Source organism: Strongylocentrotus purpuratus, unplaced genomic scaffold, assembly GCF_000002235.5.
Source record: "Strongylocentrotus purpuratus isolate Spur 01 unplaced genomic scaffold, Spur_5.0 spur5_contig_811, whole genome shotgun sequence".
Lineage (NCBI taxonomy): Eukaryota > Metazoa > Echinodermata > Echinoidea > Camarodonta > Strongylocentrotidae > Strongylocentrotus > Strongylocentrotus purpuratus.
In genome coordinates, this window is record NW_022145515.1 from 380,001 (window position 1) to 446,053 (window position 66,053).

Sequence of the window (66,053 nt, forward strand, 5' to 3'; positions counted from 1 at the left end):
ATTCTAAGGTTTTCTTGTATTTCTAGAATCATTATTAGTACCCTTTCAGAATTCATGCAGTGTAATACAGTGTATAAAGACCACCCAAGGGAGACAAGAAAAGTGGTCTTTATAGGTAGGTGGTTTTTGTAGACATGTGCCTACGAGAAACCATTTTCAAGGGAAACATAAAAATGTGGTTTTTGTAGACAGGTGGTCACTAAAGCAGGGTTGACTGTACAATCATCTTCTTTAGTACTGAATGGAGATTATCTCCTTGTTTCTCACACTTTGAATATGAGAGTCTGCATTGTTGCAAACGTGATCATTATCCTTCCTTCCTTTTATATTTGCTTGGCTTGCCGTCTCTCAGCTATACCAAGTCCGAGCTGGACATATCCTACATCACCAGCAGGATCATCGTCATGTCGTTTCCGGCCGAGGGCTTGGAGTCCACCTACAAGAACGGTATCGACGATGTCCGTAGCTTCTTAGAAACCAGACATAGTGGGCACTATCACGTCTTCAATCTATCGCAGAGGACCTACAGACCTGCCAAGTTTGAAAATAGAGTAAGTTCTGAAAAGGAATGTTATCAAAGCAAGTTTAGATATTGCCCACTACCATACAAATTCCTTGTTGCCATATTCATAATTGTTTTGGGTAAAAAATTTGTTTAAATGTGATCACCTTTTCTCTTTTAAAATTTGTATAACTTTTTCTTTCAGAGACAATTTTTGTTTGAAGTTTTTGGCTAACTAGTAAGAATATTTGTTTCGACACCCCTCCCTTCTGCATTTCAAACTATGGTTTTGGGTTGCGGCTTTCCAGCCAAGAGAACATGCAACGTGGTTCTTCTCTATCAATTGTGTAAGAACAATTATCTCATACCCTGCATTTGTCATAATTTACCTGTCTCCACATTATTTTGAGGTGAAATCTGTTTGAATTTTTGTCTCCTTTGTTTTGTTTAAATTCGACCCCTCTCTGTTTTTGCTTTGAAGGTTTCAGATTGTGGCTTCCCTGCCAAAAGACCACCCAACTTGGTTCTCCTGTATCATGTGTGTAGGAATATGTATCTATGGATGCAGAGGGACCCCAAGAACGTGTGTGTGATACACTGTATGGTGAGTAGTCCACACAGGAGCTCTTTCTAATAAGCCAGTTCATAGTTGCAGTCTGAGCATGAGCAGATAAAGGTCATTGCAGACCAAATTATGAATTACACAGAGAAAAAATACTGGATATGTGCTCATGAAAGTTATGTAATCATTATTCATTTATGCACAAGCCGTGCCGTGCGCTCCATGATACACAGATGGAAGTATTCTTTGAAAAGGGGGAACAAAGGCTATTTATGTAGCACATCCATCGATGTAGGAGTGATTATTTCAAAATGTACAAAGTGGGACCTCTTCATGTTTTGAAGATCTGTGGATATTCATGGTTATTTGGGATATGTGCTAACCGTGAACTGGTCTATTGGTTACCACTTCAATAGAAAGACCACCTTAAAATATAGATCACATTTTATTTCCCTTCAATTACTGAAATATGTTTCTCACTGAAAAAACTATTTGCCAGGACTATCATGTATCGGTAGCACTAGATTGTCTTTTTTCTACTTTTATCAATAAGAGGTTTACAATTTTGTAGATTTCAAACAGTGTTGTTTCAAAGTCTATGCAAAGACATAGTAGGAAGACACAAAGTTATTTTTCGTAAGCAGTAATTGTCTTGATTTGTTTGCCTCAGATATTTCAAGTGCATTTCTGAAATGATACTGTGACCCTGTCGTCACGAAGAGTCGCTACAAATCCAAATTGATGTCGAGTTCTCCCAATCTATCGCATACATCTGATTGCCTAGCTATTTTATACAGGATATAGAGAGTTGTTATGGGTGGTAGGAAAATCAAGTTGAGAATCATTTGATTTGGATCTATGGCCTTTCCTTGTAGAACACGGTTCACGTCAGCATTTCACGCTGCTTTCGATTCTAAGGATCAATGACTTAAATTTCTAAATGCTCTATTTCAATCTCAAATCTTTAAATAAATGATACATATCATTTGTCGAAAGGCAAACGCTGTGTTAGATCACACAAATGCATGGCTGGTACCTCATGTGTTCAGGCGACAATAGCGCTGTCATCAATGTATACAAGTTAACATGTATTTGAATGATTTAATCTGATTTTGTTTTGGCAGGATGGCAAGGCATCTTCAGCTACGATAGTCTCTTCCTTCCTGACGTTTTGTCGTCTCTTCAGTACCGTTGATGTCAGCCTCTACATGTTCTCCGTCAAGCGAGGGCCTCCTGGGATAACACAGTCTCAGAAAAGGTAGGTTCTTTATTACTAGGCAATTTTATGTGGAGAGAAAACAACAACAGATTTTCCCAGCAAGAAACATTTTTACAAATTACAAAATGTACATGTAATAATAATGATAATATAGAGTATTTCTAATGTGCCAACTCCACACGACTAATGTGTTTGAGGCTCAATGGAGAAGAAAAACAAAAAGTACACAAAAATGCGCACCACAAAAAATGAATAACAACAATGTGAAAGTAAATCTACTGGAAAGCCACTTTGAACAAATGAGTTTTGAGGGCATGTTTAAAGCAATCTACATTTGAAATATAACATATGTCTTGTGGCAATTGATTCCATAGGTAAGGTCCAGCATGTGCAAATGACCTAATACCAGTTGATGAATACCTAACACCAATTCTATGCTCTCCCCCCAGGTACATGGAGTATATCAGTGGCATGCTATCTCCTACAGCCTCCATCATGCCCCATCAGAGAGTACTACTCATTAAAAGCCTGAGATTAACTCCAGTACCACTCTACAATAAGATGAGGTGAGAATTATAGTTCCTTCTTCCAATCTCATTGTTTGCTTGGAATTATTGAATCCCCAGACTGTCAAATTGTTTGGCTGATATCATTCTGTACACACATATCTCAAGGAGTCTGTTAGATATTCTTCAAGTCTGTTGAAAGGAGTTAACACCAACAAGAAACAATGAAAATATATTTAACTATTCTAACTGAAATTCGGTTAAGGATATTTTGAATAAAGAGCCTGTTGCTAATGTCAACAAAACAATTGCCCTATTGATGTCCATGATGCACTGTTCATTGATTCATTTAAGAGTACCGGTAGATTAAAGGCACATATTTTCTCCTGTATCGTTCCTAACTGTACTTGTGGCCATATTATATGATATAATGTAGTATATTGTAATTGTAATGTCATTCTTTGTAAAGTAATTTAGTATTGTAGAATTGATTTCAAGTAATTTTACATATGTATAATATTACTTCATATATACATATTATTGTATCTAATGTAAAGCCCACTGAAATGTATTATGTAATGCGCTATATAAATGTAACTGAAAAGATGATTGGTACTACAAAATCAGAAAATAGTGTTGAAAAGAGCTATACTAAAGCTTTTTCGTCTTGCACTCATCAGAGTAAAACGCAAGAATGAATCAAAAAGCCGAAATCGATCAATATAAACAGAAACTAAAAGGAACAAGACACAAATAGTGATTATAATAATGATTATTGTTGAGAAGGGAAAATTAGCAAGTTGTCCATTTTGAGCCAGACTGTGTATGAGAATATTTCACTCTTGCATATTTAAAGTGCAAATCAACCTTTGGCCCACATTAATTTGGAATAGTTCGTTCGAAACTTTGACTATTATCAGGACATGTTTAGCCCTCTTTCTTTAAAGTGATGATTTCACCAAAGAGTTTAGTTGATAAAGCATGATGACTTCATCTGATATATTTTGGTTGTGTACAGGAGTGGTTGCCGTCCATTTTGTGAAGTGTTCCATGACGAGGAGAGGATTCTGTCCACGTCTCAAGAGTATGAAAGAATGAGGTACAGTGGCACAATATTCCTTGAGAAACTTTTATAGACTTATCAAACTAGTAGTCCCAATGTTTACTACTTTTATGATACATATCTTTAGGAGTGGAGAGAAGATGTGATGTCATTTACAACATAAAACTTTCATCTTTTAACGATGAAAATCAAGTTTGTCATAACTCTTTGAACTTCCCCCATAAGAACATTCTTGATTCACTTTGCCTAATTTTTTTTTTTATTAGTTATGAAATGAATTCCTTTTAATTTGATTTGGGAATTAGGTCATGGGAAAGCGAGAAGTCAAACAAGTTATAAAGTGATATTTGTGTTTTTTTTTGTTTTTTTTTTGGTGCCAGGTTACCCTTTAAAGGATGTTTATGTTTATATTTCATTCTTGGATTTCTCAAATAAATTTGATTATGAGTATTAAAATTTACCTTCAAATCATTATTTATAATGGAAAATAGCAACAAAGTCATGTAAAGTATTCCACTACAAAAGGGTATAACCCGCGCCCTTATCATCTTCTTCCCTTTGTAGGGGTTTTGAGGTCGAGGATGCCAGTGCTTTCATCGATCTAAATATCCCTGTGTGTGGTGATGTAATGGTTGTAGTTTATCATGCCCGGTCAACCTTTGGTGGAAAAGTACAAGGAAAGGTTTGTAATCAATCTGGACTTTTCATCTGGCTGCAAAAACTGCTTTTGTTTTGTTTCTTGATGAAGGTACACTATATATGCACAATGTACCTTGGCTTTTGGACCATCTCTTGCTGCTATGGTACACCACTGATACTGCATGCATTGTCCATCTTTGCAGACTATGAATGCAATCAGTAAAGCTTTTTACCATTGCCAGCTTGTTGGTACCGCAAATTGTATCCTTTTGTATGTCTGTAATTCCCTGTTAACTTTCAAGTACTGTAGGGGTCTCTTTCCTAATGCAGAGGTAACAAAATAACAAATGTTCCCTGCTTCAGAGATGCCAACCAGTATGATTTTATTGTATTTAGTATGATAATAATAAGAGTGAAATAGGATGATATGATATCCCCTCTTGAAATGAAAAAAAAAAAGATTAAAAAAACCATTAAAAATGCAGAATTGCATAGAAACATGTACAAGTAAACCTTGCAACCCCGAAAAAAACCTCTGCTTTACAGTTTTCTCATTAGATGTTAATGAAAAAGCAAACATTTTACTTGACCGTTCTTACCAGTAAAACATTTTTCTGAAATTTTACCGGCCCAGGGCCAACAGGCCAGTTATAGTGTTGAGTTTTCTGCTATTCAGTCTTGTTTTTCATGTCAAGAGGTTGGCATCTCTGCTGCTTTGCCTTAGCTGATATTTAAGAATAGATGGTGATTGCAGTGCCAGTGGAGCACCTAATTAGTATGAATTGAGAGGCCTTGTCACTGTCTATGTACAATGAACACCCTCGTATTACTGTTTGATATACCATCTTGATGTCATACTTTATTTGTTGTCTTACTTCAGGTGACCGGTCTGAAAATGTTCCAGTTTCAGTTCAATACTGGATTTATAGAACCAGGAACCAAAGAGATCTCTTTCAATAGGTAAGTCCTTTCTTTATTGTGATCCTGCCAACGTTGTACACTACTGAAGTACCTGTACCTAATCTGTTGCTAATGTCACCTGTACTTTGTGTGATCACCACCAACGAAAATTGGATGTATATTTGTGATGGACATGCATTTACAAAGGTCACATAGGTAAAAAAGGAATGTCCTCATGACTATGACATCATGGTTGCTATATTTGAAAATCGGCAGATTGCTTCTTACCGTCAACTCTGCGTATTAAGCTTGCCATAGAGAAAATATAGGAAAATAGTTGTTTTAGTAAGAGGCAAGTGGTCTTAAACAGAAGGTTGAGTTCTGGGGAGAGGTGAACAATGATTTGTGAGCGTTATTATTGTTATTATGCAAGTGTGGAAGAACATCAGATAAAAAATGTTCCCTGAAAAGCATGGCTCTTCAAATGCTTTCATATTCTAAATATGACAAGTAACATCTTAAAAATGAGGGCTGATTTTTATGCCACATATTAGTGTAGTCCCATATACAACTTTCTGTGTACAGTGCTTGTAACTTTACCAAGAGTGGGCCAAATTTCTTATCATTTTGATGATTCCAGAACCTTGCAGTACACACCAATACTTATATTCTACATGATCAACTTTCTCTGATCGATTCCACACTGCATGACCAGAACTCAACATTGGACCTTTGTTTTTCTTCCTCTCTGTATAATCACCAGGTACGAGCTGGACTTCTTTGAACTGGACAAGTTTGCCGAGCACTTCCATGCCAGTCTGGATGTGGTGGTGTCGGAGAAGGATAGACCGTCCCAGAAACCTCCCCCCTGGACCACGTTCGAGACCAAGCGACTGACCCCCAAGTACTGCTTCTCTGGCCAGGAGGAGTGGGACAGTGTGACCGCCCAGTTTGGTAAGACGCCCAAGTCAGGATTCAATTCAGAAATGTTCAGAGTATTTTATTTGGTTTTCAACTTAGGTGAATTACTTAACCAAGCTCGGTACTCTATTGATGCTTTTGGCTAAGTATTTTAACCTGAGTTTGAGACAGCTCCCTAGCAGACTTAAGCCAGTTATTTTGGAGGCATTCTTACACAGTCATCACGATTTTGGTGATGTCCTATTGGTGTATTATGTAAGGGATGGTGGAGCTTAGAACAACAAGATCAGTGTTGTCCTGGGTTTTTCACATGTCCCAATATCAAATGTTTATGCCTTCTGAAGACCATGATGTGACTAGTTAAACATTATGGACAGATACGAGGCTCACATTCATGTCACAAATGTTTTCTTTTTACACATGTGAAAGAACTCGATGTGATTTTAGTTATTTTTGCTGGTTATTAGTTTATTTCTTCTAATGGCTGATGTGAATGGATTGTTCTGTTTCAAAATTAATGCAGTGAGTTTGCTTACAGTACTTTTTGATGGAAGAAATTTAAATTTTCCTTTTTCTTGTTTACTTATGTTTGTCGTTTGTTATGTGATTTCTGTTGAGTATCCTATTCCTCTTTTCTCTCTTCAAATTTTCCTTTTCCTATCTATTCATTTAAATTAATTGTTGATTTTTGCATTTCATGTGATAACCTGTACATTGTTCCTCCCCTCCCCCCTTCATTTAAGTGTACCTCAGTCTTTATATCATTCCCTTTTTCTGTCTCTATCGAATATAAATACAACAATTGTTAAAATTCTAGTTGTGGTTGAATATATGTTTTGATTTGAATAAATATATGAGATGAGGTTTCTGACAGTTGGTCCTGACACTGTCTTCTTGTTGCTAATGCAGGTCAGATGGATGCGAAGGCACAGAGAAGGTTAGAGAAGGAACGATCAGAGCAGCAACCTTCAGAGAGTAAACCCACCGCTCCTCGGCAGACAACCCCTCCTCCAAAGCCAGCTGCACCCAGAGAAGCCCCTGCAGAGGCCAAGAAGCCCTTCTTTCAGACGTTGGATTGGCAAGAGGGTGGTCCTCCACAGACGGAAGGCCACGTGAGGCTCCCAACCCAGGAACACGAGACCCTGATTGACGATGACGATGATAGTGATGATGACGACTTCAACAGTTTTCAAGCGCAACGGTTGAGTGAGATGAGCCAGAACAGTACGGTTAGCCAAAGTCAGCAGAGTCAGGGACAAGGAAGTGGTAATGACGCTAACTTCTTTCAGTCAGATATCAATGAAACATCTCAGAGCAGTACCAACCAAGAGGATCTCTTCGCCGATTTCTCTTCCGCAATGTCACAATCGGAACAAACGACCGATCTATTGAACATAGGTGGTGAGAGCACACCTGCATCCCAGCCAGCAGCGGAGCCTGATCTCATGGCCCCACCTCCAAGGGACCCTACCAATTTTGATTTACTAGTTGACTCAACCGCTGAACTGAACATGGGGACGTCTCCCGCTGGAAATGGCCAGTCGAAAGATACTTTTGATCCATTCATGCAAGCCAAACCATCTCAACCCTCCGCGCCAAAGCAAACCAAAGCCCAAGAGAAGCCATTTGACAATGTCAAGTTTGATCCGTTTGCTTCGCAGCCGACCAGTCAACAAGGAACACCAAAGGCCACACCCAAGCAGGAGAGCAAACCAAGCAGTGCGGGGGCAAAGAACAATTTGTTTGACCCGTTTGCATCTTTTGGCCAGTCCTCCCCCAGTATGTCTGGGACTAGCAGTCAGTCATCTCCTGCCAGCGCCAGCAAGCCCTTATTTGATCCGTTCGGGGCACAGCCAAGGTCAACTCCTTCGCCGACACCCGCTTCGACGAGTAACCTGAGTGCTCCACAGGGAGGCATGACAAGGCAGACGCATAGCAGTGACAACCTCCTCGGTGACTTGGGCAGCTTCAGTCAAAATGGTGGCCCTACTCTGAAACAGGTTTGTCTTTTCAGACACATTGCATTGAATGATGATGTTTTTGTATCGTGCTGGTGTCTGCAAACTCAGGCACCCGAGATGCTTGCTATATGATTTAATGCACAGGAGTTGAACTCCCTAGTTGTTCTGGTTATGATGATTAGATTTAAAACATTGTCAACTGGTTTCCCAAATATTCTTTGGTACTTTATCCGTCAATAGTCAATTCACTTCTTGATGGTTAGTTCTTCAAACTGTAGAGATATGTCTTGTTTATATTTGCTCTTTCCATTCTTTGTTTGATACATTCTTTCACTTGTTCTCTTTTTCTCTGCAGAGCAACAGTGGACCAGACCTAATGGCAGGCTGGAACCAAGGTGGTCCCCGATCCACTCCCATGCAGTCTGGCTCCAACAGAACTCCCCAGCACTCCAGCACTCGCCCTACCCCACCTCCTGCCAAGGTGGATCCTTTCGCCAACTTTGGAAACTTCTCCTCTCCCCAAAGCACTGCAGGGGGGCCGATGGGAGGCAGCCCGGCGATGGGAGGAGGGGGCCAACCCAGTCCGCAGAGGCAGAGGCAGAGCCCTGGTTTCGGTGCGGGTAGGCAACAACCGATGATGTCCTCACAGGCCCAGTCCCCGTCCCATAGACCGTTCCAGCCCCAGAGCCAGACGATGCCTCAGAAGACGGCAACCCCTCCTCCTCCCGCTCAGGCGGCCAAGCCTAACTACTTTGCCGGCGGGTTTGCATCTAGTAGTGTCATTGGAGGTAGAGAAGAAAGAGGCAAGAGAGATGGAGGTGAGTTTAAGAAGATAACATCTACTGTGTATACTCCAAACCATTTGAGATGTGGTACCAGTCTTAAATAGACTTCTTGAGATATAGATGTAGAGCGTCTTAGCAAGCCATGTCTTTGTTTTTTGTGCAGTATTCATTACAAATGAAGCAATGCTAAGCAAATGATGCGTACAAAGCTCAAAACCATTTGAGATGTTCTTAGGACAGGCTTAAATGGACAACTTGAGATATAGATGTAGAGCGTCTTAGCAAGTTGTGTCTTTTATTTTTTTTGTGTGTGGAAGTTTCATGACGAGTAAAGCAATTGCAAGCCAATGATGCGTACGAAGCTCAAAACCATTTGGGATATCGTTAGGACAGGCTTAAATGGACTTCTTGAGATATAGATGTAGAGCGTCTTAGCAAGTCATGTCTTTTATTTTTTTGTGTGTGTGGAAGTTTCATGACGAGTAAAGCAATTGCAAGCCAATGAAACGTACAAAGCTCCAAACCATTTGGGATGTGGTTATGACAGGCTTAAAGGGATTGGGTATCTTTGTCTCAGATTCTGAAAAAAAATCCTTGATTTAGCTCATGCTGCAATGATAATCACAAACCTTTAGGTCAGTCAGGAACCCCATGACTTTTACAAGCCGATCTGAATATCAAGATATTTATGATTGGAAATCGAAATTTAAAAATTTGTTTTTCTAACAGTTATTATTACACTACAGTCTTATTTGGAAAATGAGTATGGTAAAACCGGTCCCTCAAAGATTTCTATTTTTTTAAAGGCACTTCATGATCATTTTGAAGCGCAATTTTTTTAGGGAGTCAATATTACATCATATCACAGACACAGTTAAAACGTAGGGCCATGCATTTCAGATTTAACATTGTTAAACAATGCCTTTAAATAGACTTCTTGAGATATAGATGTACATGTAGAGCGTCTTAGAAAGTCATGTCTTTGATTTGTTGTGTGTTCAAGATTCATTACGAGTAAAGCAATTGAAGCCAATGATGCGTACAAAGCTCATAACCATCGGGGATGTGGTTGTGACAGGCTTGAATAGACTTTGTGGGATAGATGTAGAGCATCTTAGCAAGTCATGTCTTTGATTTTGTTGTGTCTTAGCAAGTGGTGTCTTTGATTTTGTGTGTGTGTGTCCAGGATTCATGACGAGTAAAGCAGCCAAGCAGGCAGATTTCAGCAACCTCCTCTCAGACCAACAGAAGTTCCAGGCCTCTGCCAAGAGCCATGAAACCAAGACAATTAACGACATGAAGAGAAAAGAAATAGAAGCCACAACAGATCCAAACGTCCTCAAGGTAATATTTTAGCAATTTCTTGGGGATGTTTCACAAAGATTCGAAGTCAAACTTAACTCTAGGTTAGACTTAAAATAATGGAAAGCCATTAGCATCCTTAAAAATATTTTGTAACAGTTATTTTAAAAGGCATAAAATGTTGATTCAAATCACTCATATTTTCTATTATCATGGGAGATTTCATGTTCATGAAAAGGCTAATATACTTGAATTTTTTGCTTTTTAATACATATCATTATAAGGCTCTCCATAATATTTAAGTCCAACTAAGAGTTAAGTTTGACTTAGAATCTTTGTGAAACACCCCACTGATCCCCATTTCAAAAGCTTTTCATCAATAACAAGTAACGATAACTGTTGTAAGCAACTGAAAGCATGTAATCTGCTTGGCTGAGAGCAAACTTGTCAAGAAAAATTTAGCTTTTGTTATTGATAGCAAGTTTTATTATAATAATAATAATATTTAATTTTGATAAAGCGCTTAATACAAATGTCTCTAACCGCTTTACAAATATACTAATTACCCCGGTCATTGGATTCAGCGCTTGCCCGCACACACTGTGTGCACAATCTCCACTCCCTGGGGAGCATTCTAGCCGTGCGTTACTTGACGCTCACAAGCTGTTATGAAACAGGGCCCTGGTACATCATACATGCCAACCGTTCAGATTAAAGAGGAACATTCCTCTTTTTGGGAGAAGATAATTATCATTTTAATGCAGGTGTTCCTCTTCCTGTACAAATTTGTCTGTAGTATTGAATAGGAGAGTTAGGATTGTTCCTCTTTTTTTTGAAAATAGCTTAATTTGTACAGATTTCTGATTTTCAAATGTTGGCATGTATGGAATGTTAGATAGATAGATAGATAAATGGTTTATTCAAATCAAATCAAACATGTAAACAATAAATGTTCATTAATTCCATGCTTCGTAGCTAAAAACTAAATTGCGCAATGGATTACAGAATTAATTATATTATTGTATGTTGTATTAGCACATGATAAGTAGCCTAATGGTACACATTTACCAGAGCTTAACTGAAAACTCTCCTGCAGAACATTGGTAGTAGGACACCAATTTTGTCACAAGCTTATATAAATAATAAATAATAATAATAATAATAAGTCCACTCCAAATTTTATTAAGTTAAACCGAAAATGGAAATTCTTTTTGCCCAATTGATCGTGAGCCCGGCAGCCACTGAGTAGCGCCAGATCGACGTTGCTCTATCCCTTATTGTTGAACGGCAAACAAGGTAGCAGCAACTCCCGTCTTTTAACGTCTTTTGGTATGACGCGGCCGAGGTTCGAACCCACGACCTCCCGGTTGTGAGGCGGACGCTCTACTGACTGAGCCAACACACCGGTAACACTCCTGTTACCAAGCTTTTTTCAGAAATGTTGTAATTGTGGATTTGGAAAATATGCTGAAATGTTATTGATATTCTTCACGAGGTGTGGGATCTTAGATTGTTTGTAGCTGGTATCTTTGCGGGATTAAAAGAACAACAACTACAATAGTGTTCTTCTAGGTTCAAATGATTTTGTATGATCGAATCATGCCCAGAAAGCTTCCTATATTATGAATATGCATGTTGAGTATTCACGCTTTTGTCATTCATGAATATTCAAAAGCGTTCCTGTCACTGATATTTATGTTTCGTGTTTGTGTGGGAAAATTGACTACTCTGTCATTACGATGTTTGACTCTTGACCTCAGGTGAGAGACTGGACACAAGGCAAGGAGAATAACATCCGGGCTCTGATCTGCTCCATGCACCAAGTATTATGGGATGGAGAGGACAGATGGAAGCCTGTCGGCATGCATCAACTCGTAGAGCACAATCAGGTAGACTATCAAGCTTGAATGATGAATTTTTTATAACAATAATGAAGACAAGTGTTGTTTTACAGAGCCCCTTTATATCTAGTTACAATTAACTGCAATGAAATTATGATTCTGCACTTTTTTCACTCCATTTGTAGCCAGTCACCAGTTTACAAGGCATTCCAACTCAACCAAACCAACACTCAAAAGTGAATTCACTGATTGAACTGCTCTATGGTGTACTGATTATCATATATATCAATCTCTATTCACTTCCAATCCTGCAATTTACAGTTCATAATCTTGACACTATCAACATTTTCAAGCAATTTACAGACTTGTGCACACAAAAAAGTGTAATCCATTTTACTTTTATACTTCAATTCCAATGCTAGGCATGTTTGAATACCCCCTTTCTTTAAAAGGGTAGGATGTATAAAATGTTTGTTATTTTTGTGTGTTGTTTCTACTTGTGGTGTTGGTATATTGTATTGGCATTTGATTTTATATTAATTGTGAAATATTAAGTTATTGTTAGTTTCATTTCATTCATTTTTATTAAAAGTCAAGACAAATACATCTTGGAATCGTTTCACAAAGACTAAGGTCGACTTTAAGTTGGACTATTTAAGTTGAACTATGGCAGGCCATTCATGCCACTGGATAATATATTATCAAAAAATGTAAATTCTGTAGATTTGTGACCATAATAATAATAATAATAATAATAATGTTTTATTTACCCAGGGTAGCCACTTCAGTTATGAAACTGCTCTTCCAGCGGGCCCTGCATAACATAATATGTTATTACTACCCTTCTCCAATCTAATATGCTGAGCGCCTAGCTAGAAGGCAGAAGGTCCCATTGTTATAAGTCTTTGGTATGACGACCTCCCGTTCATGAGGCGGGCCCTCTAACCACTGAGCCACCATGTCAGGTTGATTTGTACGTCCCTTGAGAAACCAATGCTAGGGATGGTTAGAGGAACTAGTGGCATGAACGGCCTGCCTAGTTAAGTCCAACTTGAAGTCGATCTTAGATTTGTGAAACACTCCCCCAAAAAATGAAAGTCTTTAAAACCGTGACCGTATTCTTTGTTTGTTTGTAGGTGAAGAAGTGGTACAGGAAGGCGGTGCTCTCTGCCCACCCCGACAAGCAGGTGGGAACACCAAACGAGGAGCTTGCCAAGCTGATCTTCATGGAACTCAGTGACGCATGGTCAGCCTTTGAAGAATCCGGTGCACAAGCTCTCTTCTAAGGGATGTTCCATCGGTATTAAGGCCCCCTTGATTTAACTGCCATTAGGTTTTTATATTTCGTCTGTGGAGTGGGGTGGACTATGAGAGGATGTGGAGTAACACCATTCATTGGACTCTTCAGGTCCCCGTCTTACAAAGAGTTGATATCAATCGCAAATTGTTTGAGAGAGATATCAATCGCAACTATGTACATAAGAGATAGGAGACTGCAAAATTGCGATTGATTGGAGGACTTGCGATTGATTTGTAAGATGGGGCTCAGATCTGCGCAAAACCCAGTAGACCCTCTGTCCTTTAAACCTAAACCTTTGGTTTTGTGACTGAAATGTCAATCTCATTAACGGGTATCATCCTGAATCTATGGATTTGCCAGAAGGTTCAAAAGACCAAAACATGTGGTCGCATGGACCTTTGTTCTTGAGAACTGTTGGTCTTCTGAACCTTCAGACGTGTTGTCAGAAGGTCCTCAAGATCAGAAACTTCTTTCTTGCAAATCTACAGTCTCCTTGACCTTCTGTCTCAAGAACTACCAACCTGCCAGATCCCAAAGACCAAAACCTGTAGTCTCAAGAACCGTTGGACTTTAGAACCTTCAGCTTTGTCCATAAAAAAAGTCTCTGTTCATGAAATGTTGCCATCGCAATGTTTTTTGAGGCGTTTCCCCTTGTCATGCCTTCGTGGGGCTTCAGGGGTGGTAGTTGGGGATTTCCGTAGACTGGTGAGGTTGTAAAGTCATGTAAATCCACGTACATTAGGGTTTAATAATGTGTGTGATCATCTCTCTCAGAACCATATTAATATATCATCAAAATGGAAGTGAAATATGTTTCAAGTTATTCAAGCTGAAATTATTTTGTATTTGTTTGTAATAATAAGATGAAAGAGATAGCTGAGTTCTGTTTTCAGACCGCAAATGCCTTCAAAGTGCATGATTATTGCTCTTATTCTTATCTATGACATTTCTAGTACCCTTTTAGAACCTAAAATTGCTATGAAGGTAATTTTAGACACCAAAATGTGTGAAATTTAGCCAATACGAGCATACCAATTCAGCTCCACTTTAAAAAAACATGGTGACCGTTAATTAATTATTTAATTAAAAATAACAATACATGGGCCGGCTGGTTGCGCGTAATATAAGCAACACGAAAATGCCAACAAAAAAGCCAACATCGGCATTGGCTGAAATACGACGTAAACTTTAATCATATTTTTAACGTTTTTTTTCAAATTTTTCAAAATACCTAATATTTGTGGTGGTACACAAGTATTAGAAATCGTTATATTTTAGCCATCTCTGAACCGATTTTGATCAAACAAAGATGATTTTGTCATTTAAATATGATGTTTTTTCAAATTTGACACTCAGTTTTTCATTATCTCACAAACAAATTATTTTTGTAGCGCCCTCTGCAACAGAACTCAACTTTCCCTTTAACGTTGAAGACATAGGATTAGTACTATTTTCAAATAGTCATCGCTTTTGGCTATGATTTGAATAGACGTGATAGTTGATTTAGACTAATTTCGGGTAAGCACTTGTGATTTTGTTGCTGATATTTTGAGTAGTATATGTACAAGCAGCTATGTAATGCTAGAATATTGCTGTTCATTTTTGGTCTCAATCTTATTCACAGAGAGAGAGAGTGACCCCCCCCCCCCCCTATAGGCAATGTGACTCCATCGTTGGACCTGTTCTACAGTACAACCGTAAGGTTCTTATGTATGCATGAGCGGCTATTGCAATAGTTCACCCCTCATGGTACTGCTTGCCCAAGCACTGGCTTTACTCTAGGTGCAAGAACCAAGATTTGTGATTATTGATGACACCATTCAATGCAGTGCAGACTTCTCTCTGGAGAGTGAAGATGCAAGTCTTAGAGATATCTCTGGTTGGACTTTTTGAAAAGGGTTTTATGAAAAGTTTTCGAATGATTTGGTCTTTGAGAAGAGCTGGAATGGGCGAAGGAGTGGACAGACAGGGCACTTGGTGTGCCAAAGACACATGTAGGAAAGATAAAGGGAAAGAAGAGTAGAGGAAGGAGAAGCCTACTCTGGATGGAAATCCTGCAGAAGTGGAGAGGAGTAAGAGACCAGTAAGTAATGTTGATGAAGGTCGTCTAAAACATTGTTGTGGATCAACATGATCACCATAGTTTACAGATATGGCACCTACATAAAGAAAGAGAGAGAGAGAGAGAGAGAGAGAGAGAGAGAGAGAGAGAGAGAGAGATCAGGTCCAGATCATCATCAAGCTTGTTTTTATCTTGAATTCTGTGCCCCTATTTAAAAAGACATCATTTGCATTTCCTTTTATAATCATAGAAGTCCAGTATTTTCTTGCATTCCTGTCAGTTCCTTGGTTATTTCCTACAATCTTTTTGAATCATTTTTGATAGTCACTATATCCAACTCTACCCACGTACGTTTGTGCTCAGTGGCCTTGTGAATGAGTAAAATTGTGTCTAATTTATGCAATAATCAGTTATCTTATTTATCGACAAATACATGTAATTGATATTCAGTGTTTTAGTTACATTAACTTTTAAGATTGAATTTTAACATCATTTTTAATTCAGTTGGGTTGATTATGTATGAGAACATTGGTTCAGTGATGGTTTTGTCCCCTCTTTGAAAATGAATGGTTAAATATGAATTCCCCAGGAAATATATCCCCTATTAAAAGTCTGTGACTAGGCATAATGCAATGTGTTGGGTATACGATATGATATGAATGGTTAAGGATTAGCTGTAAGTACACATGACTTTTCAGCAGTTTGCAGTTTATTGATTGGATTGTTTTAATTGTTTTAAACTTGGTTGAGATATGTTTTGTCTGAAAATAAAAAGTGGTGCAGTTGTTTAGCATAACAGTATTGGAGAAGTGAATATTACCTGTGGATTGTAGCCCTTATATTTGACCCAAACATATTAATCTCATTTCTCATATTCAGCAATGTTTTGTGCTAAAGTGCTGATCCTTAATTATGTTTTTGTGGAATATTAAACATTTAAGCTTAAACCCTCCTACCCCCAACCCTGCAGTATATGCCAATTACTCCAAGTTCTAAATTTAGCTTGTATTTGCATAATTATCATTATCAGTTATTTATAATATACTCATTTATTGATATTGTGACGTCTAACATTCAATCAATAATTTTGATGGTTGCGAAATACAAAGTATTCAAACTCTTTTCGAAACAATCATAAAATTAACTTCCATGTAGCTAAACCCTTGTACTTAGCCTGTTTAAGTTTCCATGCTTCACATGCAGTACAGAATAAAGCTTGTTCAGACATGATACAGCAAAACTGCAGTGTGTTTTTATGACGAAAAGTGTAATACTCCTCACGTTTCTGTATCTTGTTACACAGAGCTCAATGAATACGCACAGGACCTGTGTTGAGCGCAGTTGCCATTCATCTACACGTTAAAAAAAGACGTTCACCGCATTATATCAGAACGAGTCTTGAAAGGAAAATCATTCATGCGATTCCGTTCAGTCACATTCCAGTTTCTTTTTTTCTTTTGTAAAGGTTTGATACATGTATATTGACATGTGCAGAAAGTATACATGTATCTCTTGCCTACAAAATAACCATCATTGATTTTGAAAGAGTATGTGGGTAGTTTATTTGTATGTATATTAGTACTATTTAGAATTGATTTTTATGAAATAATAATATGGATTTTTGCTGAATGACTGGAAACTTTTTTTTTATTGCATATGATATCAAAAACAACATAAAGGAAGTAAAGTTGTATTACATGTGTTCAGGTGAATGCTGCATGTACGTGCAAAGTGTATTAATATGAGAGAGAGAGAGAGATTTAACCTTTTGGAGGATTGTTTCAAGTATGTGAGGGAAAAAATGTATAAACAAATAGTATTTTCAATCGTACATTCTATTTACCAGCTTTTGTGAATTTCATTCCCGAAATATGTGTGACACTGGAAATTATTTATGCTTATATCTACTCTAAGAGAGATTTGTATTATCGTCTGATGTCTCTGAAGAAAGTATGTTATTGTGCCAGCGTAAATGCTGGTATTTATTTAAATCTTTTGTACCAACAGAGAACCTATGGAACCACAATGACACGTACATGAACATTGCAACATTTTAAAAGCATAACTTATTGTAGTGTAGTTTACCAAATGATTATGGTTGTTACTTATCCGTATCCATATGTTTTTTTTAGTTGTAATATGGACTTAGAAATTTTGCAATTTTGTAACAGTACAAGTATTTGTTTTAGAATGATGCAATTTGCTTACCAAATGTCCTCATTTTAACATTATGGGTTTTTTTATTTCATGCACATGTTGATTGAGGTTATCTAAATCATTCGATCTCGTAGTAATTCATTGTAAGGGCAACAGTTTTGGTGAGAGTTACAATGTCACAGACATTAACAATGAACTAACATTAATAAAAACGCTAACATTTACATTTATCAATAATTATGACTTGAATTTTGATTATTCAAACCTACAAACATTCAAGTTATAATGAAATGTATACATTTAGTTGATATTAACGATATTATTAATTCAACTTACTCTTTCATGTTCATTTTGCAATCGCAGGTTTGTGTTCGAACTGCTATACATTGATCATATGTGAGAGTTAGTGATTATGAATATACATTTATCAACAGAAGCTTATTGACTGTCCACCTCTACATATAAGATTTTGTGTATGTTCAAATCTTCATTGTGAAGGGCTCGTGACATCAAAATGTTGTACCAGCTTCAAAAACAAGAGAGCTAATTGGAAATGATCCGATTATGTTGAATACATGTATTGTAGCAGGTGAATATGTTTCCCTTTCATCCTCGTCGGAAGAATCCTGGTAAAAGTTGAATTTGATGGACCTTTCACCAGTTATTGCCCCCGCTATTTGATGTTTGCAGAGCCCTTTTCCTGAACATGTACAATGCATTACCTACATTCTATGAAAATGGATATGTGTAAGAAAATGCAGTCATTTAAGACGATTTTTGCGAGGTGAAAGAATTATTAACCTCTTGTGTGTCATTAGGTTTATACTAATCTTAGCTTTTAATATCTCGAAAAATTCTTTGAAAAAAGAAGGTTATTTAAAGACAAGTGTAAAGTTATTTTCAACAATATTTCACAAGATTTGCATATGGCATGGATGGGGTTTAACAATAATTGTTAAGTGATCACAGTTTCACCTGAAATACATCTACTTTGCACTTCCATTTCAGCTAGAGTTTCAAGGTGGTTTTGTAGATGCCAGAATTAAGAAAAAGAAACAAAACCTAAGAGGAATTCTCAGGAGGGGAGATCTTGCACCTCTAGTTCTAATATTGTTGATATATGTAAAGTCATGGAATTGAAGTCAGTTGTTGATAGATTTAACGCATACATATAAATATATATATAGATATGATGAATATTGACCCCGATGTCGAAGCTGTGATTATGAAATAAAGTGTCATATATGAAAACAAGTCCCTAGTTTATGGTGTATTTATGTTACAGATGTATGTGTCATTTCATAATCTTGTTCTCATGTTATCTCCAGAACCATTCAGAAAGAGCGATTGTCTCATATTAGTAATGATTTTTTTTTTTTTTTTAATGTAGGCCTAATGTAAGATTTGAAAGAAATGCAAAATGAAACAAAAGATTCAGAATGTCTATACATGTTAATATATTTTTATTTACACTGCATTTGTTTCATTTATTTACAGAAATAAGCATGATTTTATATGACTTTTCCCCTTGAAATTACCTCTTCTGCTGCTACACCATCTGACTGCATGAAATTCAGGAAATTATAACAGGTAGACTGACAAGGAATGGGGATGATTGGGGCTCTAATAACAAAACAAAAAAAATTTGTACTGTAACTGATAGGCTTGTGTACATAGTTTGAAATACATATTGACATGGAAGTTATAGTCTAAATTCTAAAAGCAAAAGTAATTGCATTCAGTTGGTGTTGCCATTAATAATGAGGAGGCATCAAAGAGATGCCTGGTTCCAAAATTCACTTGAGATATACAGCCTACCTATGGAATTATTTGGCCATATCAATGAGTTTCATGAGTTATGTCTTTTTGGTAAATACCATTTTTAAACTAGAAAATATAAGAGAATACCAAATGTAGTCTCCTTCAAAATCCCATCATCTTTATCACATTATCTCATGCAGTCTCTTAGAGCATGCGACACAAACCAGGGTTCACTTTCATTGGGGCTAATTAAAATGGCAGAGAATTTTGTCTAATAAATAGCAGGTGTCGATTATTTACGGTAACTGTGAGTCCCGTTTCATTTTCTAAGGCTTGTACATAATCCTATCATTTTTACGAAGAAGGCACTGTATAGCATGAGCATAGAATTTGTTTTACTCATTAATTTCTCAGAATAAGGCCATGTCATTTTTAATATCACGAAATAGAATCTGCTAATCAATTGGAACACCTTACACTTTAATTCCCTTTAGATGTTTCCAGGGTAGGTCTGATTTTTGTACAATATGAAAGAATAGGATTCTACACGCAGTATGGCCTTGTTTATAGGGCAAGCAATATGTGATGCATTACACAAATAAACACTGTATATGATAAGAAATCTGGCAACATCTATAAGCACTACTTTCATAGTTTGTAAAACGGTATAATGTATAGTCCTAATTATAATGTGGTCCATGTTACCTGCAGGGGGTTGCCAGCAACTTGGACACAAGGCAATGATCTCCAAAACATAGCTGCTGCAAGATTAATAAGATGAGGACAGTGTGCTTCATTTTTATGCAGTTTACAAACCACAGATTCATGACTTACCATGGGGCTATTATTTCCCCTACTTCTGTTTACTCCCCTAAACACTGCCTTCTCATACCTGCCAATTAACCTTTCAAAGCAAGAAACTAGGAGTCTCTCAAGGCAAAATTAGAAATACAGTCAGTCCATTTTGTATACTTTTCTCATAGAGTATTTCAGAAAATCAGAGGAATCTAGGGTTCAAAACCATAGCTTGAAGGCCCCCAAAAAGAATAGTTTCTCCAAAATAGGAATTGTTGGCGGCTATGTACATGTAGATTAATGAGGCCATTATTTCTGCTATGTCTGTTTATCCCCAATAACATTCACCAAATGGTTTACTGTGTTGGGTCAGAATGAGGCTTTAGGAGATTGTCAAAGCCTGTAGTTGCTGAGAGAGTGACTGGAGCTGTCTCTTTAGGTGAACAGGTTCGGTGAAGAAGTAGACAAAGCTGACGCTGCTCAGACAACAAGAAAAATCGTTCACTGCGTCTGGTCTGAACGAGGCATTAGGATATTGTCAAAGCCTGTAGTTGCTGAGAGAGTGACTGGAGCTGTCTCTTCAGCTGAACAGGTTCGGTGAAGAAGTAGACAAAGAGCTGATGCTGTTCAGACAGCAAAAAAAGTTGTTCAATGTGTCGGGTCTGAACGAGGCATTAGGAGATTGTCAAAGCTTGTAGTTGCTGAGAGAGTGACTGGAGCTGTCTCTTCAGCTGAACCGGCTCGGTGAAGAAGTAGACAAAGAGCTGGCGCTGCTCAGACAACAAAAAGATCGTTCACTGCGTCGGGTCTGAACGAGGCTTTAGGAGATTGTCAAAGCTTGTAGCTGCTGAGAGAGTGACTGGAGCTGTCTCTTCAGCTGAACCGGTTCAGTGAAGAAGTAGACAAAGAGCTGGCGCTGCTCAGACAACAAGAAAAATCATTCACTGCGTCTGGTCTGAACGAGGCTTTAGGAGATTGTCAAAGCCTGTAGTTGCTGAGAGAGTGACTGGAGCTGTCTCTTCAGCTGAACCGGTTCGGTGAAGAAGTAGACAAAGAGCTGGCGCTGTTCAGACAACAAGGGATCACTCTTCAGGGTCTGTGTGTGAGAAAGAGAGAGAGAGAAAGAGAGGAATGAGAGGGAAAGAAGGGTTTGAATAAAGGCAGTGCATCCATTTGCACCTTTCTGCTGGGAATACAATGATATGCTTGTGTGTAGGCAAACAAGGGATCTATATCTTTACAGACCCTGTCCGAATTGAAAAATGAAATCGATGAAATTATACATCAACTGAAAGCTTATAAGACAAAGATTACAATCTCATTATTATATGCTATTTTAGTGTCTGTCATTAGTGTGTCAGAGGAGTACAGCTTTCTGAAAACTCGAAATCTCAAGCTTTGAAAATCAGAATTTGTCTACTTAAAAACTAGCTATTGACTTGATGACATCATCTTATTTTGACTTTGCATTAATAAAGCATAGCTCGTTTATGTTAATTAGTTAAATTAATTTATACAAGCCGATTGGGTCCATTTTTTATGTTGTTACCATATCTCCAGCAGATTTGACCCCTGTTGACCTGTAATTTGGAGGGGTGCACCACGGTGGCGGAAAATGAGGCTTTAATTTGCTTTTGTGTAATACTGGAAAGGAAAATATTCTTTATTCCTTTACATATTTGTTTCCTAACTTCATACAGCTTTACATTAATTAATATAAAATGTTCTTTTCATTGGATTGGGTCTTCAATTTCAATCACAGGGACTAAGGGCTGATATCGTACCCGAGGGGAGAGATTTATTATAGGAGAATCTTGCTCTAACTCCCAGTACTGTGATCAATTTAATGAGTCAGAATTGAGCAAACAGAGACATTTTCAATAAACCGTGTCTATTCCATGAACCAGAAATGGCATGGTGATGTAGTAGCTACTCGGATAGTAGTATAATAATATTGTAGATTCAAACCCAAAATTAAGTCCCACTGGTTCTCCAATATACAGATTGCACAAGACAATCTAAATTCTGAGACGTACCACAAAACTCACTCTTGACACAATGCACTTACCTTCAGTTTATTGTTGTAATCTCCCATCAGGTCCATCATGCCTTGCGTGAGGTCCTCTAGCATCCTCTCCAGTTGGGCGATTCCATCTAGTATGGCAGGGGGTGTCAGCACAGGCTGGCCGTCCTTCGTGGTCGAGCCGGCGTAGACCATGTTCTCGCACTGGGTCAGGTTCCTCTCCCTGTAAGAAAAAACAGTGGTACCGTACTTGATGAACTTTGTTTTGATGAAATGAGATGACAAGTTTGCAAAGTAAACCTTTATCCAAGAGTTCTTTTCACTCCAGTTCACATCATCAAAAGAGACTTCTAAAAGAGAAATATGGAGGGTACATTCTATCCAGGTGTCGACAGGAGAATTTTTTTTTTTTCTTTTTCTTTTTGTTTGGACTTGGTAAAGGAAAATTTGTCTGTCATCTTTAGTTTTAAAAACAACATTGGAATATTACTATTATCTGTGACAAGTTCACAAGAACAAATCGGTGCCTTCAAATGCACCTCGCAGTAAAATAAAGGCCCTTCCTTGAGTGGGTGTTTGAACACAGACCCGGCTTGCTGCCTACAGAGTCTGCAAAAAAAAAATAGGGGTGCGTCTTATACAGGGAGATTTACGGTATATCCTGTAACTAACTCTCACGTTTGACAGTACACCAAATGGCCAAGTGTTCATGCATTTTATCTAAAGTTGACTCTCTTGACACAGGTCTAAAAAATGGACAAGGAGAATTTCCTAGAATGCTGCAAGTGCCAAAACGGCAGCTGCCATAGTCAGGGTATAATAATAGAGCCAAGAGCACGATGCCAATAACACCATCATCACTATGGTTATAAAAAAAATTCCAACATAAATTTCCTGAAATACTTTGAGTCAGTTTACTTACAAGGCAGCAAGTTGACCTTCCTGGCTATCCCAAGCAAGGCGCAGGTTGTCTCTCAATGACGATAGTCTATTCACAAATACTCTGCTATCCTCCAGCAGGCCAGAGTATGTCAGAAACAGCTGCTGCTCCTGCTTTCCACCAAGGCCTGTGAGGATCGGGTGAAAATGTAAAGCAAAGCAAGATGAGAACGGAATTCAACAGAAAACTGCATGTTATTGTTGTTAGTCTCGTCCATAGCTTAATGACAGTTAGCTTGAAATAGGGCCAAGTCCTTCACATCCAACATAAAAGTTTTAAAAATCAAATTCATGCAACTTTAAAGTGACAGTTGCACGCTTTCCATACTTATAGGATACCTTTGGTAGTTCCTATTGCACTATTTTTGTGATCTACAACATTTACCGGTACTTTGATTATATAGTCAAGAAAGATTACCGAGAGTCCTTTTCAGGACTCCTTAATCCTCCCTCTCTCTCTCACATGGTGCACCCGCAAGCCTAACTATATATACTTATTTAGTATTTCAGAACTCAACTTCTTTTCTACTTCCCTTTCAAGCCTAATTTGTAATTAATACTTATTCCCTGTTCTAAAGTAACAATCCTACCATTTTTTTTATGAGAGGAAATATTTTGTTTATGTTAATACGCCGTTTGTAATGAATTCAGTTCATGCACTTTTTATTGCAAAATCATTTGTAATTCAGCTCATTTGTAGACAGAGGATCTTTCTATACAGGTGGTCACTACAGCAGGTTTGACTGTATTTGAGGACATCATACCAATCATCTCATGTAGTCTGTTGACCGTTTGATCTCTGCTGTCCACTGTACTTCTTGTTTCAGTATTGATGTTCAGGTCAGGATCTGAGAGGAATCCCTGGGGAAAAAAAGAAGAATAATTGTGTCACTTATTCTGGCATAGACAAATTCTTTTTCAACTTAGGTGTCGACTGAGGCAAAAACTTGTCACGGCCAGGAGCCCCACATAAGGATGATCCCTTGAGTGCGTAGATCATAGGACCACTAATAATACAGAAGATCATAGCTATGCCCTAAACAGAGCTCAGTCTTGCCAACCGTAATTTTCCTACAGGTATAATCATGTAATCCTGTACTGCCAGTTCATGTTTGGGTAGCCGGTGACTAAGCCGGCTAACTTACCCACTAGGCTCAGTGTTAATTGAGAGCTGATTTGATGAGATAACCACCTGTCAGTGACCATGCAGGGAGGTCTAATCCCTCTTCGCCAAACTAGTGCCGACAGGCTTTAAACAGTCTACCTACTCACCATTGATCTGTGATGCATGGTGAGGTCCTGTTGTAGGAGCTTGGTGGATGCCGTCATGAGTCTGTGTGTAGCTCTGTGATGATGTGCTTCCACCTCATAGGCCATGTCCAGAAACTCCTTGCGTGCTCTCTGGACAGACAGCAATTCAATCAGCTGCAATGCAAAAAATAGGAATGATGATGAGAATGATTATCAAAGTACTAACTACTTTTCAGGTTGTTTTAGAACATTTGTGTAGATAAAGAGACAGTTTCTGTGCATTTTCTTTTTTGGACATCTTTAATTTGTTTATAGAGCTATGTTATTTTTTTGCCATTAATTTCCACTCTTGTACATTTTCAGTGGCAATGATGTGAATCTACACACTACATCAAGTGCAGAGGAAATATTATGTGCCAAGCACTGACAAATTGTTGTCAACTTTTACATTTTTAGAAGTTTGCAATGAAGGGAAATAGATATAGAGGAAGACCAGGTCAAGGTAAGTCTTTATCTCACACACTGGGCAAGTATCAGAATCACAGAAACATATTAGTAGAGGTGCAGAAGTGAGAGCAAGACACCCTCTCACACTAAGCCTGGTGGAAATCATCAAAATTGATGGCTAGCGCCAACAAACCCAACAACAACAACGACAACAACCAGGGCTAAAAAAAACAAGAGAAAACAATGAAGATGGCAGATTTACAAGTACCTTGTAATTATGAGTGTTTGGTATAAGTCTTCTTTACATAACAAGGTTCTAATGTCATATCCATCTATCACTTTTGACAATGGATTTCAAGATGTAATGTATACTCAAATTTATTCAAATTTAAAATTTATTTTCAACTTATTCTAATTTCCAAAGTATTCTGAAGCAGACTACCGGGGTACATATTTCATATGTACATCTACCTTTTCTTGTTTTGATGTGAAGTAGTCCTGCCTTGCGACCTTGAGATTATAGTCCCCTGATAGTATGTGAGTAGCTTGCAGAGAAGCGTTGACCTCTAGCAGACGAGGGATCTCGCTCTCCCAGATTTGGACGGCCTGGTTGAGGGCAGCATTCTTCTGCCGTTCGCACTGCTCCAACTTCTCACTGAGCGTTGGCAAGGAAAAAATAAGAGAAATTGTTTATAATTTTTCCTTTAGTAAACCAGTAATGACATTCTAGCAGTGTGACTGTATTATCAACTAATCCACTAATGATAGTAATAATAATAAATCTGGGGGGTGCTTCACAAAGATCCTAAGTCAAACCTAACTTTAGGTTGGACTTAAACATTATGGAGAGGCATTTGTAGCCTTAAATAAATCATATTCAAAAGCGAAAATTCAAGTATCTTAGACTTTTCATAAATTCCACATCAAGAACATGAAATCTCCTAGAAAATATGAATAACTTGAATCAACATTTTATGCCATTTAAAATAACTTTTACAAAAGATTTTCATAGATGCTAACGGCTTTTCATAATTGTTAAGTCCAACTTATAGATAAGTTCAACTTAGGATCTTTGTGAAAGACTCCCCAGGATTTATTAGCACTACATACGAAAAGTATCTATAACCACTTTACAGATATATTATTTTTACCCTGGTTATGGGATTCATTCACGTACATAGTGTGCACCATCTCCATTTACAGCTCGGGGCTTGATATTACCTGGGGCCCAAGTGGCAAGTGCCATTGATTACATAAGTTCCTGTCGAGCTTGCCTTGGCTGGCAAGTGGCAACCCAATTAAAGAGATATGGGAAATGAGAGCCCTGTCAACTACAGAATATTTGCCCTTTGGTAGAACAGTGAAACCTGCCTATAAAGACCACCACAGGGAGACAAGACAAGTGGTCTTTGTAGGCAGGTGGTCTTATGTACAGGTTCGTTTAACACATGTTTCAAAGAGAAACCATTTTCAAGGGAAACAAAGAATGTGGTCTTTGTAGACAGGTGGTCTTTCTAATCAGGTGGTCCCTCAAGCAGGTATGACTGTATACTATCATAAACTTGTTACCTGAGACTGTGAACATCTCGTGGATAAAGTTGGTGAGAGATTGAATCTAGCCTCTTCTCTGCTAGCCTGTGTGCCGCAGTCACTCTGCTCTCTTCGAGGAGTGCTTTCATGTATCCTCTCTGACTGGCTGGGTACCTGTAAACATTCAAATTAGGACGCAGTTAAAGAGAAACTTGGGGCATGTGAACGACAATGTAACATGAAATTAGTCTTAGTTAAAGATAAAGACCAGTTCTGGTCATGCGATTGTATTGTGAAAGAAACGTTGTGTAATCAATCAGAAAAGGTTGATCATCTAGCATATAAGTATTGGTGTGTACTGCAAGGTTCTGGAATCATCAAAATGATAAGAAATTTGGTCCAATCTTCGTAAAGTTACAAGCACTGTACACAGAAAGATGTATATAGGACTACGCAGACGTGCGCGACACGTGCGTATTATTTATTTGGTCCCAATAGATAAACTAATTTACTAAATCATCAATTAGTAGACGGTTTCCCAGCAAAATTTTTATCACGTATTAGTCAAAACATATTCTTTGGTAATAAGAGCTTCCATTTCATTTTTTGAGAGGGCCGGGGCCCGTTTCCAAAACTGGTCTTTACCTTTAAGCTTCTTTTTCACCAGCATACCTACACAACATTTTGCTTTTTTTTTGCGAGACTTACAGTACAAAACAAGGGAAACGCTCTCGGCGGTCTCGCCTGCATTACGCAATTCGATATGATGAAAAATTGAGGTTGGGACATTATTTATAGGCAGTAAGGCAGGGTGGCCCATTAGCAGGCCCCCAAAATTGAAATCCTCTGTACATTGTACATAATCAGCATTTTGAAGTGAATATTTACAAAGAATCATCAGAAGAATTATTTACTATTAAATGTACCACGCTCGATAACTTGAATGAAATATGAACAAATTAATTTTAAAAATTATTAATTCTCATATTAAGTTGTGAAAACATAATCCAAGTCTACTGACCTTTGACCTCGTGACCTGGAATGTCATATGATTTGTGATACTTGATAACCCTTAAGTTTCATGGACTTTGAACAATCAATTTTGAAAATATGCTAAAAAAATCTTGATGTTGATGCCACAACAAAGTCTAAGTTTGTTGACCTAAAATGACCTTTGACCTTTAGTAAGTGACCTGAACTACTACTCACATGAATGGGGATACTTGATAAACCTAGTCTAAGTTTCATTGACTTACAACTTAAACTTTCAAAATTATATCAAAAACTCAAAAACTTAACCTTAGGTTAAGTTTTTGATGATGATGCCACAACATAGTCCAAGTCTTTTGACCTAAAATGACCTTTGACCTTTAGTAAGTGACCTGAAATTCTACTCACATGATTGGGGATACTTGATAAACCTAGTCCAAGTTTCATTGACTAAGAACTTATGCTTTCAAAATTATATCAAAAATTCAAAAACTTAACCTTTGGTTAAGTCTTTGATGCTGACGCCGACGCCGCCGTCACCGGAAAAGCATGTATGTATGTCTCGCTTTTTTGCTACGCAGGCGAAACAAAAATGATGAGGCTACCCTGGTATCATATGACTAATTAAACAATTAGAAACTAAGTACATTTCTCAGATATGGGGTTTATGTTCTATTCCTTTTTATACTACAAAGAAGATATTTCATACTTATTATAGACCTAAATTTTACCTCACTTTTTTCTTCTTTTACTGTTGTGTGATAGACAGGGGAGGGGGAAGCACATTTACATATTGAATGGCAGTAGATTCAGTCAATAAAGAGATTTCAATGTTGCCACTTGCCTATTTCAAACAGGGTAACCTCATTAATCAGAAGGAAAAAAAAGCCCCAATATCTTTCTTACTGATTGTTTAAAGGCCATCTGTACTAGTTGGCTAGGAGGATTTAGAACACCAGGAAGGTCACTGACAGGTGGCTATCTCATCAACTCAGCTCTCAATTAACATAAGAAAAAGAGGATCATGGGGGACCAATGGTCACCGACTAGGCATTGTTTCTATATAGAGGGAGCAAGTAGCTACAAGTAGTACAGAAAGGCAACATGTGACTTACAGTGTCTTTAGCCTTGCAAGCTCCTCACAGTCGGCCTCGGTCACATGACACTGCTCTCCTCGTATGACCAGAGATCCAGGTTCACTGACCTCTAGAAGCTCGTAGCGTGACCCTTCATTATGACCTGCTAATTGTGCTATGCCCTGTAAACAAAACCCCAAAAATAACAAAATTTATTTATTTTTCAATGAGGATGTTGATAACTGGGGCATATACATGTACCGCACATCTAAAAAATTTAGCCTGAATTGTTGTCAGAAGTAAACGGGAAACTCTACATGTATACATGCACACGGTCTACCAACCTTTCAAAACAAAAATTAGGAATCCCTCAAGGCAAAAATTAGGAATACAGTCATTTTTGTATACTTTTTACACAGAAGTTTTGACAAAAGAGAGGAATCTAGATACCATAACATTAGTCTGAGGGCCGAAAAGTAGGAATATTTCCTCCAAAATAGGAATAGTTGGCAGCTACATGTATGCATACACTGGATGTTTGGGCAAACTAGATTATTATAAAATTACATCTTGCTGAGTAAAAAGCACAACATGAACTGCCACAGATCAGTCACATTGCATGACCATAACCTTGACAACAGTGTAATTGATAACCATTTCTGGGTCAAACATATCTTGTAAATCCCCCAAGACAATATTTTTGGCATTTTGTGGCATTAAGCTTTTTCAAATCTAGCCTGCTCAATACACACACGTATAGTGAAAGTTTCTTTTACACCAAACTTATATGGTGGTATCAAATCTACAGACATTTAGTTTCAGACTCCAAATGATGATGATTTTCTGATGTGAAAGAAGACCTCACATCATTATACAACTCGTTGTGCAAAATTCCCTGCATACAAAAAAGACAATTTCCAATCTACATTTCGATCCACATGTGAAATGCACCGACACAAATTTACCTCAAAGAACTGTCTCTTTGTGAACTGCTTGAGGGCCTGGGTATAGCTCTCCTCTGATTGGTGGAATGCTTGCAATGGCTGCTGGGACATGAATGGTGCATGCTGGGTATCGAGGCTCTTGGCTGACAGGGCCACCAGCTCAGTAATGGTCTTGTTCAGATCATCCAGTGAAGTGTTGACCTATAATCGGTTTACATTTAAAAATAAAATTCTTTACTGTCATGATGGATTTTATGTGATTACTACATGATTAAGACAATATAAGACAATAAAATCACAAAAATAAAATAGACATGCTTGAATAATGATAAAGAGTTCTGGAGGCTTTTGTTATGGGCTGTATGTTTTTACATAGAAGTGGGCCATTAAAGTTTGGGTTGACATGTTGTTGTACTTTAGGTTCAGATTTGGGACTACAGACAACATGGATTAGGTCAATATAAGAAAATGTCTGCGAAAATTGAAACTGAATTATCATCTGGAAATAGAAGCCATTCAACAATACCAGTACCATGTTAATTGAAGTAATTTCGTTCTCGTGAACAAATTTGTAGATATCTTGATACTTCAAGAGCCTCAAAGTAAATTTGATTTTTGATCTTTTTGAATAAACAGTTTGTAAGGATACCTTAAAGTTGTCTTCTTGGCTATTCTCCAGCATGTTCTTATACTGACTCTCAGTATGGGATTCCACAGGAGTGAGCTTGGTCAGCTGGTGAGTCAAGGATGTATGATGAAGGCTGGTGAAAGAAATGAAGAATAAATCAATATCAATGTAATTTCATTAGCAAATTCAGTGATGTATTCTTTGTTCCCCATGCATCCCTATTCAAAGTTTGCATAATATGCAAATGAACAAAATGATAAAACCATGTGTGGATTATGGCCATTGAAACAGTCATGCTATTATATTAAACTTACCCTCTATCTCTAGGCCTGCCTTCATCAGCTTGAGATTGCCAAATAATCTGCTCTTTCATGAATCCCAATCATCAAATAAGCAGTTAATTTGCGTCTTCATCAGCCCGCAGTTGCAATTAGTGGGATATTTGGTCGAGAAAATATCCCGAGAAATCTTGGTCTTAATTTCCAAAATATATCCAGAGTCTGAAAATAGCAGGTTATTTTGCAAACTTAAGCTGATGAACACAGACCTTCTGAGAAATACTTTAATACGACTTCATGTCCTTGTGCCGCTAATCACATGTAATCACCTGTATGGTTAAGTTTACATGGCATCATCTGTTTGGAGCCAAAAGGGCGTTAACTCATATCATTTAAACAAAGAGTAAACACAATTCAGGGCCCTGTTTCATAAATTTTTTTATCAGTAACAAGTTACAATACCTGTTATAAGCTACTGAAATCATGACATTTCATTGGCTGAGAGCATTTTTTATATAATTTTAGACATTTGTTATTGATATCAAGTTTTATGAAACAGGGGTGGTATTCTGAACATTGTTGTAAGTTTTGTGTTATCTTTTGTTGTATCTCCCAGAGATAACACAGCGCTAATATTGTTGTAAGTTGGTATTCTGAACATCATTTTATCCCTGTGTTATCTCTTGAAGGACCGCCTCTATCTTATCTTTGACCACTGTTGACATGCCCATTTGTATGGACCCTACCAATCAAAATCTGTTTTATATAAGCATGATAAGTAGGTCAACCAATAGAAACACTTTATGCCATATCTGAAGATGCGCCTAGCGCATACTAATCTTGGGCGTAATTAGTTATTTGAGCGCTTACTACGCGCGTCATCATTTGCGCTGTGGCATGTGGATCATGAAGACAAATCACGCTTTCACTATATTGGTTAAGATGAGAGCATTAAAATCATCATATCCTAGCATTTAATTTCTCAGAAAGTTCTCATCTGTGATGTTTCCGGTCAACACATAATCTTCTTCTAACTCGTCAATTGGCACAAAGTTGGTTCTGTGCAAGAAATATTGGCGCCGTTATATCACCACGAAAGATACAACAACCCCCTACTTGTTGTAAATATTGTTGTAAATACCAGAGATTAGATTAGAGATAACACAGGGTTCAGAATACCACCCCAGGACCCTGGTTCCAAACAGAAGATATATTATAAATACAGCAAACAAAACAGCTTAATAAAATATGTAATACAGTGGTTACATACAGTCATCGTCTTCTTCAACATCCTACAATGTAGCTACCAGTCATCAAATTCGCAATATATGCCCATCTTTTCTGATTCCAATAGGATTAAACTAATATCCCATGGAGATTACCTTAATTTGTTCCTCAGCTGAAGAAGGCTTTTCCTGTTTTTCTGAGCTCTATGTAGCTCCTCCTCCATCGCCTCTATATCATCCCTAAAAATCACACAAACAGACAAACAAAAAACAAGACAAAATTAAAATCACACACTTGACATTGATAATTTGATATTGATATTAGAGTTATGTGTAAAATGTAAAAACAAATAATTTTGTTTTTTTAATTTACATGTAGACCTGTGTCTTTATTAATCTTCTTATGGAAAAATTGATATATTTGTTTTCCTCTACATGTATCTAAATACACATCTTTTTCCTTTAAATTTTACAAATGTTTTGTTTTACATTCTTGGAAAAACTATTAATTCAACTGAAGGTCTTTGATTACTGAGTCAAAATGTTGAACGATATTTATAATAAGCTTTGCATGTCTCCTAGCTCTGTATGAATTCTAACCCCATATTTAGTCAAGTAATGAGTTTCTAGTCAAAGTGACACACATTAATGATCCTTCATGTAATCCTGTATTGAATGCAATCTTTTACAATAATTGAGTTTAAAAGAAATGCAGAAAATTAGGCTACATGTACATGTATCATTGTACAGAATTATGCACCGATTCTCAGAAAATGAACATACTTTAGCTTCTCCGGAGAGAGATCATCTTCGTCTCCTGTATTTGAGCTCCTCAAGGCTGTGTTCAGTTTCTCCCCTTCCAGTACTCCATCCCCAGAAGATTCCAAAGTATGAAACCTACATGTACATTGTTCAAGGAAAACAATATCGATGGACATTAAATATGGAAAATCAAAGTGATGTCTCAGGAATTGAACAAAACACCCATAAGAGTTCTTTCAAAAGAGCTTTAATAACCCCACGGCACTACTTCTAGCTACTTGCGCCCTCTATACATATACCTGTAGCAAAAAATGCCTAATCGGTGCCTGTTGGTCCCCCATGATCCCCTTTTCTTATGTTAATTGAGAGCTGATTTGATAAGATAACCACCTGTCAGTGAACTTGCAGGGACGTCTAATCCCTCCTGGTCAAACTAGTACAGATGGGCTTCAAAGGATAACTTACAAATCACTTACAGACTAAATGATTTGCAACATTTTACCTCCCCCCCCCCCTTTTTTTTTCCCCATGCCAGTTTTTATGGTGGCAATACTTAGCTTATATCTCCAGGGGGGTGTTTCACAAACATTCTAAGTTGAACTTATCTCTAAGTTGGACTTAAAAATTATGGAAAGCCGTTAGCATCTTTGAAAATATTTTATAAAAGTTATTTTGAAAGGCATAAAATGTTGATTCAAATCATTCATATTTTCTATCATCAAGGAAATTTCATGCTCTTGATGTGGAATTTATAAAAAAAAGTCTAAAATACTTGAATTTCTGCTTTTGAATATATTTCATTTTAAGGCTCCAATGGCTGTCCATAATTTTTAAGTCCAACTTAGTGTTAAGTTCTACTTAGGATCTTTGTGAAACACCCCCCTGACCTTCATTCATTATTTACTCTGCTATTTCCTGTTTGGACAGTACATTGGCTGGTCCTACATTGTCAATGAACCAATCCAAGAAGGGTGCTACGGCGTCATTCTCAAACAACCAATCAAACGCCTCTGCTTGCAGTTCATGGGCTTCTGGGTAATCAAGGCGCTTCAACGTCTCTTTAAGCTTCTTTCCGTTATTCATTCTGCATATAAGATTCAGTTCAGCTCATGACTCGATCGCGTATAGATTAGAAGTAAATAAAGCTGTTACATTCTGTGGAAAAATGAATACAAAATGCATTAAGTGTTGTTCATTTGATATTCTATGAAAATAAACCCTTAGGCCTAGATCTATATTATTCTTAGTAAAAATATGATTTGTCTAATGTTTTAGGCATCAGCACATTATTAAAATGATGAAAATTCAACATTCCGAACGTTAAAACACATGTTTTAAACTATTCAGTTTACACATTTGAGAGTTTATCTCGAAATTACCAGCAGTCATTATACCAGTAGTATATTGGGCTATGGGTCTGAAAACTAGAGAATACACTTTTGACTACAGCTTGCCTTAAATAATTGCCGGTCGTGGCATGTGGAAGATTACCCAACCCTTTGAGGGTTTTACAATGAATAAATAATCAGTTTAGTAAACTGGAAAAGCAACACAGGGGTTCTAGATTATAAACATGGCATATTTTCAAAAGATGATCAAATAGGCCTATAGAAAACAATAACTCCCTGGCCCTGTTTTTATTCTGTGTAGACTAGATCTACTAGACTCTATAGGCCTAGATCTAGAAAGACCAAAGCTGGAGGATTTCTTGTCCTTTTTTGCCAGCATGCATCTACGTCTACGTCTATGCTGGTATAAAAAGTTATGACAGATCACAGACTCGACAGAGATATGACGGGGTCGGAAGCATCATCATAACTACAGTACTAGTAGACCCTATCACTATAATTAGTCAGGAATCAGGATAGTTAGGAGGGATGTAGACAGAAATAACCGTCTGATATGGGTCATTTCTTTAATAAAACTGACATTTGTTGACATAGATGCAATCTCAGCGGAACCACCGTCGATTTCGGTGAAGCTTTCGGTCTAGGCCTAGCTCTACTGTAGGACTAGGAGGGATTTTGTCTTTGATCTTGGCAAAGAAAGAAAGAGGGCTTTGTGAAACACGTAGCGGACAGGTGAAGTAGCTAGCTTACGCTGATTTAGTCAAAAAGTAAAACTTATGACGGTCTAGATAGGCCCTAACAAATTTGGACCTATAGTCAAGGCCAAGGGCAAGGGCAATGACTGACATTCACAATTTATTCATGTTTGTTTACATGCGATAATTGCACTGCACTGCACGTCTCTCAATTCTGATTCAGTCTGTCACTTTTGTTAGAATAAACTACGATTTAACACGATTTTATAACAATTAATTGACAAGGTTAGGCTTACTAGAGTTAGACTACGAGTACAACACTTACTGACACAGAGAATTAGGCGATGGAATACAGCTACGTTGCCTAAGTAAGTAGCTACTGACTGTAGTGTATGCGGAATAGTTACGGGATCGGCCGGACGACACAGTACAGAGACCGAAGGAGCGTGGGGCTGGAGCACGGTCAGCAAGCAAGCATGTATCTGCCGCCAGTATTTTGAATTCGCTAGCTAACTAGCTCGCGGCGCGCAGATTTTAAGAAACGTAGGATAGACAAACTCCTATTCGTTTTCTCACGTACGGCGTTGTTCCTACCGGTAGTCTAAAAATGCAGTCAATAAGTGATTTACTATTCAATAGTGCAGCTATCGGCTGAATTAGAAAGATCAGTTAATGAGGATGATGAAAATCATTCAACGTAAAAATGCAGATTAAAATAAAACAACTGAAATTGTGGAGTCTGTTTTTATAGACCTATTTGAATTTTGATGTTCACATTTTTGGTGATAAGAGTAGGCTTTTTCCCCTGAAATGGGTCACGGTGCGACCCCCTGCATGATGGGTCACATTCCTCAACATCTGAAAATTCCCAAGAAACTATTTTCAGACTTCCAGTACAATTTAAAATGTTCATGCTCCAACCCCCCCCCCGAAAAAAGTAAGAGTTATAGAATAGATTGAATGATGATAATCGATGTAAAGCAAAGGTAAACTCGGCTTTGCTCGGCCATTTTGAAAGAGGTAACTAAAAGGCACTGAAAAATTCTGACAAACAAGAATATGACGATTGATTTTTGGGCAACCCGTTGCTATATGCCTATGAATGAACAGAATTAAGTGGACTCTTCTGTTTCTTTTTAATGTTATTTCATCATCAATATTCAGTTATCGCGTCGATCGAGTAAGAGGACATATTTTTTTATTTTTGTGGGGGTCCTAAAATTTGAAATTTTGACCCAATCACATTCCGTTCTGTTGGGGGGGGGGGGTAAGGTCATCTTTTTTAGGTCATCTATAAGGATTTTTTTAAATTTTTTTTTAAATTTTAATATTTTTTTTATTAAAAAAAAAAAGGAAAATCAAAAGGTGGTGGGGGGTTTCCACGAAAACATACACATAACATACACATACAAAAACTCAAGGGGGCTTTTAACCCCCTCCCCCCTGCTTACGCGGTTGCTCCCACCTATGTGTTGCGTTTTTGCGCCCCTCTGTCCCCCTTCAGATAACTGTATCTAACAATCTAGAATTTTTCGAGACGACGCCCCCAATATTTAAACGTCTTTGGTTTGCATTATGAGACTAATGTCCTTATCCATCCTACGGTTAGATTATCCGGGTCGGTCTCGTGCGTGTGCGCGCGTTGCGCGTGAGAGCTGATCTAAGAAAAACGAACACATCCAAAATATGGCCGCGAAGATTCAAACGTCAACCCAATCGACAAGCTGAATAATGTGAAATTTGGCGTTGGATTTCTCCATGACTAACGAAGATTGAAATCAAAATAATGTCGGCATTTAAGAAGAAGAATGTAAGTATTTGATTTAAGTTCATATGGATACATTTTTCATTACATGGCCGTTCTGTAATCGCAGTCTTATTTTTTACTGCATTGTCGATAACAGAATGAATAACTAACAACTAAAGCTGCATGAAGTTCAGCGGGGTCTGATAGCTCTCCATCCCCGGACTCTGGGGGAGAGTGCTCGGCGGGTTACTCATGTCTGCCTTTTTTTTCCTGTGTGCACTTTTTTCATTGTGAGATAAGAATCAGTGTGATTGTGATGTTTGTTGTTAAGATCTTGATCTAAACTGATACTATAGTGATACATCATCCGGCACTAATTCAGAATCATATCCATACTTTTAAAATTAAGTGTGTGGATGATTTGTGAACGAGTATGATTCATAGACATTGCAATTTGGAAGCGTGTTCACTGATCAGTACTGTAGACTTCTTAAAGTTCGATCTATTCAGTGATCACATAACATTAGACCTAGAGTCTACTCTATTTTTCTTTTACTTACGAGGAAGTCAAATAATGTTTCTTACGTTATACGTACCTGTTTCATGTCCATTTGCTTATCATTTTTTTGAAGTATTTCTCCCCAAAACGAAGAACACTTTCAGTTTCTCACAGGTTTCTCGGCAAACACCTGCACAGTACAATTGCATACTGTAACCTTTATAACGTATCGACGAGAGGTGCGGCCGCAACTGAAGTTAGCGACTGTAATCTCATTAAATTCATGTGAGTAATTCATCATTACGATCGCTAACTTCATGCACGCGCATGCCCGCACCCCACCGTTGGGTACGGTATGTAATTGTTTTGTGCAGCAGTTTGTCGTGAATCCCGTGAAAAAGTGTATAGTATAAGTCTAGATCTATTATAAGTTTTTGTTTATAGGAAAAATACTAAAAAAAAAAAAAAAACAGGTAAGAAGCATAACGATTTTAAATCAAATCATGACCATTATTTGAACAATTGATGAAGATTTAGTTTTTGGTATGTTTTAGTTATACGATAGCCAATCAGAAGGGTCCTTGTAGGCGCCAATTTAGGAAAAAGAGGCTGAGACCGGATAAGTTCTACGTGTTGCACACAATTAGTAACAGTATTTACTATACAAGAGATCGGCAAATTGCATTGCATAAATTTCCCTCACTAACCTGTACAACACAATTTGGTCTCTGTATAGAGGCAGTCGGTGGAGTCAGATGTAGAGCAGGGCAGCGTTTCACAAAACCGTCATGAGTATATTTTTGCCGACAACCCATTTAGGCCATTGATTGAGAGTTTGATTAGATTTATTGGTTTCTGCATCTTTTTTTCTTTTTTTTCATCATACATTTTCATGAACATAATATGATTTGAAACAATATTTTAAGTGTATATAATTTTATACAGATAATAAACGAAATTAAACAAATATATTGAATGCATAATTCTACGTGTGTATTGAATGTAATAGTGTTTCAATGCCACAATGGGATGTCGGTGAACTTGTACTATTAATGACAGTTTCGTAAAACAATGCGATGGTCTCCCATAAAGTCCCATATTGGCTGTGCCTCTCTTCTAATCTTATACCATGACATGAGTTTATGAGTTGGAACTTTTGACCTAGTGAAGAAGTGTGGTGTGAAGTTGTGAACAATTGAATTGTTTAAAAAAAGTTGGGCTAGTGACAAATTGGCTCTCTGATCTGCCTACATCATGTAAAAAAACTGCTTGTAGTGATCCAGAGTTCCAGACTTTATTCTCATCTTTGGTATGATTTATCTTAGATTTCAGTTCCAGAAACATACCGCTCTATACATGGCTTTAAAACATTTGTCCAGACATACACTTAGACTTTGTTGATACTTATATAATTTGTTAAATCATTATACTGTCAGTATGTCAAATATTACTAATTTGTCTAATTTCTTGTTTTCACAGGTTTTTGTCAACCCTTTCTACCAAGACGGTGTTGGCAGGTAAATATACTAATAAAAGGAGCATCGCAATTATGAAGTGTAAAATTATATTTATAATTATTGTATAGTTGTAAAAGTTTGATTTCCCCAAAGTGATTTGTATGTACTGCATTGTTAGTATTTCACCTGCTATCTTATATTAATTTTACTTACCGTATGGTTTTTGTCCTAAACTTGTTCTGTTGTTCAGTTCTCAATCATTCCAAACCTTAATGTTTGTATCAGGCTTGGTTTGTATAATTTGTAACTGCACTTTCTAGCGTTCTATACTATGTACATGTAACTGTATGACTCAACAACTGCCGGCTTTCTCTTGAAATTGCTATGGAAAAGAAGGAAATAAATTTTTATTATAAACAGTCATGTGATGGCTCCGTGTTAGGGCAATGGTCTCATTACCGGGAGGTCCTGGATTCCAAACCAGGTTGATGCAGTCGTGCCCTTTGGTAAGGCGTTAATCCTCATTACTAAGTTTAAAGTCCCCCAGAGAGGACTTAAAGTCGTCAGTCCCCTTGCTTGCATACAAGGATATACATGCTTTCTTAACAGTAGGGTAAAAACAAACCATCATACAACTTCAAAATCGTCTTTGGTATTAATGAGAGTGTTAAACAATCTTTGTTCTTGATACAGGCGGACTGGCATTGTAGTGAAAAAAGATGTGAGGAAAGACAGCGATGGCTTTGAAGTCTTTGATGACTACTGGTCAGAGAGCGGTAAGTATGTACCTCATGTTCCGAGCAATTCCTAAACACAATTTATTTCTCGCGAACCCCCAATGTCAGTTCTTTTTATTCCAATCACATTGCATCATTAGATATATCGGTAGGCTACAAAATTGATAACAATTTTTTTTTTTAATGCAAAGCCAATTCTCCTCCCCATGAAAAACTAGTGCCCAAATTGCATGGGGACCATATTAAGATGGAACTCTCTGCTCACTATTTAAAGAAAATTGACAGAGTTTTCTTAGAGATCTATATAAGCATTTTTATGATTTAATATGAAATAATACAAATTTAGATTCATGTATGAGGTATTTTACAGGCAGTAGTGTATTCCATTCATATTAGATGTGCTGCAAGCAGTTTCAGTAAATAAATCAGTGCAAAACAAGATGGCACAGGAAGCGTATTAACCATGCTACAGTATCTCAGTAGTACTAACTTAACAGGAAATTATATGATGAAAAATGAATAATATAATTTCTTGTGACGGTTGTATTACTTAGTAGTACATTTCTGTGTATTCATTACTCATGAAAGATTTTTTTATCCATTTTCTGCAGAGAATGATGCTACCATGCACACTACATTAGCAGCAGAGAAGGAAAATAAAGACGGTACTATGAAAAAGGTAATTATTTTGTAAAACTGTTGTTTTGGTTGAGGCGTGGAAGTATTGTCCATTTTCTTATCATAAAAATTGCCCATTTTGTACCGTTTTTGTGAGAAATTAAATGAATATATCGAAGCATAGTAACAAAACAGACAGACCAAACATTCTTTGTCTTGCTCTCATCTTAGCTGAAGCTAAAGGAACGAATCTTGTAAAAAATGAAAATGCTCTTTGATTCATTGCAAGGAAAGTATAGGTAAAGCAAGACATTAAATGACAACAGGCTGTAGCAGTGCTATCTCGAATGACATAAGAGTCCTCACAGTATAGGGTCAGTGAGCTCAATGTAAGTTGTGCTTCGATTTTGAAATAAATATATGTCATATGGAACACTTTAAGCACTATAATCTCACTGTAACCAAATGAGCAGTACTCAAAGCAGTGATGCTGTCCTTAGAACATAGAAAATATCTCTGAAGTAAGGATGTACATTGTAAGTAAGTCTAGTTGTTGACTTCTTGTCGACATACACAATGAATGACCAAGGTTCTGATATTGATATAAAATCTGATCAATACTTCTGTTGGAAAAAAAAAAGTTATGCACAGATAATGGCTTGCAATGATTATATAAAAACTCCAATGAATACTCAGCAACAGTGAGCATTACCTAGCACTTTGTTTTTCACTTGCAGCGATCGCTGAGGTCTATGCCATCGTTCACCCCTCAAGAAGCAAGCTCAGATCGAGAGGCAAGCAAGGTTGAACTGCCACAGGACGTCTCACAAGCTGCAGAGAATGCTTCAGCTCTTGAGGCTGATATCACTGGCAGCATCATCAAGGGACCAGCCCCCGGCCTGGAACCCTCGTCAGCCTTGAGTAAATTCAAGACCAGGCAGAGGTAGGTCCCTCATGGTATTTACCAGAGACCCATTTCGCAAAGCCTTTTTTCAATGACAAATGACAAAAATTCAGTGACAAATCTGCTGATAACCAATCAGAAGCAATGATTTCAGTAGCTTATAACAAAGACTGTCATTTGTCACTGATGACAAGTTTTGTGAAACAGGTCCCAGAAGTTCTCTATGGACCAAGTATTGTGAAATTTGCCACTGTTGGATGAGGAGAGGCATGTGTAACGCATGACTAGTCTAAGTGGAAAAAGGCCCAGCACTAGAAAGACCATTTCAGTTATACATGTAGACAAATGTCGTTTCTATTTTTTATGAAACCTCTACCGAGTGCAAATCAACTGACAAACACAAACACAAAATCTTCCCTTTCTTCCAATGCAAGTGAAACGAGTATCAACATAAGAAATAATAAGTGATTTTGAAACCGCACCAAAATCTTCAACTATAGGTTCTCATTCTTTTCATAAATGTAGTGATCAGGTAATATTATGTTATCCACCATTTTCTTTTCTCAGAGTAGAAGTATATTTTCAAAAGCAATTTCATTTCATACATTATACATTGCAGGCTAAGTTTTTCAGAGGCCACCACTTCCGAAGAGAGCCAAACCAGTGAAGGTGAAGATAGTGTCGGGGATGAAAGAGAGAGCCAGGAGAGTGGATCATCCTCTGAAGGAACTGTCAAAGCCCCTTCCAGCCAGTCGGAACTCAGTCAAGAAGAAGGGGATGGACAGACAGAGACTGAAGAGGATGATGCAAGCGGGCCTGTCGAACAGTGAGTATTGAGAATATTTGGAATTCAATCCAGAGCTTTGGCAGAACATTAATCCTATGAAGAAAAAATGAGGTCTGCCCCCTACCCCTTTACGTTTAGTGTGTTCTGCTTTTGACTTAAAATTAAAGGGGGAATTAGCAAAGAAAATAAGGTAAATAAAATGTCCATTTAAAATAGAATATTAGGAATTCTAAAATCATAAATACCATCATAACTAGTGGAGAATTTTAAGGAACTCATTCCACTGCCACCATCCATATAAATATATGTGTAACCTGTAGCAGGGTGACTGCTCCTCAGAGCTATGAACCCATCACAAGTAACCCTAATTAAAGGACCAATTTCCATGGAGATCTGTCCTTTTAAAATTTACCCTTTAAAAACTATATGGGGAGTAATTAGGGCATCCACATGCATGGGATAGTTGCCAGAGGGTAGTTAGCCCTTCCACAACAGGATTTATTAAAGAGCTTAATTGATCATATCTCGCTCTTCAAATTGGCAACAAAAATGTATTTTTGTGTGTTACTACATTTTTGTAATATCACTGTAAAGAGGAGGCGCGATAGCTCAGTTGGTAGAGCAGTGGTATCATAACCCGGTGACCCGGGTTCGAAACCAAGTCGATGCACTAGTGCCCTTTGGTAAGGCATTAATCCTCATTACCAGGTTCCTCAAGTCGTCGGTCGTCTGGTTGCTTACTTACAAGCATTTATGCTTTCCTAGCAGCCAGGTAAAATAACCACCAACACAAATACATGGGTAGGATCCTTGCTGAAAAGTTGGAAAAAGTGACAAATTTTGATCGAAAAACAATGATTTTAGACCTCTCTATGTGTTGCCAATGATTTTTGGAGCTTATTTCCTTTTTGAAATTCCAAGCATTAAAGGTAATATAGTCATGCAAGGATGCAACAACATTTTTGATGAGATCGGTTCTGAGACATTTTTGCCCTTTCTTCTCGTGCATCTGGGGAGTGTTTCTCAAAGATTCTAAGTAGAAATTAACTCTAAGTTGGACTTAAATATTATGGAAAGCCATTAGCATCTTTGAAATATTTGGTAAAAATATTTTTGAAAGGCATAAAATGTTTATTCAAATCATTCATATTTTCTATCATTAAGGAGATTTCATATTCTTGTTGTGGAATTTATAAAATGTCTAAAATACTTGAATTTCTGCTTTTGAGTATATTTCATTTTAAGGCTCCAATGGCTGTCCATAATTTTTAAGTCAAACTTAGTGTTAAGTTCTACTTAGGATCTTTGTGAAACACCCCCCTGGTATATTTTTGTAGGGCTCTGAATCAAAAGTAATTGAACCAAACCACACAATGCGGAAGGATTATCGTGAAAGGTTTAGGGGATAGTTTTTTTAAGGGTGAAAGTCAATTGAGCAGTTGTCCCAGAATCTTGTTACCCCTTAAGCTCATAGACTTATTATTTATCACATGCTAACAAATCAAGATCATGCCTTTGAAATCATGTTTAGGATTTTAAATGAGCTTACAGCGTAGACATGGTTTAGGATGAAAGGTGTCAGTGAATAAGTTTTGTAATTTCATTATCTTTTTCCTTATTGCAGTGATGACCAGCAGAGTAGCCAGACAACCAGTGAACCATCATCACCTCAAGAAGAGGTACCTGAGCCTCAGGCCGAAACCACTTCATCAAGCGAACAGGGTACTACTGCACAGACCAGAGGGAGCAAGAGGCGATCAACCCGGCCTGATGGTGACCTAAGTGGCCCAGTCCCCAGGGAGACGAGAAGCAGAAAGAGTATATCTCAGTCAAAGAACTTTGTAGAAAATGAAGAAATGGATGAAAGAGAAGTAGGGAGAGAAGCAGTGAAAGCAGTAGAAACAAGAGGCAGGAGAAGCACTCGACAATCAAATGCAAGTGTGCTAAATGAAAACGAGCTTCAGAAGGATAACGAGAAGTCAGCAAAGAAAGGTGCTGATACAAGACGTAGAAAAAGTACTCGACAGTCAAAAGCGAATGAAGGAAAAGTTGATAAAGATGCCGTGAATGACAAAGAGATTGACACAAATATTAAAAACAGTTCCAGACGGAGCAGAAGTATAAAGCCTTCAAACGTGAGCGTAAATAAAGGAAATGATATTGAAATAGATTTAGAGAAACAAGAAGAGAAAGCTGGAGGTACGAGACGCAGGAAAAGTACTCGTCAGTCAAAAGTTAATGATGCCGTGGATGACATAGAGATTGACACAAATACGCAAAACGGTTCCAGACGAAGCAGAAGTTTAAAACCTTCAAACATGAGCATAAATAAAGGAAGTGATACTGAGATGGAGTTAGAGAAGCAGGAAGAGAGAGCTGGAGGTACAAGACGCAGCAAAAGTACTCGTCAGTCAAACGTATCAATAAAAGACGTGCAAGAAGACATAGTCGGAGATAAGGAAACAGATGATGTAACATCAAATCTCAGAAAGAGTCCTCATCAGTCAAGCAGATTAGAAAGGGAGATCAAGAGAATCCACGATAGAAGTATCCGTCGGTCAAAGGGAGTGGAAGATCTTAAAGACGATGTCGAGAAAGAAACAGAAGTGGTCAAGTCAAGACGTAAAAGTAAACAGCAATCAAATGCCCCTCCTGGAAAAGGGGTTGAAGAAGAGAAGGGTGGAGAAGAGGAGGATGAAGGACCGGAAGATGAGGTAGCTCCAGAGACAGATGCAGAAACTGCTGGAGAGATAGAAGGAGAGAAGGTTGAAGGAACCAAGGAAGAGGAAGTTTTAGAGACAGAAACAGAAGATGAGATTGTTACAGAAACAGAAGAAGAAGAAGGAGAAAGAAATATTGAAGAACCAGAATCGGAGGAGGCAGTGGACACAGAAGAGGAGAACGTTGGAAAGGCTATTAAGCAAAAGGACAAAACTGTTCTGGCATCAAAATCTGATGTTGTTGAAGATGAAGATGATGATGACACAGAGAAAGTCTTCTTTTCTTTAAGAGCAAGTTTTGCAGTTCCATCAGTTCTTGAGGCGGAAGATGAATTTGAATTTGCTGATGCCGATTCGCAAGAATATGGCCTATTGGATGACACACAGAAAGGAAATCGCAAAAAATCAGGGAGAACAAATAGAAAAACTATTGCAAAAGGAGGTAAGAAAAATGATAAGGAAATGGTACAAAAAGAAAAGCCAGAAAAGTTACCGAAATCCACAAGGAGACCGACCCAGAAGGATAAACAGGAGAGCAAAATGGGGAAAGTACAGAAGAAAAAGGCAAGTAAAAGAGGATCGGAAATCGGCAGGAATGATGATCAAAAGAAATTAAAGGAAAGTCCTGAAGAGAGTATAAGTGGAGATGGGCATGACTCCAAACTAGTGATGGGAGGCAAGAAGAACAGAGGAAAGAAGTCTAACCAACAGAAAAAACAATTACAAAGGAGCCAAAGGTCTTCTGAGAGCACATCCCAGGCTAGCTCTTCCGATGCAGATGCTGGCTCACAGGTCGATGATGACCAAGCTGCTGCTGTGGATCTTCCACAAAAGAATCAGAGAAAACCACGACAAAAGAAACCCTCCAATCAGAAGGCTAGCTCTTCTGATGCAGATGCTGGCTCACAGGTCGATGATGACCAAGCTGCTGGTGTTGATCTTCCACAAAAGAATCAGAGAAAACGACGACAAAAGAAACCCTCCGATCATCCCTCAGAGGCCACCAACAGTTCTAAGACAGCCAGTGACGAAACCCTAGGGGTCGATGAGGATGGATCCTCGACAGGCAAGGCTGGGTCTAGCTCCAGTGCGTTCAGGTCACGTCGGAGCAGTGTCCACTTTACCACCAAGGACATGATCTCTGTCGGTGGAGACATTAGCATCCATCAAGTCTCGAGCGCTGAGGACAAATCTTCAGACAACCAGAAGGTTCCACCTACTACAGCTACTCTCTCAAAGGACCACAAGAAGTCCAGAAGATCGTCTAAGGGGAGATCAAGCGGCGGCCGTGCCAAGACGCGGGACGAGGCGAAAGAGGATGAGACCAGAAACGTGGAAGAACATCTGAGTGGTCAGTCATCGCATGAAAGCACAGCAGAGAGTGATCGAGAGACAGCTGATCAAGGACAAAGTAGGAGAGGAAGGAAGAAGGGAAACCGAAAGAAACCGTCAAAGCGGCAGTCTTCGGATGCAACCTCCACAACCTCTGAAGGTTCTCGTAAGTCTTGGCATGGTGAAACAAAAAAACAAATATTTAATTTTTTTGTGGGCCATTTTTTAACTTCACTAGTTTTGGCCAGGAAATGTTTTACTTTATAGTATTAAATATAGTGTTGTTGTGAAAATTGAAAGTTACACTCTTGAAGTCTGGTAATGAATTTTGATGTGGGAAGAATTTTGCTTTGAATTAACCTTGAAATTTGATCATACAGTAGATGAAAAATAGAAGTTTGTGTAGGATAGCTACACTGAAACAGGACATTCATCATATCCTTGAACTGTCTATTGAAAGAAAGAAATTGTAAGGGTTTTCCACTGAGGATGGGGAAAGCAGGATAACCAGACTTTGTGATGTCATTGAAAGAAGAGCATCACACTATACAAGTGGTGTTGGATATACAGAGGATTATTGTTTATAGAAACTAGACTTGAACAGGAACCAATAGGGAACAGTGTGTGAAGAGGATCGTTCTCATTAAAAGGAGAGTGGCCTGTAAAACACAATAGGGTGGGATCAAGGATTATCTGTCTACTGTCATCTAGACTTTCTAATTGTTCAACAATTATCCTCCTACCCCCTCATAACAGTTATCAGACATCTACAACATGGCGATCGTCAAAATAGCATCCTTTAGCAATCAATAACAAAGTGACAGCTAGCTTCAGTCTAGCTGTACATGTCTGGGGAAGGCATTTGACCTTCGACTTTGAAACTGTCAATAATTTTTGGATGTGTAATTAAATCATTTCTTATGATGAATGACCTAATTATGACAAATGATTTCCTTCTTGTAGTCAAAACTGATGAGGAAGATGGGGTCAGACGGACGAAACGTCACAGAGCACCCCCTCGAGAGTACTGGCACGACAGTATCCAACATAGTAAGTCATTATTGTCTAGTGGGACTAGACTTGAACCTGACACAATAGGGAACAGTAAGGGAAGGGTATCCTTCTCATTTAAGGAGAGTAGCCTGTGAAACATAATGAGTGGGATCTAGGATCATCAGCATTCTTCTGTCACCTAGACTTTCTAATTGTTCAACAATTGTCTTCCTACCCCCTATTATTGATTTTGTAATTATGCAACAGTGCACCTTGCCCCTTTCAAACTGAGTGTAATCTTTTAACAATTAATGTTGTTCCCATTTACCATGTACATGTTAATCTCTATGTACAGACTGCTCAAGGAAGGTGAGAACAGCTTTATTTATTGGCAGGTGGTTTTATTTAAAGATTAATTATCAGGATAGATTCGACTTCAAAACTCTGTTTGGTATAGACAGTGGTCCTTGTATACATGTTATTAGTACAGCAGTCTTCAATGTTTATTTTTATAATCTTTTGCTTACAGCTGAGGATCATACTGATACTACCCAAGTCTCGGTTGATCACCATGATGCAAACCAAAATCAATCCGACCAGTCCATTGACCAGTCCACTGACCAGCCCACTGACCAGTCCCCCAAGGGTCCAACCCCCCCTGGCAAGTCCCCAAGCACGTCCAGCAGTGGAGCAAGGTCAATAACGTCCACAGGGTCTATCCTGAAAGTCAGCAGGAACTGGGATAAGAGACCCAAGAACAAGAAGAATAAATATTCCATCCTCTACACAGAGAAGCCACTCCGGAAGGCTTATATCAGTAAGTGTTTAATCGTATCCAAAAACAAACACTGTAGCTTCTTTCACAAGGTTTATTCTTTGGAACAACCGAACACTTTCAAATTTAAAAATGTTTATAATTTTTTTTTTTTTAACCCAATGCATACAAATTATCATTCACGCTGCATACACTGTAGCTCAAAGCTAGTAAGCAATGGGCTAGGAATACACCATCGCTATTGTTGTAATATCCACACATTTTGTTATCCTTTTTTCAACTAAAGAAAACTGGCAGCTAGCTTCAGGCTACCAGTACATGTCTCAGGAAAATATGGCCTTAGACGGGGAAATCATTCTTGAATGTTACATTAACTAGGGATGCCAGTTTTCAGGCAATAGCCTGAATTCAGGCCCATGTGAGTTATTTTCAGACCATACTTAAGGCTTTTTGTGTATAAAAAGCTCATTCTAGGTAATTTTTAGGCCCTTCTGTTCAATTCTAACTGGCATCCCTGATTTACTTATTTCCAATGATAAATGACCTAATTTTGACACTGATTTCCCTCCTATAGTCAAACCTGATGAGGAAGATGGAGTCAGACGGACGAGACGACAGAGAGTGCGCCCTCTAGAGTACTGGCGTAACGAACGTCCACTCTACGAACGTCGGAAGTCAGGGGGCTTGCTCTGGCTGGTATCATCTCTCCCGGAGCACCAGAGGAGAGAGTGTCTGTGAGGTCTATGAGGCAACCAGCTAAACGTAAGTGTTACTAGGAAGGAGACTTGTGTAGTCCTTTGCAAGGGTTCACTGTTAAAAGTTAAACCTGTCTTTGTGGTCACCTTTCTGTAATATATATCTCTCTGCAGTGTTAATTTACCAGTATATTGTTTCTCTAAAAGATGGAATACATGCTGTAGAACAGGGAAAAAAATGAAATAAAATAAAGATTTAAATGTTAAACATTTAATGAAAGTTGCAGTATTTTAAGGGGGAGGGGGGTCAATTTATCACCTCTCTTTAAGACCAGTAAAGTCTGCCAACCCACCATCAATGTAGTCTACCCTGATACCAAATATGGATGATATAACATGAATCTTAAAGGCATCGTTTAACAATGTTAAATCTGAGATTAATGGCCCCTTAGGAAAACTCAAAATTTGATTTTGATTTTGATTTTCATCTTGATAATCAGACAGACGATCGGCTTGTAAAATTCATGGGGTTCCTGACTGACCTAAAGGTTAACAATTATCATTGCACAATGAGCTAAATCCAGGATTTTGTTCAGAATCTGAGAAAAAGTTACCCAATCCCTTTAAATATTTTATTTTCAGCCAAAGGTCACCTGCCAGTGACGCCCTCTCACATCTCAATCCATGCGTCACCTCCCGTAGGGACCAGTAAAGTCTGCCAACCCACCATCAATGTAGTCAACCCTGACACCAAGCAAGAAGTCGCTATTGGTGAGTATACAAATAATACACAGTATTGAGGGCATTAGTAAGAATTACCCACACGAGGTACCTTTGGAACAGTCTAACTTGAAGGTACCGAGTGTGGGTAATTTTACTAATTCCCAAACAAAATGCTGTTTATTATTTGTTTTATAAGATTATGTTTTATTTGTTTTATAAAATGATGTTTTATAACATGATTTTGATAATGACCGGTCATTATTCAAATTACGCATTAGGCAAAATAAATGCCTGGTCACGTGTATGCTCTCAACCAATCATTTGATTAGGATCCATGTCATCATCTTACAATTCTTCATATTTCAGTAGTGTTGTAAATTTCCAAGTTTGATTAAAAGGCAGTGCGTAGGTAGTGCTCTAGTAGACAGGCATCGATTATCATTTGCTTAATCCTTCCTCTGCTTATAATGCTTGTTAGGAAAACCTATAATGCTGTAAGCTTTCATGTCAAGGCTCTCCTATCTTTTGACACTGAATATTTATAATTCAGCCATCGGTTATTCCACAAAATAAAAGAAATTGCAAAAACAGATGTACAGTATGATTCATTCGTGACAATTCATGTACTGTGTTTCAGCTAGGAATATTAAACTTCAATGTCCAATCTGTATGCCAAGCTTCATGATATTGTTTGTATATATGATACACTTTGAAGCTGAGAACTGTTTCCCCCTATTCATCAGAAGATGCTCCATCTTATAAAGAGTTGATATCAATTGCAACTATGTACATAAAAGATAGGAGACTGCAATCTTGCAATTGATTGGAGGACTTGCAACTCTTTGTAAGATAGGGCCCAGGGTGGTGTTTCACAAAGACTAACATAGGCTTTAAGTTGGACTTAAGTATGGCAGGCCGTTCATGCCACTGTTTTTCTCACCATTTACTGGCATTTGTCTCTCAAGGAACATACAAATCATGGTCACAAATCTACAGAATTTATGTATTTTGATAATTCATTATTGAAGGAAAAAATATTATTTAAAGATCATAATGGTGAGAGTAAATAGTGGCATGAATGGCCTGCCACAGTTAAGTCCAACTTAAAGTCGATCTTAATCTTTGAGAAACACTCCCCAGGTCTCATAATTTTTATCGCTCCTTGTCTGAGGGGCCTGACTGCCTCCTCCAACTATTCATTTCTCTCAAGTTTTCTCTCATCACCCTTTTTTGCATGTGAATTCAAGACAAAACGTAGCCTCTGTGTTCTTGTGCAGTCAAAGAATAATCCATGATACATTTCTTTGTACCTATTAGATGCTGTGGCTACATCCAAGATGCTCAAGTTCACTGGTCCCAGTGGCTTGCCTGCTAAACCAGATGATGCTATCACCATCTCAAAGGCTCTTTCACAGAAAGCCTTTGCAGCAGGTAAACCAGGGCCCTCTTTATTGTTATCTACAACAAATGTCACATTTCTATTTCAATTTTGCTCACAGCAACTCAAATTCAATATTTCAGTAGCTTATTATAACAATTATTGTTATTTGTTATTGATAATAACTTAATGAGCTTCATGAAATGGGTCTAATTTCTACTTTTACTTGTTATTATGTTAACTTTAACTATTTTTTACCATTCCATTATTGTTCATAGTTCTGATATCAGATGGAAATAGTAACATACTGATCTTGTGTTCCTACATAAATATTGGAATGAATTAAATTAATAAATGAAATATGTACTTATATTTTCCTGTTTTGTGGAGGGGAATTCTTTTAGGCCCTTTATGTCATCCCTGTATTCTTAGCGAAACACTATTTAAGAATGTAAAAACAAACAAGCTAATCAAGCAATAAAACATTACAAACATGAATTATTTCAAATGAAAAATGAAAAGGTTATTGTATGTATAGGTCTGTTTTTGGTTAATTTACCTACTTGTGTAAGTGTGGTGAACAAAGATACATTTTAATCTTTTATTTTCCATTCAGGCATTCTGACTATCCGGCCTTTTGGGGAGAAAGGATCCCAGCTTGTACGACGTGACACGATGATATTCTATGTTGTTCGAGGCAAAGTTGCCATGACCCTTCACGAGACGAGCCAGATATTACAGAGTGGAGACTGGTTCTTTGTTCCTAAAGGTGAATATTTATCCTTGTTCGCATTGTGCGCTTTTTACAAGCCTTGCATAGACATTAGGCAGCAAACTGCTTAAAGCCCCACTACACTACTTGTAGCTACTTGCTCCCTCTTTATAGAAAACAATGCCTAAGCGGTGCCCGTTGGTCCCCCATGATCGTCTTTTTCTTATGTTAGTTGAGAGCTGAGTTGATGAGATAACCACCTGTCAGTGACCATGCTGGGTGGTCTAATCCCTCCTGGTTATACTAGTACAGATGGGCTTTAGGGGAAAAAATGCTCTAAAAGACAGAAGAAAAATCAGAGAAGCAAACTGGTGAAAGTTTTGAACGAAATATGACACAAACAAAGTAATCTGTAATCACTTTATGTGTTTTACTAGATGGATTTTCAAGGCTATAGTATACGCTCAACCTGTAAATAACTAGAGCTGCTTTTTTTTTTTATTATATGCTAGAAATTATTTGTATTTGCTATAAAAATCACCATCCTTATTACCCTTGAGTGGTTCTTATACACAGGTAAGGTTTACTGTATTTTGATGGTTTTGTTTGTTTGTTCTTCCCGTCATTTCAGGTAACGTTTATAACATCACGAACCTGCGGAGAGACGAGGCCAAGCTGACTTTCTTCCAGCTAAAAAGTTCATGAAATTCGAACGAGCAAAACAGGGCCTTGAGCATATAACCTTGCACTTGCATGGAGATTACGACGATTCTTCAAACTTTGCTTTTGAAGAGCAACCAAGAAGTACGGACTTTCTGTATTTTGTACCGAAATTAGAGAATATGAATGGTTTGTTACAGAAATCCCAATTCTGAAGATCAAGGTACAGTATTCAATGTGATACTTTGTATGAGTAAAACTTATTCTTTACTTTGGCTTAGCTAAGTAAAATGTCTTGACTTGTATTCAGATCACATTTAAGCAATTAACTTTTGCAAGCAAACTTATGCCAAAATACCTACTGATAAGCATTGTGATATCACACGGTCAAACAAAAATAATGCACAATTTATGCGTCGTATTAAGTGTGCGCTAATATTATTGTGCGCAGCTTATGATGACCAATCAATGCTTCCAAAATAATTGGCTTGAGTCTGCTAGCGAGCTGTCTTTTAATTTAGGGTAAAATACTTAGCCAGAAGCATCAAACGAATACTGAAGTTGGCTACCAGTAAGTATTTTATCTAAGTTTTTTTTATCTGAGTGAAATACTCATATTTCTGGTTTAGATATTGAATTGAATACCGGCCCAGTTTCTGCGATGTTGTATTCTTTTCATTACAGAAATAGTGGTACCCTCAACAAAGTAGTAATTTTCAGCCGTTGGGGAAAAAATGCTCTTGTGAAAGTTGGCAGCTCTGGGGGTCGTTTCACAAAGATACTAAGCGGAACTTAACTCCAAGTTGGACCTAACAATTATGGAAAGCTCTGAGCATCTTCGAAAATAAAGCTATTTTAAAACTGGCATAAAACGTTGATTCAAATCTTTCATGTTTTCTTTTATCAAGGACATTTCATGTTCTTGATGTGGAATTTATGAAAAGTCTACAATACTTGAATTTTTGCTTTTGAATATATTTTATTTTAAGGCTACAAATGGCTCTCCATAATGTTTAAGTCCAACTTAGAGTTAAGTTCGACTTCGGATCTTTGTGAAACACCCCCCTGGTGTGTATCTTTTTGGACACTTTCCAAGTGCAAGTAGCGGAATTACATTTTGTATATGCAGTGTAACGTATATTTGCATCTCATGAATTTATAGATTTTACTGTCATAAATAAAATATGCATGGAACATTGTGCAGTGGAGAACTTAGGTAGAGTATGGATAGTCTTTTTATGATTTTTAAAATGTATAAATGAGTCATGAAGCATTACAAAAGTGGGGCATGTGTATTACCATCACTGTCAGATTGCAACATAATTTTCCTGCGATGAAGGGTACTGTCAATAACAAATATCCTGTATGTTTGAAGTGTTCAAAAATGATATTGCTAAAACTATAATGTGAAAAAAGGTAAGCCTTCTTAATGCATAATAGTTCCTTGATCAAATGTCTAGTAAATTGTAAATTTTATAGTAAATATCTTTTTATTAATAAGATTTCAATATACATTACATGTACTTGTATATCTGATGTCTATTTAATGTAAACTGTGACAATTAGAGGTTTCTATATTAGAAAGTAGGTACATTCATTAGAAGGTTCAAGTGGAAATAATTTCATTTCTTATTCTTGATTTCTTACCGTAATCAATATTTCAGTAAATGTATGACATGAATGAAACATGTTATAAAATTTGTGTATACAGTATATATATATATATATATACATGTATATAGAACTTTTGTGATATATCATATATACCCGGTACATGTGTTTATTTGCTGGTGGTGTATTACTCTCATTTTAAATGCTTTTAATGCATTTTGGTTGGAAAAGCTCTGATTATTTAAGCTACTTTATAACTTCAGAAGGTTTGTTGTGCCAAAAAAAGCCATACAACATACTTCATTCATACCACTAGGTATAAGGACTTCAGCTTTCTCATTGTCATTGGCTTTTGGTGTAAATGTTATGAGTACTCTTAACATTTTTGGGGTGTAAATGCTTCTTCTTTCAGACTTTCTCACATGAATTGAAAAGGCATGAATCTTCACATTGTTTTGATAATAATAATAATAATGAACGTTATTTAGAAGGCAAAGCGAGGCAGTTGCTATTGTCCTTGATCACCACATAATAATGTAATTTCATGTTAAGAGGCAAAAGGGCCTTGAACGTTTCAAAGTATTATCCAACTTATGTTTGATCATATTTGTTTGGATTTTTGTATAATTTTTAACTGTATTTTCTGCCTTGCACTGCACAGTAAGCACTGTATATACATGCATTAGTTTGATGTACATTAGAGATGAATTAACTAACTGTAAATAAATTGTAAATAAACCTATCAATCTGCTATAAATATCGTCTATACCAGCCTTCATTATTTGTATGTTCATGTATGAGTACGATAAGTCCTGTATAAAATGCTTGCAGTGATGACTAAACGTGAATTGTAATGATAAAATTTCCTTAGATGAATAATCATTGATCTGCAGATTGTGTGAGAAAAAGCGATAACTATGCTGTGAATTGCATACAAAGTGAATGTGCTCTGTGAACATGCACAATCTTAACCTGCCTATAAAGGCTACCCTTTTTTTAAACCCCTAAATCTATCTACATGCATATACTTTTGCATCTTATGGATGTTTTTTTTTCCTGGGGAGCTATGAAGAGTTATTCCATTAACCTGTTATTAATGAATGAACTAAAATAGTTGGAATCCAGGCTGCATATATTCCTTGATGCTATGTCGGGAAAGCCTCTGACAAGTTTTCATTTTTTCAAGAACAACCTTTGTTTAAAAAGCATGGATAAATTTGAATGTTAGTAAACTGGTCTATTGTACTTGAAAACATTCTTTTTCTGGCACTGACAGTCTTCTTTGCCATAGTTTGTTTTGGTCTACCGTACCGGTATTTAAATCTGCATTGTATATTGCTCTAAATTTTACTTGCTTTGGGAGACGTTATCTTTTAGGGCCCACTCAATCTTGCTCAATATAGCTCAATAGACACTATTTCACTCTGCTTCCAGCTACATTTACCTCTCATATTCTCAGTTTGTTTTTCAGGTAAGATACAGATGTACTTGTAGGACAACAACATGAAGAAATTTAATACTTCTCCTCCCCCCCCCCCCCTTCAAATTCAGAATTTCATGAGTGTCGTTATATTTGAACTCGAGACGTGGCCTGTTAGAAATATGACATCACCCATTTTTGTTTCTGTTCATATATTTCAGCAAATAGAACTGTTGGAGCATGCATTAATTATATAATGTAATTTAGTATATCAAACATTAATGCAGGTGTCATTTGTAAGATGCACCTTTTGACCCCCGGGGATGGTGCGTCATGGTTGCGTCATGTTTCCCAAAATCGCGACGCACAGTACCGTCATGGCCGCAAAATGTCCGTCACAATACTGACCCATATGTGCGTCATAGTAAGTCACTTTACCACGTTGCGTCATTTGGTGTGTCAATGGGACCGTCACTTTCTCCAAGCAGAAGTGTTTCTCAAATGTGCGTCATTGGCTAGTCATTTTCATGAAATGGTGTGTCATATGTTTGACTCAAATGTGCGTCGATGGAATGTAATGGTGTGTCACTTTCTGTGACGGAAGGTGCGTCATGGTATTAAAATGTACGACTCACATCGGTACAATGACGCACCATTCCCGGGGGTCAAGAGGTGCGTCTTACAAATGACAAGTGCATAACCCATGTATAGGCCTACTACCGATGACTGCATTACATTTTTTCGGAACAGAATACACGGACAACAACGTCTTTAACAAAATGCAATCAAAGACAAATATTCATTCTACTATAGACATGGCAATTTAATGACAAAATCATTTGCACGATTTGAAAATTTGAAAATGACTTGCAAGTAAAAGTACTTCACACATAAAGAATACCAGTACACGCAATCATCTCCAAGAGTTTGAAGGGAGAGTCCACCCTGATATTGATAAAAATTGTATTGTGTTGATTTAAAAGAAGTAAAGAAATGAGAGAAACATGTCAGCAAAAGTTTAAGCAAAAACTGATTAAAAATAAGAACGTTATGAATTTTTAAAGGTGCGATCGATCAAATAGAAATTGGCAACTCTGCGACACATCTTGTGAGCTCCCCTCCCATTTGCCCTGTACTGAAACACTTAAAATATATTCCCTTAAGAAAATTTTCAATCATACATTCATCTTTAATATAATCTTTCCAAATATGTTTTTATACAACCCTTGTATGAAACAAATTTATTCCGTCATCAACAACATTCTAGGAAAATGAAATTTTTTGACATTATCTGTTCAGAGCACATTTCACTAATTTGTTACTCTCATTTTTCTACTTCCATTAAAACCAACTTATTATCAGAGTGGATTTCTCCTTTATTTATCATGAAATGAAGAGATGAAGAAACACAGCAGCAAGAGAAGTTGAATTCTTTTCCCCTATTTCAGGTTCTTTCCCAACACGTATCACACAAATTATTGTGATTTGAGTTTCAAAGACCTGTTTACTGAAAAACGTGCATTGTGTGCATACAGGTCAACTACAAGTTGTTCTTCACTACCAGCAAGTTTGAAAACTGCAAGGAGGATGGTCTCTACTCGAGTATACAAAATATCATATATCTACATTTACATGTGACATTTTGATAGTTTCTGGTGTAAGGCATCCATAAATTTAAATTCATTAGTAAAATGAACTAGTATGGCCAGCTATACATACATGTACATGTATATTGCAACCTTGCATAGCAAAATGTTAAGCCTACATCACATGTAATGAAAACCTTCAAAATGCAGATAAAAATGACTAATTCCATTTGCAAAATAATGCCTTAAATTTGATCCTGATTAATGACATAATGCTTGTACATGTAATACATGTAGATGATACCAATGCTCTGACCATATTACAGAGTACACATAATTTGAAGATTCCTAAACAAAGCAGACTTTAATTTTTTTTTAAAGTTTTAAAATTGGCATTGTTTGCACTTTGCATGACCTGTATCTGGTTTATGAAATTATGATTTCTGCATTGATTTGTCAAACTCTTTATCTTATAATAAATGTATAGTAGAAGGGCAAAGGGACATGCATTACAACACAAATTCAGCATAAAATGACCCCTGACCTTAAATGACCTCCGACCCCTATACACCATTAAAAGAAAGGCTATATGCCATAAATAGCACACTTATCCACACACAACAGAATAAAAATAGTCAAATGTTTCATTATACATAATGATGGAATGCTGCAGTATAAAAGTTGTCTTTCTAGTTTACAAGTATACTATACATCTACATCATACTTATATAACCTGTATCCAAGCTGTAATGAATGAAGTAGGTACAAGAATATTTTGTCCTTTTACTTGTGTTCTTCAGTTGCTCAAATAGATATTTTATGTCATGTACTATATACTTAATTTACGATTTCATCATAATTTGGCCGAACTCTAGTAAGGTAAATAGTCAAAAGGCAAGCCATATCAGGCTGATAATGAGAAAGTACGTCCATCCATATCTGAACTTGAATCACTGAATCAATTAAAAGGAAAGGTTAAAAGAAGTCATGATTGATGACAAAATAGAAATAAAATTGATTTTAATTAAAATGGCAATTAATACAGACATACTGCAGCTAATTTCACCTTGCACTTAATGGAGTTAGTTGGAAAAATGGACAGAAAGCCAAAATCTGACAATATAGACAGGAGGTACAGGAACAAAGAGCAGGGAAAAATAATGGTCTGTGATTGAGTACTGTAATCACAAGAAAATAGATATAAATAGTAATGGCCCCTAACTTTCACAACAAGGAATGGACTAAACTCAGGTAATATGGCAGATAATACATATTCTCCATTTTTAAATATGAACAAGGTTTTACAACTAGTTTTGAGTATGTACATGTATATCATGCAAGGCTCTAATGAACTTCTCTATAAATATGATTTTAAAAAACAGACTATATTCTTATGCGTGCATACTGTTTAATACCCAGTTATCATTTTTTTTTAAAAGGAGAAAACTCCCATCAAGGTATGTCAATTTCATCTCACTGCCAAAGGGCAATTACAATGACTGTAGCAAGGGTGACCTTTAAAAAAATATGATGACATGTTTATAAATGGCATAGAAATAATAAACAAGCATGAATAATAAATAGGCAACAGGAGCAAAAGTGGCAGTAGATGCTAATTGATGTAAAAATAGTATTTGTTGTTGTGAGCTGTAGTAGAAGAAGTAAAATTAGCATTTTTGAAATAACAGTAGTAATAGTCATAGAAGTAGTAAACATAATGGTAGAAGTAGAAATAAGTAGTTGTAGTAGCTACCGTAGTCATGGTAGCAACTAGAGTACACAGGTGTATCCATAGCAATTGTCAAAGTTGCACTCATAGCATTTGTACATGCAGTAGCAATAAAGATTTTGTATATTAAAATAGTAGAAGTATGAATTAGGATCAAATAAAGTAGCTCCTGTGAAAGCACTAGAAATATTTGGTCATACAGTACTTGTTTACCAAGGTGACACAAGCATTTTTAAAAACATTTTTTAAAACATGTTCAATCATATTTTATATATAAAACATGACAAGAAAGTCTGCAAAGAATATAATCAATGGATCTTTAATCCATGATAAAGTTAAAGTTTTCTTTTCAAAAATATGAAAGCTTCAGTTTGGTTGAATATGTACATGAAACAGATAGGCACTTCTTGCACAAAGAGATGAGAGACTTTACATACATGTTAGGGCGATTCTGCATAAGTAAAAAGTGACAATTTGACAATAGTTTCTTCATCCATGAATTTGAAAATCAATTTTCTTTCTAGTATAACTACAGAGCATGATGGATATCATGGCTATAAAACAAAATGTCATACATTATTTGTATAGTCTGCAAGGCTTGAAAATGTTGTCAAACAATCCTCTTTACCAATACAAGATTGCCTAAGAGAGAAACTAGTTATTCAACTCACACACCCCCACATGATACAGCATGCATTTTTACTTTGTATATATCACAAACAGCAATATATATATATATATATATATATATATATATATAAGTGAATACAAAAGAACAGCTAAATCTTGTTAAGTTTTAGTTCTCATTGAATACCAAAAGTAGAGGTTAATTTTGAGCTTCAGTGAAAAAAAAGGAAGGATATAAGAAAATCAAAAAAATATCTTGAAATAGAAATATTTGTTTTTCAGGCTGCAATCCCTGGAAAACAATTCTCACTACCGCATATAGCAATATACATGTACATTCTCATAATGCATTGTGCCTCTGAACAATTATTCTCAGTACAATTTTGTAGACTCACTAACTTTCGGTGATCCTAAAACATGTATTCTGCTATTCTTCGATTTACTAGTAATTTATTATCTGTAATTCTTAATCTTGTTCGACAGTTACAAATTTTGCAAAATACACAAGCAGTAACGGTAAGTATGTTGATTAATTGAAAGTAATGTACCAGCATTGGCAAATGCCAGCGGTTGGAGAAATTCTCTCAAAAAATGAAAACTTGGCATGCTGCAATAGCAAAAGTAGATTCTTTTCCCCAAGCCATGATTGGGCTCTATTGTCAGAAATGTTCAAGAATTTCCCATGATATACAGCAGGGTCACATATTTCATAAATTTACATCATTAGAGATTTAGGCAAAACTACATTTCATTTCTAGTCTCATTAACAGTTAAGTGTGAGTCCAATACTTTGTTCCCCGTTTTGACAGAAAATAAGTTTGTGCGACTGCAAACGCCTGATAAATTCGCTAGTAAAATTAGAGTGCCGCATACACAACGTCTTTTAAAAAATGCAATCAAAGAAAAGTTATTATTCTACTATAGATGTGGCTTAAATGTTCTAAGCTATATGCGGTAGGGAGAATTATGACAGAACATGAACATATAAAATAGAGGAGTAGAATTTTCATGGTATTGCACAACTTTTGTATCATAATTCTAAACTGACCATGTAACAATTAATTGGAAATCTATATTCAATCTACAGTTTAAAATAAGGCTTTCCTCAGTTTTCTTAACACTATTCTCCATTTTGCATTTGACACATAGATTTAACACACACACACACACAAAATAACAAACAAATCAAAGCTGACCCCTCCCCCTGCCTCCACCCACTGCAAAAGCTTGGATGCCCCTTAGAGGAAAACCAAGAGCTAATTAAAAGACAACTAGGTATTTTTAGCAGTAGGCCTACCATACATGAGGATGGCCGACACATCAGGTACGATATACTCGTATGCAACCATCTAGATTACTCACAAATGCATTCCTAATCCTCACAGTTGCATTACTAAGCCTCGAAGTCATTTTATCACAAATGTGTAAATCACAATTGTAACAATTTCATTATTGATTGCTTTTTTTTCTTCATAATTCTGAGTTGGCCTAGTAAAGAATTCCATAAGACTAGTAAATGACTGCATCCCACTCAAATAGGATTAGCCCTATAAGGCGCAAGTGCATGTCATCAAAACACACTGGAACTTAAGTACATCGTACATGTATGCTAATTATCACAAGATAGGCACGAAAATTTCAATCATTTCTGAAATATACAATCCTCATTCAATCATTTGTAAATCACTTCAAAATATTATTTCCATTTTACACACTGCATTTCAGTACATTAGAAACATAACAATGATAATAAATAGCAGAAAGTGAAATGACTATTTAAAGAATTGTCACTAGCCTATTTCATTGGACGGCGAGTTGATTAGAAGTCTCTTATAGATACAATTTTACAATTCACAATTTCACACAATAAATGAGCATATAATCACATGATTTCCTAGAAGTCATACAGAAATATAAATCTTATCAATCTAAAGGCTTCACATCAAAATCTTAACATGTATACATTTAAAGAACAATGTACTTTGATATAAGCATACCAAATAAGTATTCTTGGTCCAATTCAGAAAATGACTTCTTTTTTTTCTTGACAATTTCTCCCGATCTCCAATGGATATTGACTTGGCCACAACAAAATTATATATTGCTTAAAGTGAACACTGAACACATAAGTGGAGGTACACTTGTTGTAGAATTACAAAGTGAATGTTCAGGAAATTTGAGAATCTCATTCAATAATGACACAAAAATCAATTCAAAGATCAAAACATTTCTTCACACACTGTGTCGACTTTTGTTGCTTAACCGTTTGGCATTTGACGCTAGAATTTGTTTAAAGGAAAATAAGCATTAAGTTTCTTAAAGTAGCAAAATGTTGATAAGCTCAAAGTCATTGTTTTTCAGTATGAATCAGCAAAGTTGTAGTTTAACGTCAATGACATTTTATAATATTCTTAGATACAGAACTTTCATAGGAAAAGTAAGGCAAATAGAGAGATACAAGTGTTGCCATTTTGAAGAAGAAGAAACACTGATTTCATCAGCCATTGCAAATCCCAGTCCTGCATGGGTGGCCTAGCCTAGAGAATGGAACAGATGGCACACTTGGTGACCGCCACCTGTTGCGCTTGTCTCTGCCCTCCTCCTCCACCCGTGCTGTTTCTCCCGAGGCTGCTCTGGGTGCGCAGGGACTCCACTCGGCTGGGGCTATGCATGCTCCGCGGGGTCGTGGAGTCGGCTGACTGGGAGTTGTTGGTCGTGATGATCTCGACGGCCGAGTCTTCGATCTTGACGGCCGGTTTGACCTGGATGGGCTTGACGTAGCGAGTGATCTGATGGATCACATCCTGGTTCTTCATCTCCTTGTCGGCCTTGACCCCTGACCCTCCATGACCTCCGACCCCTATGAACAAAGATCAGACCACCGTAAAGCGTTGATTAAATTTGCTTGAAACAAAGATGCGAATCACACATCATCATGGAATATAAACTGAACGCATTATCCCCAAATAAACATCTTTTTTCGTAGCTTGGCAAAAGTTAGTGGCATTTTTTGACACATTCCTTGTTGGTGATTTCAGTCATGTAAAGTGTAAACTGATACACCACAAATACTGTTTCAATATTACGTAGCCGAACCATGTTGTTAAAGAGGTAAATGTTTGGAGCAACTAAATGGTGTTATCTCTGATTGTAAAACTGTATGCTCTTGTTGGGACAACAGACAATATAAGCATGCCTCGATCTATACAACCAAATTATGAATATTTTAAGAATCATATGCACCATGATTTTAACCAAACATAGATGGAGACACCAACGTATTCGTCTTGTCACATGTGTCATCCATGTAACGGGCGTGTCTTTATACTGCGCTACGATCCTGGTATATTAGACAGCTCTTTTGCAGATATACCAATGTGTGATTGATCCTCAGCGCATCACGTGAAATCGAGTTTGAGGATATTAACTGGAAGGGGGCCGTACGTAATATACCAGTACATTCTTTGGAAGGTACAGGCGTTTCATTTTCCCTTGTGATCAAATACTCCAGAGCCCCATAGTTCAGGAAAATGCAACTCCTTGTGAAAATACAAGTCCCTTCGGCGGTCCAAGGAATGTTACAGTTAAACCTGCTTTAGTGACCACCTGTCTACAAAGACCACATTTTTTGTCTTCCTTGAAAATGGTTTCTCATTGAAAAATGTACTAAAGGAACCTGTCTACAAAGACCACCTGTCTTCAAAGACCAATTTTTGTGTTTCCCTTGAGCGATCGCTATAGACAGGTTTGACTGAATATTACACCCTCTTCCAGTTCCTATCTGTAAGATATACTCACCAATAAAGGTGACATAGATGAGCTGTGACACGATGAGGGCCATGCCGCCAGGTGGTGGCCAAGGGACTTTCCTGAAGATGATGGGAATGATAGGTTTCTTGAGCTGATCGGCGAGGCTCAACTCCCGATTACAGTTCTCTGACATGATGTATTGGGGCGTGATGCAGCACACAAACACCTGCAGCCGGCCAACATGGAAGAATGGATAATAATAATGATGATGATGATGATATTCCACGTTTATAGACAATATAAGGTATTTGATATTAAGGCTGCAACGGGTAGTCAAATTCGAATGCTCGAGTACCCGCACGGTTGACAACTACTCGGGTACGATTTCTTGTACCCGAATATTCGGCCGCAAAAAAAAAAATTAAAAAAAAAAAACTAGATGGAATTTTGACTGCGCGCAGTCGAAAATGATGCCTCCGCCATAGAGCAATTTAAACAAGTTTGGAGTTTTAAATCTCCAGTGGTTCTTGAGATATCATGATAACAATCTCAATGTATGGAATTTCATAAGTTGACCTCTGTGACCCTTGACCTTTGACCTACGTGCTCCAAAATCTAATCAGATTGTCTTCCTATGGTGATACACACTATCATTAAGTTTGAAGTTTAAATCTCCAGTGGTTCTTGAGATATTATGATATGGTGATACATACTATCATTAAGTTTGAAGTGAAATTCTCCAGTGGTTCTTGAGATATCGCGATAACGATCTCAATGTATGGAATTTCATAAGTTGACCTCTGTGACCCTTGACCTTTGACCTACGTGCTCCAAAATCTAATCAGATTGTCTTCCTATGGTGATACACACTATCATTAAGTTTGAAGTTTAAATCTCCAGTGGTTCTTGAGATATTATGATATGGTGATACATACTATCATTAAGTTTGAAGTGAAAATTCTCCAGTGGTTCTTGAGATATCGCGTTAACGATCTCAATGTATGGAATTTCATAAGTTGACCTCTGTGACCCTTGACCTTTGACCTACGTGCTCCAAAATCTAATCAGATTGTCTTCCTTTGGTGATACACACTATCATTAAGTTTGAAGTTTAAATCTCCAGTGGTTCTTGAGATATTATGATAACAATCTCAATGAATGGAATTTCATAAGTTGACCTCTGTGACCCTTGACCTTTGACCTACGTGCACCAAAATCTAATCAGACCGTCTTCCTATGGTGATACATACTATCCTTAAGTTTGAAGTTTTTACATCTCCAGTGGTTCTTGAGATATCATGATAACAATCTCAATGTATGGAATTTCATAAGTTGACCTCTATGACCCTTGACCTTTGACCTACGTGCTCCAAAATGTAATCAGATTGTTTTCCTATAGTGATACACACTATCACTAAGTTTGAAGTTTAAATCTCCAGTGGTTCTTGAGATATCATGATAACAATCTCAATGTATGGAATTTCATAAGTTGACCTCTGTGACCCTTGACCTTTGACATACGTGCTCCAAAATCTGATCAGATCGTCTTCCTATGGTGATACATACTATCCTTGAGTTTGAATTTAAATCTCAAATGGTTCTTGAGATATCGCGCTAACAAACTCAATACAAGGAATTTCATAAGTTGACCTCTGTGACCTGTGACCTTTGACCTACGTACTCCAAAATCTAATCAGATCGTCTTCCTATGGTGATAAATACTATTCCCGAGTCTTAAGTGTAAATCTTAAATGGTTCTTGAGATATTGTGATAACGGTCAAACGGGACGACGTACGGACGGACAACCCGAAAACATGATGCCTCCGGCACCACCTTCGGTGGCGGAGGCATAAAAATATATTTTCCTCCAAAATCCTGAACCACCCCGGCCCTTACCATTTCGGCCTGAAATTGTGTTTATTCAATTATCACAATATTTGCCCCTACGCCCCTATCAAAGGGATATGGGGGTCAAGATCCATCTAATGGCATGTATGGACATTCATTGTGGGGAATTAACCTATTAAAAAATATATATTTTCCTCCAAAATGCTGAACCACCCCGGCCCTTACAATTTCGGCACGAAAGTTGTGATAATTCAATTTTTTACAATATTTGCCCCTTCGCCCCTTTCAAAGGGATATGGGGGTCAGGATCCATCTAATGGCATGTATGTACATTCATTGTGGGGAAACTAGCCTATTAAAAAAATATGATATTTTCCTCCAAAATGCTGAACCCCCCGGCCCTTACCATTTCGGCCTGAAATTGGTGTTTGTTCAAATTATCACAATATTTGCCCCTACGCCCCTTTCAAAGGATATGGGGGTCAGGATTCATCTAATGGCATGTATGTACATTCATTGTGGGGTAACTAGCCTAATCAAAAAATATAATTTTTTCTTCAAAATGCTGAACCACCCCGGCCCTTACAATTTCGGCCCGAAAGTTGTGATAATTCAAATTTTTACAATATTTGCCACTACGCCCCTTTCAAAGGGATATGGGGGTCAGAATCAATTTAATTGCATGTAGGTACATTCATTGTGGGGAAACTAGCCTATTAAAAAAAATATATTTTCCTCCAAAATCCTGAACCACCCGGCCCTTACCATTTCGGCCTGAAATTGGTGTTTATTCAAATTATCACAATATTTGCCCCTACGCCCCTTTCAAGGGATAAGGGTCAGGGTGAAAGGGGGTCCATCTAATGGCATGTATGTACATTCATTGTGGGGAAACTAACCTATTAAAAAAAATGATATTTTTCCTCCAAAATGCTGAACCCCCCGGCCCTTACAATTTCGGCACGAAAGTTGTGATAATTCAAATTTTTACAATATTTGCCCCTACGCCCCTTTCAAGGGATATGGGGGTCAGGATCCATCTAATGGCATTTATGTACATTCATTGTGGGAAACTAGCCTATTAAAAAAATATATATATTCCTCGAAAATCCTGAACCACCCCGGCCCTTACCATTTCGGCCTGAAATTGGTGTTTATTCAAATTATCACAATATTTGCCCCTACACCCCTTTCAAAGGATATGGGGGTCAGGATCCATCTAATGGCATGTATGTACATTCATTGTGGGAAACTAGCTATTAAAAAAATATATTTTTTCCTCCAAAATCCTGAACCACCCCGGCCCTTACCATTTCGGCCTGAAATTGGTGTTTATTCAAATTATCACAATATTTGCCCTACGCCCCTTTCAGGGATTAAAGGGGTCAGGATCCATCTAATGGCATGTATGTACATTCATTGTGGGAAACTAACCTATTAAAAAAAAATATATTTTCCTCCAAAATGCTGAACCACCCCGGCCCTTACAATTTCGACACGAAAGTTGTGATAATTCAAATTTTTTACAATATTTGGCCCCTACGCCCCTTTCAAAGGGATATGGGGGTCAGGATCCATCTAATGGCATTATGTACATTCATTGTGGGGAAACTAGCCTATTAAAAAAAATATATATTTTCCTCGAAAATCCTGAACCCCCCGGCCCTTACCATTTCGGCCTGAAATTGGTGTTTATTCAAATTATCACAATATTTGCCCCTACACCCCTTTCAAGGGATATGGGGGTCAGGATCCATCTAATGGCATGTATGTACATTCATTGTGGGAAACTAGCCTATTAAAAATATATATATTTTCCTCCAAAATGCTGAACCACCCCGGCCCTTACAATTTCGGCCTGAAAATTGGTGGTTTATTCAAATTTTTACAATATTTGCCACTACGCCCCTTTCAAGGGATATGGGGGTCTGATCAATTTAATTGCATGTAGGTACATTCATTGTGGGGAAACTAGCCTATTAAAAAAATATATATTTTCCTCCAAATCCTGAACCACCCCGGCCTTTACCATTTCGGCCTGAAATTGGTGTTTATTCAAATTATCACAATATTTGCCCCTACGCCCCTTTCAAAGGGATTGGGGGTCAGGATCATCTAATGGCTGTATGGACATTCATTGTGGGGAAACTAACCTATTAAAAAAATATATTTTCCTCCAAAATGCTGAACCACCCCGGCCCTTCTAATTTCGGCCCGAAAGTTGTGATAATTCAACTTTTTACAATATTTTCCCCTACGCCCCTTTCAAAGGGATATGGGGGTCAAGATCCATCTAATGGCATGTATGTACAGTCATTGTTGGGAAACTA

At 37.4% G+C, this 66,053-nt stretch overlaps 4 protein-coding genes across 5 annotated transcripts in view; 2 read left to right on the forward strand and 2 right to left on the reverse strand.

Annotated features, from left to right (window-relative positions):
• LOC762929 (cyclin-G-associated kinase) overlaps positions 1-13,776 on the forward strand; it is a 24,720-nt gene extending 10,944 nt beyond the window's left edge. Inside the window, exons 10-22 of the mRNA XM_030978114.1 lie at positions 353-551; positions 984-1,106; positions 2,189-2,322; positions 2,733-2,849; positions 3,808-3,888; positions 4,417-4,534; positions 5,372-5,451; positions 6,155-6,345; positions 7,222-8,312; positions 8,629-9,091; positions 10,245-10,402; positions 12,121-12,249; positions 13,338-13,776. Of these exons, the coding sequence (XP_030833974.1) occupies positions 353-551; positions 984-1,106; positions 2,189-2,322; positions 2,733-2,849; positions 3,808-3,888; positions 4,417-4,534; positions 5,372-5,451; positions 6,155-6,345; positions 7,222-8,312; positions 8,629-9,091; positions 10,245-10,402; positions 12,121-12,249; positions 13,338-13,487 (3,034 nt within the window). The 3' untranslated portion in view covers positions 13,488-13,776. The remainder of the gene's footprint in view (positions 1-352; positions 552-983; positions 1,107-2,188; positions 2,323-2,732; positions 2,850-3,807; positions 3,889-4,416; positions 4,535-5,371; positions 5,452-6,154; positions 6,346-7,221; positions 8,313-8,628; positions 9,092-10,244; positions 10,403-12,120; positions 12,250-13,337) is intronic.
• A 5,517-nt stretch (positions 13,777-19,293) lies between these two features.
• Positions 19,294-34,953, reverse strand: LOC583843 (HAUS augmin-like complex subunit 3). Its single transcript, XM_030978153.1, has 14 exons — positions 34,740-34,953; positions 33,275-33,525; positions 32,392-32,505; positions 31,765-31,848; positions 30,126-30,237; positions 29,498-29,677; positions 28,572-28,714; positions 26,506-26,640; positions 25,408-25,591; positions 24,511-24,663; positions 24,003-24,099; positions 23,222-23,366; positions 22,345-22,522; positions 19,294-21,372 (listed from the first exon to the last, which is right to left on the reverse strand). The coding sequence occupies exons 2-14, from the start codon at positions 33,451-33,453 to the stop codon at positions 21,244-21,246; spliced, it is 1,833 nt and encodes a 610-aa protein (XP_030834013.1). The 5' UTR covers positions 33,454-33,525; positions 34,740-34,953; the 3' UTR covers positions 19,294-21,243.
• Positions 34,954-36,061: 1,108 nt separating this feature from the next.
• Positions 36,062-48,434, forward strand: LOC115918429 (transcriptional regulator ATRX-like). Of its 2 annotated transcripts, XM_030978129.1 has the most exons (12): positions 36,062-36,224; positions 38,140-38,177; positions 38,811-38,893; positions 39,466-39,533; positions 40,210-40,415; positions 40,996-41,202; positions 42,788-43,230; positions 43,414-45,381; positions 46,179-46,265; positions 46,738-47,025; positions 47,558-47,745; positions 48,321-48,434. In XM_030978129.1, the coding sequence occupies exons 1-11, from the start codon at positions 36,201-36,203 to the stop codon at positions 47,719-47,721; spliced, it is 3,576 nt and encodes a 1,191-aa protein (XP_030833989.1). In that variant the 5' UTR covers positions 36,062-36,200; the 3' UTR covers positions 47,722-47,745; positions 48,321-48,434. The 2 variants fall into 2 exon arrangements, with proteins under 2 accessions (XP_030833989.1, XP_030833985.1); XM_030978125.1 differs by having other exon boundaries at positions 42,788-45,381.
• Positions 48,435-60,067: 11,633 nt separating this feature from the next.
• Positions 60,068-62,205, reverse strand: LOC115921074. Its single transcript, XM_030978138.1, has 2 exons — positions 61,923-62,205; positions 60,068-60,984 (listed from the first exon to the last, which is right to left on the reverse strand). The coding sequence occupies exons 1-2, from the start codon at positions 62,065-62,067 to the stop codon at positions 60,662-60,664; spliced, it is 468 nt and encodes a 155-aa protein (XP_030833998.1). The 5' UTR covers positions 62,068-62,205; the 3' UTR covers positions 60,068-60,661.
• Positions 62,206-66,053: the final 3,848 nt, after the last annotated feature.

What these genes read in the sequence shown, in the direction of transcription:
- LOC583843 (XM_030978153.1), bottom strand. Translation starts at nt 33,453, where the DNA reads ATGAATAACGGAAAGAAGCTTAAAGAGACGTTGAAGCGCCTTGATTAC. An exon ending in CGAGATGTTCACAGTCTCAG is followed by an intron (nt 25,592 to 26,505) that starts GTAACAAGTTTA and finishes GCCAACGCTCAG; the next exon opens with TGAGAAGTTGGAGCAGTGCG. An exon ending in GAAGGTCAACTTGCTGCCTT is followed by an intron (nt 22,523 to 23,221) that starts GTAAGTAAACTG and finishes TTTTTCTTACAG; the next exon opens with GGAGAGGAACCTGACCCAGT.
- LOC115921074 (XM_030978138.1), bottom strand. Translation starts at nt 62,067, where the DNA reads ATGTCAGAGAACTGTAATCGGGAGTTGAGCCTCGCCGATCAGCTCAAG. An exon ending in CATCTATGTCACCTTTATTG is followed by an intron (nt 60,985 to 61,922) that starts GTGAGTATATCT and finishes CTTTGTTCATAG; the next exon opens with GGGTCGGAGGTCATGGAGGG.
- LOC115918429 (XM_030978125.1), top strand. Translation starts at nt 36,201, where the DNA reads ATGTCGGCATTTAAGAAGAAGAAT. An exon ending in CACAACCTCTGAAGGTTCTC is followed by an intron (nt 45,382 to 46,178) that starts GTAAGTCTTGGC and finishes TCCTTCTTGTAG; the next exon opens with TCAAAACTGATGAGGAAGAT. An exon ending in ACTCCGGAAGGCTTATATCA is followed by an intron (nt 47,026 to 47,557) that starts GTAAGTGTTTAA and finishes TCCCTCCTATAG; the next exon opens with TCAAACCTGATGAGGAAGAT.